Source organism: Meles meles, chromosome X (genome assembly GCF_922984935.1).
Source record: "Meles meles chromosome X, mMelMel3.1 paternal haplotype, whole genome shotgun sequence".
Classification (NCBI taxonomy): Eukaryota; Metazoa; Chordata; class Mammalia; order Carnivora; family Mustelidae; genus Meles; species Meles meles.
The window spans coordinates 130,619,893-130,691,587 of NC_060087.1; the positions used below are offsets into that span (position 1 = coordinate 130,619,893).

General features: G+C 42.7%; 3 protein-coding genes across 3 annotated transcripts; 1 reads left to right on the forward strand and 2 right to left on the reverse strand.

Annotated features, from left to right (window-relative positions):
• Positions 1–11,324: 11,324 nt before the first annotated feature.
• LOC123935468 (synaptonemal complex protein 3-like) lies at positions 11,325–18,620 on the forward strand. Its single transcript, XM_045996288.1, has 5 exons — positions 11,325–11,477; positions 12,526–12,625; positions 14,439–14,537; positions 18,289–18,393; positions 18,522–18,620. The coding sequence occupies exons 1-5, from the start codon at positions 11,347–11,349 to the stop codon at positions 18,573–18,575; spliced, it is 489 nt and encodes a 162-aa protein (XP_045852244.1). The 5' UTR covers positions 11,325–11,346; the 3' UTR covers positions 18,576–18,620.
• A 17,430-nt stretch (positions 18,621–36,050) lies between these two features.
• Positions 36,051–44,417, reverse strand: LOC123935508 (synaptonemal complex protein 3-like). The gene is made up of 8 exons (XM_045996402.1): positions 44,294–44,417; positions 43,473–43,542; positions 43,286–43,320; positions 41,535–41,652; positions 40,561–40,660; positions 38,708–38,806; positions 36,249–36,353; positions 36,051–36,104 (listed from the first exon to the last, which is right to left on the reverse strand). The coding sequence occupies exons 1-8, from the start codon at positions 44,415–44,417 to the stop codon at positions 36,051–36,053; spliced, it is 705 nt and encodes a 234-aa protein (XP_045852358.1).
• An 18,180-nt stretch (positions 44,418–62,597) lies between these two features.
• LOC123935452 (synaptonemal complex protein 3-like) lies at positions 62,598–69,892 on the reverse strand. Its single transcript, XM_045996270.1, has 5 exons — positions 69,740–69,892; positions 68,591–68,690; positions 66,679–66,777; positions 62,825–62,929; positions 62,598–62,696 (listed from the first exon to the last, which is right to left on the reverse strand). Exons 1-5 carry the CDS (start codon positions 69,868–69,870, stop codon positions 62,643–62,645), a joined length of 489 nt encoding a protein of 162 aa, XP_045852226.1. The 5' UTR covers positions 69,871–69,892; the 3' UTR covers positions 62,598–62,642.
• Between the last annotated feature and the right edge of the window lie 1,803 nt (positions 69,893–71,695).

The following is a 71,695-nucleotide window of genomic DNA, read 5'->3' on the forward strand; positions in this document are numbered from 1 at the left end:
AAAAGTTTTTATTTATCTGACAGAAAGAGAGAGAGCACGAGCACAAGCAGGGGGAGATGCAGCGAGAGAGAGAGAGAGAGAGAGAGAATGAGAGAGGGAGAAGCAGGCTCTCCACTGAGCAGGGAGCCCACCACGGGGCTCGATCCCAGGACCCCAAGATCAAGACCTGAGCCGAAGACAGATGCTTAACCATCTGAGCCACCCAGGCGCCCCTCACCAAACTGTTTTTAACGGTGGCTGTACCATTTTAAATTCCCACCAGCAGTGTATAAGTCTTCCAACTTCCCCACATTCTCAAGAGCAGTTTGTTATTTCCCCCCTGTTGTTACACATCCTAATGGGTGTTAATACCTATTGTTAGGTTTTGATTTGCAATTCCTAATGACTAATAATATTGAGCATACTATCATGATAGCCACTTGTATATCTTTCTTCGAGAAATATGTTTTCAGATCCCTTTCCCATTTTTATCGTTTGCTTTGTCATTTGGTTGGAGTTGTAAGGGTTCTTTATATAATCTGGTTACTAGACTCTCCCTAGACATATGATTTGCCAGTGTTTTCTCCCATCTTGTAGGATAACTTCTCTCTCTCTCTCTCTCTCTCTCTCTCTCTGTCTCAACATTGTCTTTAAAAAAAAAAACCTTCTGTTTTATTATTTATTTGACAGAGAGAGAGACAGAGAGAGAGGGAACACAAGCAGGGGGAGTGGGAGAGGGAGATGCAGGCTCCCCGCTGAGCCGGGAGCGCGATGCGGGGCTCCATCCCGGGATCCCAGGATCAAGACCTGAGCCGAAGGCAGATGCCTAACTGACTGAGACACCCAGGTGCCCCTCAATAGTGTCTTTTAATGCAAAAAATACTTTCATTTTGATGAAGGCCAACTTACCTATTTTTTTCTTTAGTTGCATTTGGTCTAATATGTAAGAGATCCAAGGTCATGAAGGTTTACTATAACCTTTTTATTCTGAGAGCTTTATAATTTTAGCTCTTAAATTTAGGCGTGCTGTGTATGCTGTGACTTTAGTGTCCAACTTCATTCATTTGTGTGTGGATATACCATTGTCCCAGAGGCACTTGTTGAAGAGACGATCCTTACCCCTCCGCTCCCCCCGCCGGAGCTTCGTCATCAGTCACCTCTCACCCAGCACACTGGTGAGCTTACAAGAGCCAGTGAAATGTTGAACAGCATAAGGAAGGGAATTAGAAACAAAACATATTCCACTGGCTAAGCATTAGCCCGCTAACTTGAAGGAGTCAGTATGAAAGTGGGATTGGACGGAATAAAATATTGAAGCTTTGCTTCTAAATCTTAGATGAAAGAAGTAAGACGAGTGACAAAAACCAGGAAGAAAAAACAAAACAAAACAAAACAAAAAAACAAAAACCAAAACCAAACAACCCAGGGCTAGTAGCAAATTAAGGCAGGTACAAAAAAGTGAAGTGTTAAAGGAAAATAATAGAGGGGAAGAGTGGGAGAGAGAGGAAGGGAGAAGGAAGGAAGCAGAGAGTATCCCCCAATTTCAAACTGCATAGTACGTCTCAGTAGCAGAATGAAGCGTGAATTCCATTTCCTCCGTGTATTTTTTTAAGTATTTTATTTATTTATTTGACAGAGAAAGAGAGAGAGAGAGATCACAAGTAGGCAGAGAGGCAGGCAGAGAGAGGGGGAAAGCAGGCTCCCCACTGAGCAGGGAGCCCGATGCGGGGCTCGATCCCAGGACCCTGGGACCATGACCTGAGCCGAAGGCAGAGGCTTAACCCACTGAGCCGCCCAGGTGCCCCTCCTCTGTAAGCTTTATATTTTGTGAAAATTATTCCACCATGAGTATTTATTGCTTTATTAGCTAGAGGAAAGACTTAACAGTAGAATTGTATTAAATTGTTTTTGGAAAGTGGGATGTTCTTTTTATTAGCTAACCTCTGGAGAGACACCTTGAAAATTCATGAAATGCTCCTGTAAGAAATCAAAACATGCATGGTGCAACGGTCTACAGATGGGAGTCATCCGATACCTGTGTTTTTGTGTAGTCGGACGACAACTGAGATGCATCCGTCTGAATTCCCCTTAAAAAAGTTTAGTACAGACAAGTTCGAGTTTGGTGTTGGAAAAAGTCAAAAGAGGTTACAACTCAATCTTGGTTGTTCATGGGGCAGATACTGCACTAATGTCCTCTGTTCCTATTTCTTTCCTGTTTTTCAGGTTTTTTCATAGTTTTCTAACATCCATGGACTACATTTGCAAAACAAAGACAGTGGCGTTAGGAAGCCACCAGATGGAGATGTTGAGCTGCCGTTGTTAAGGACAGTCAGGTCCTCCTTGACAAATACAGTGGTTCCAACATTAGTGGGGTTGAGAGCAACCTGGAGAATTTATTTAAAATGCAGATTCCCAGTTGCCCACCCACATAGTTGATTGGGCAGGCCTTGGACAGATCCAAGGAATCTGGACTTTAACCCTCTCTTTTCCGTGATTCTGTTTCAGGCGATCCCATGCACCACATTTTGAGAAACTCTGATGTAAATGGCCATTGAAACCATGGGCATACCCAGAAGCATTTAGGGAAAGGGTATAAATTGAGAAAAGAACCACGTAAAACCAAGTCCTGAGGAACGCCAGCACGTGAGGGCTCATTTGAAAAGAAGGAGCTAGCGGGATGCCTGGGTGGCTCAGTCGGTGAAGCGTCTGCCTTCGGCTCAGGTCATGATCTTGGTCATGATCTTGGGGTCCTGAGATGGAGTCTGGAGCCTGCTTCTCCCTCTCCCTCTGCCTGCCTCTCTGCCTCCTTGTGATCCCTCCTCCCGACAGATAAACAAATAATCAATCTATTAATTAAAATACATAAAAATAAAATAAATAAAACAAACAAATAAATAAAATCTCCAAAAAAAAAAAAAAAAGAAAAGAAAAGAAGGACCTAGCAATGGTAATAAGAAGTTGCCAGAATGAAAGGGGATAGCAGGAGAGTATGCAGTTATGGAGGCCAAAGGAGAACAGGGAGAGTGGAAGGAAAAAAAAGAAGAGAGGGGTCAACCAGAACTGTACGCAGTTTTTTTTTTTTTTTGCTTTTCTTCAAACATCTGTCGTCCTCTCTGACTTCTGTGGGAGAAATACCGCCTTAAAGGATAAGAATGCCCTTGAGACATTTGACATACCCTAAATAATTCGAATACGTGAACGATATGTTTCCCGTCCCGAATCCACGTTTGTTAATGAAATGTTCTATGTGTTCCTGATGATGAAAAAATTTGTTTTTTATGCTTTCAAACATATGGCAGGCACTAGTTTGCATTCAGTGTTTGATATTCAGGAAACTGTGTACCAGTGGCTAAAAGAAGTGGCCAGGGATGCCTGGGTGGCTCAGTGGGTTAAGCCTCTGCCTTCAGCTCAGGTCAGGATCTCAGGGTCCGGGGATCGAGTCCCGCATCGGGCTGTCTGCTGGGCAGGGAGCCTGCTTCGTCCTCCTCTCTCTGCCTGCCTCTCTGCCTACTTGTGATCTCTCTCTGTCAAATAAATAAAATCTTAAAAAAAAAGAAGTGGCCATAATAATGGCCACATAATAATTATTATAACATACTTGCAATTCAATAGAATTAATTATGAACATTAATGTCATTATACTGTTACTAATATTTGAGTGCTTGCTTTATATTAATTGAGTGCCCATGAGTGTTTTTATGCATTACTTCCCTTAATTTCACCCAAAACATGATGAGACAAATACTATTGTTGTGCCTTTAAGATAGTAAGAAAGTCAGCGAGGCTTAGAGAAGTCAAGAAATTAGCTCACTGCCTCACAGTCCATAAAGTGGGATGGCCTCGTTTAATTTCATGCTGGACTTTCAGTTCAGGCTTTGAGCATTTTTGTGAGTTTCCCTTTAAGAAAACCCAGTGTCGTCAAGTTTTACATTGATTTTAGAAAGGCGCGGGTTGCAGGGTCTTCCAGCTCACCACCTAAATCCTTGCACTCCTCTCCACCTAAAATCCCTGCACTCCTGTAAAACCTTGCAGTCCTGGGCTCCCAACTAGGCATCACTTCCCAGCTTTCCTTGCTGTTAGATGTGACTGTGTGACTGAGAGCCAGGCAACGGGATGTCAGCGGAAATGATGTGTGCCACTGCCAGACCTAACTCGCAGAAACCTTGTACCTGGTGCGCCTCTCTGCTCTTTTCCCCCCTGAGCAAACTGCAAAGCGGGCCACCTCCAGGGCAAACGTGGAAGCCACGTGTTGGACGTGGCAGACTTTCTGACAGCCTGGGTCCCTGTAGACGTACACGGATAATGCCCACCAGGAGGACATACTCACTTTCCCGGAAGTGTTACAGGAGAAATAGACGAAGTAGTTTTGAGTCATTAAACGTGTTTGGGCTCAACTGTTACAGTAACAGTCTACCACACCTGATAGGAGCTGGGTAAAAATAAATTTCGGTTATGCACTGCTCTATCATTATGAATTGCATTTTACTGCATTGTGAATAGTGGCTCAGACAAATACCTTTATTCCTGGTGACACACAGTAGGAATACGTCATTCGGGGCTGGTACCACAGCTCAAGGAGCCAGGATCTTTTTTTCTTCTTGTCCCTCTATGCTTAGCTGTGGCTTTTGTCTCCAAGGACACGGACGTTGTATCCGTATTGCTGGCAAGAGAAAGGGGAAAGATCAAAGCGGGGAACCAGCTGCGTCTTTCCAGTTCAAGGAGCTTTCCTAGGAATGCCACCGGTGTCATCTGGGACAAGTATCATGGCCAGCCCAGGAGCTGAACTGGGCCATGTGCTCACCTCTCTATGCGATGGGGTCCAGGTTCCGTTAGCAAGGATGAAAGGGTGAAGGATGGAATGCTTAGGTAGGTACAGGACACCCTCCACAGCACTTACCTTACATTATCCTTATTAATTACCCAAACCCCTTGTGGCAGCTTCCTACAAATTCAGATTCCCCACCTCGTGGCAGCCGTAAAGAATCAGAATGTCCCTGAAAATTTGGCACCGGAAAATAGTTGTTGAACTACTGATCTTTGCCCTGCCGAGGATAGCCCCTTTTTGCTTGTCATCTGGTCTGGTCTGCACGAACTCTTCAATGGGTTTGTCATTTCACAACGTTTAGGTGCCCTCCAAAATGTCAAAGATAGTACCTCCCCCGATTGACTTGTTTTGAAATTTACGTCAAAAGCAACAACTTTGTAGAGGACCTCGACGCCTACAGTGACACTCTTCAAACCATTTTCGGTATTACTGGAAGAGACAACACTGCTAGAGATCATGATTTACAGCTGAAGATATGGTTTATTCCCAGAGAGGCAAAGTGACACAGAACAGTGACGGGCGAGGGCCAGGGGGAGAGCAACGGGTCAAAATACCAAAGGTCTGGCCCTAGCTCTACTGCACAGCTCTGCAAACTTGGGTAAACATTTGTACTCTTTGATCCTCGTCCTCTTAAATTATAATCTGGCCTTACGCTAATTCATCTTCCAGAGGGTTATTGAGGTAATTAAATGAGTCATGGGTATGCATACTTTCAAAGGGCTTTACTGCCCTGTTTTTTTTAAATTTCTGGGCAGACAGTGACCAATATGAATTGTAAGTTCCAAATCTGGTTGGTAGAGTTGTGCAGGTTTCCCACATGGTCAAAGTGAGGCAAAATAGTACAGTCTCATTAGCACGCAGATGACTGGATGACAGTGCAGTGAGAGGAGAGAGGCAGCACAAGTCACAGTGGCAGGCAAAGGAAGGAGTGTCAAACAAGACCTGACAGAGAAGCTGGTTGAGCTTGTTCAAAGGCCCAGTGGCTGGAAACAGCAATGGTGTGCTTGAGGACACTGTAAGAAGCTCAGGATGGAGAGGATAAAAGGGGAGTCAAAGGAGGCAAGATGCTAAGTGTCCTCCTATGTAGAGTAGACCCTCTTGTGGAGGCTCTGAGGCATGGCTGAAGGAACCTAGGCATCACAGGGTAAGCTAATATCCAAGGATTCAGACTTAGACAGATCTGACTTAGAATCTCCATTCTACCGGAAGCTGTGGTTTTGGCACAGGATAAACGAAATGACTGGTGGAACAGGATAGAGAAGCAGACTCAGGGACATAGAGATGTCAGTTGACATCTGACAGACAGGGCACAGCTGACAGTGGGGAAAGCGGGCACCATTCAATCAATGAAGACGACACAATTATTTTTTCATGGGAGGGAAAAAGCAATTAGATCACTATCTGACAGGGAACACAAAAATCAACTTAGCATGACCAAAGACTAAAAAATGGAAAGTAACACCTTAAAACAATTTTTAAGAAAATATAGGAGAAAACTTTTATGACCTTAGGGTTCAGGCAATTTCATTCTAAAAGGCCCAGGAGGCTAGGGGGATAAAATGGATAAACTGGACAACAACAACATTTAAAACGTGTGTGCCTCAAAGGACATTATCAACACAGCGCCCAGGCAACCCGTGGAATGGATAAAAATAATTCCAAATAATCTACCTGATAAGAGATTAAAATCCTGAACACATAAAGAGGTCCTATGACTTGGCCACAATGGGAAAAAGAAAAAAGACAGATTAAAAAGTTGACAAAGGACTTGCCCGGACATTTCTGCAAAGAAAGTATACAAATGGCCAATAAGCACAGGAAAGGATGCTGAACATGAGTAACCGGTAGTGAGATGCAGATCAAAACCACGAGGAGACGGCACTTCACACTCATTGGGATGCCTGTTACCAAACAAACCAACAAAATGCAAAAAACAAAACAACCCCCTCGCCCTCCCAAAACCCAACAGAATAACAAGTGTTGGCCTAGAAGTGGAGAAACAGGAACTGTTGTGCTCTGCTGGTGGGATTGTAAACAGGTCATTACCGGCTCTCAACTCGCGGAGTCCTTTAAACGCCGCGAAACACCATTGCACGTATGCCAGACGTCAGAGTGTTCCCAGCATCACTGCTTTTCGGGGCTCTGAAGTGGAAAGTATGCACCTGTCCATGGACAAGGGAACGGATGAACGGACTGGGGAGCGGTGCCACAATGGCGTGCGCTACAGCGGGGAAGATGAAAGCAGTAGGGCTCCGCGGGATAGTATAGCTACTGTTAGGACACAGTGTCGGGCGAAGAAGGAAGTGGCGGGACACGGGGCAGAACGTGATACAGTTTATTGCACCACCCAGGCAGCACACCAGGAGGCCAGGACCGTCAAGGATACGTACACGGGTCTCTAAAACAAAACAGAAAAACCAACCAACCAGCCCACCCAGACGACGACGACGACGACGACGACAATGACAACAAAACCCAAACAAAGAAACAAACGACAACACGCTAGAAAGCGGGGCAGGGGTGGTTTACACAGGGCAAGCAGGAGGATGGCTATTCCTCTGCGAGAGGAAGCAGTGGGTGGGAAGGGCCCCAGGAGAAGACGGAGTGGGAACTGTCCAAGTGTCCCAGGTCAGGAAGGTGGAGGCTTGAGCACCGACCTGTTCCACACTCCCGTGTCCTTTTGTGATTTCCGCGGAAGATGACCTGTGTAACGTCCTCGAACCGCAGCCGGGGCCTCGGACCTCGACCCTCGACCCTCGACCCTCGTCCCTCGACCCTCGATCCTCGACCCTCGACCCTCGACCCTCGACCCTCGATCCTCGATCCGCGACCCTCGACCCCCGGTCCTCGATCCTCAGCACCAGTGAGTGCCTGGACAGCGGTTGGTCGAGGGGGCGTGTCTCGGCCACGGCCCCGCCTCCCGCATGCGCGCTGTGCCAGCCAATCAGCGACGCTCCCGCCTAGGCGTGGCTGGCTGCCTCCTCTCCCTCACGACGCCCTCAGAGGAGCTTCGCGGAGGACGTGGTGTGGAGGTTGCTGTGCGGCTGGAGGGATGGAGGGAGGGACAGAGAGAGACAGAGGACGGGGGTGGGGCATAGGGACCCTCAGGGAGGCCGCGGCGGGTAGGGAGGCGGACCCGGGGGCACTGTGTGGCCATGGGGGGGGGGGGTCTCCTCAGACGTGAGGGGACCAGGCTGTGGGGCAGCGGCGGCCGGGCTCACCTCTGACGTGATGTGCCCGCGGGGTCCTCTGGGGCTCCGACAGGACACGACGAGGCCCCTGAGGGCAGGGCCGGCAGGGCCGGCCGGGCGGGGAGCGGGTCCGTCGGTCCCCACTTCCTGGGAGGGTCGGTCACAGCTGGTGAGGAGGGGCCGTCTGCCTCTGTCCCTCCTGCCTGGCCGACCCGGCAGGACAGTTTGGTCCCCTGAGGTCGTCCGGGGGTCCAGAAGGAGCGTCGAGGAGCCGCCCCCGCCACCACTAGACCTGACCGTCCCCGGACAGGGGCGGAACGGTTTATTCCCCATCCATTCCAAGGGGACCCTTGTTTTTGTCCCGGGCCCGGCGGGGCCTCCAGACCAGCACGGGGTCCGGCGGGCCCCGAAGGGGGTGGGGACGGCTTCTGTCCCAAGGCAGGAGCAAGAATGTGGCGGAAGGTCCGGACACTCCGATGTCCCGGGTCGGGTCGCATGCCCTGGGTCGGGGCCGGGGCCGGGGCCGGGGCCGGGGCCGGGGCCGGGGCTGAGCACGGAGCCAGGAGCGCTGAAGGGTCGGGGGTGGGGGTGGGGCTGGGGGTGAGGGTGGGGAACGGGGAGGCGGGGGAGAGGGGTCCACCAGCCGCATCGTCTTCGCCCCCTCCTGGGCCAACCAGAGACATGAGGACACACACACTCTGATCTGCGCAGGGGACCCTTGCCTGGCGTCGCTCCCTGAACATGTCCCCATTTCTTTAACACGTGTTTGCGCTCACAGGGCGCAGGAGAGCTCGGAAGACACCTCGGGATGCCGCCGGCTGGGAGCAAGCGCCTGGGGAGGGCTGCGAAGGCCCCCGTGGAGGCTCAGGGCATGGCAGCCTATGACCTGGGGAGACAGGAGAGAAGACAGCTGAGCGGGCCAGAGGTTGCAGGTACTGTCTGTCCCACACCTTTGCAGAGATAGCGCGTGTAGATACGGCGCACGGGGCAGGTCACTGCTTCGGAGTCCTCAGCGTTGCAAACAGTAAATTCCTCGCGCGTGCGTGCGTGCGTGTGTGTGTGTGTAGTGTGTGTGTGCGGGGTGTGTGTGTGTGTGTGTGTGTGTGTGTGTGTGTGCACGCGCGTCCCCGCGCGCACGCGCATGTAAAAAGCAGTTGCAGGTACCGGAGGTTGCCCCCTTGATCCTCCTGTCCCAGACCGGGATTACAGAGGCGTAGATAGCCGCTCTTCTGCTCCCCCCGCAGTCCTTCTTTCCAAAATCTCTCACACCTGCTGGGTGAGGTACTCTGGCATCAACCTTGAAAGACTTGTAATGCTGTCTCCGTCGCGTGGTCCTGGTCCCTGATCTAGTTGCATCGGGCCTTGCACGGGCATGCTTCCTTTCCTATGCCTGCCTTAAAAACCTTGTGGTTGCACGGGGGAGGCCTGAAGAGCTCCACGGTTGAGGATATTGCTCCCCGAAAACTGACCCCCAAATGCCACACTTTGTCGTTTTTTTGTTCTGTTTTGTCTTTTTTTTTTTTTTTTTAATTTAAATTCAATTAGCCAACCTGTAGTACACCGTTGGTTTGTGATATAACGTTCATCAGCGATTCGTCTGTTGCCTAGAACAACCGGCGCTCATCGCATCACTCGCCACCACCATACTTCATTTTAAAACGTTTTCCACTTTTATTTCAACGCAGGAAACAATGCAGTAACTGATAACTACTGGGGAAGAAGTCCTCCAGCAGGATCATTTCTGGCAGACGTGGGGTAACGTGTTTAAAGCAATTTTCATTTGACTCATAAGGTACTTCAAGAATAATAAAAGTTGGCTCAGGTAACAAGTACTGTATTTGAAGCACCTGGCATGATATATTTCATCCAGAAAACAAGCACGCTGTTTTAGGTACGCTTAATTAAATACCTAATGTCATTTCTTTACAGGAATGAATTACAGAACATGTTGGAAAGATTTGAAGGTATGATTTAGGAGCTATTTCAGCACAAGTAAATTGTTTTGAGCCATATAACACATATTAACAGGAAATGTTAATCAATGGAGTACAACACTGATATTTCATGCCTTGTTCTCAGACACGGGATTTTCCCTAAGTATTTAGTGTGATTTGGCTTCATAGACTTCCTTAGTTGCCCTTTTTATCGTGGATGTGCAGAGAATGGGGCTGCCAGTGGTGAGGTAAGAGTGATGCTTTTATCTTATACATGGGTACATTTGATGGACTGTGGGGCTCTTAGAAAACATTGCACAAAATAACCTCTCTTCTACTTTCTGCCCAGAGCAGGTGACAGATCAGTTTTTAAATATCATTTTTTAATTTTCTCATTGTATTTTTTTTAAGATTTTATTTATTCATCTGACCGAGAGACCACAAGTAGGCAGAGAGGCAGGCAGAGAGAGAAGAAGGGAAGCAGGCTCCCTGCTGAGCAGAGAGCCTGCTGTGGGGCTCGATCCCAGGACTCCGGGATCAGGACCCGAGGTGAAGGCAGAGGTCTTAACCCACTGAGCCACCCCAGCGCCCCAGATTTATTTGTATCCCTTTTGGACACTTTTCTTTCCCTTTTGGATACTTTTAAAATAGAATGATAAAGTATGTTTTATATATTGAATTCTAACAAGAATCCATCTCAGCGAGGCCTTTCATTTGAAGGATATTTTATACATTTATTAAAGACTAGCCTCTACAACTGTCTTTTCAAGAGAAAATTAAAGACTGTCATTGAGGAACCACACCCCCCCCCCATTTTTTTTTTTTTTTATACGCATTTTGGAAGATAGTAACTTTTGTTTATTAGCTCTTTTTCCAGGATCAGTTTGGACACTTTTCTTTCCCTTTTGGATACTTTTAAAATAGAATGATAAAGTATGTTTTATATATTGAATTCTAACAAGAATCCATCTCAGCGAGGCCTTTCATTTGAAGGATATTTTATACATTTATTAAAGACTAGCCTCTACAACTGTCTTTTCAAGAGAAAATTAAAGACTGTCATTGAGGAACCACACCCCCCCCCCCATTTTTTTTTTTTTTACACATTTTGGAAGATAGTAACTTTTGTTTATTAGCTCTTTTTCCAGGATCAGTTAAATAAAGGGTGTGTGCAGGCAAAAAAATAAATAAATAAATTGGAATTCAGATACCAGCAACTGAAAGATTTCGCAGGAAAAAAACATCTTGAATAATTATGAATTCATCTTGAAGATGAATAATCTTGATTTCTGATGTGAGGCCTTTACAAAAACAAAAACGCTAATTGTCTTTCCAATGCGGCTGAACCCATATTGCCTGTGTTGTCTTCAATAAACTGCAAAGAATAGCTTTCAGTATTAAATGTTAATAAATACGTATGCTTAATATAGGTGACACTAAAAGGATTCTTTATGCAAAGAGAAAAAGATGCATGATGGATACCAGAGCTTCTGTCAAAAGCATTAACCAGAAAATTGAGCGTGTTTGGAAAACCCAGGAAGAGCAAAGGTAACGTTGTTGGGTTTTGGAACCAGAAGCTGTGTGTCATTTCTTAGTATTTGTGATGACAAATTAATCCAGTATAATACTGTTATCCTCTATCTGTTGGAGTCTCTGTTGAAAAATACGTCTGGCTTGATGTTTATCTAAGCAAATAGTTCTTTTAGTCCTATAAGTTCACACCGTAATTGAAAAGAGATGTATTATCTAGAGGTCAATAAAGGTAATCCCTATTTTTCTCCTTTCAAATTATAATGGGGCTTTCTTAGCGTAAGAAAAAATTGCATTCATTCTTGGAGTATGCGAGCTGAATAAGAGACAAATGTCTTGTGAGAGTTAGCTGTATTCAATTATGTAGAAAAGATTAATCTTATATTTGAATAATTTTAAAATGTATCCCAACAACCAGAGGGTTTTGAAGGGGCGGGGGCGGGGGGGTGGGAGGTTGGGGGAACCAGGTGGTGGGTAATAGGGAGGGCACGTATTGCATGGAGCACTGGGTGTTGTGCAAAAACAATGAATACTGTTACGCTGAAAAAAATAAATAAATTTAAAATGTATCCCTATTGGGCTCACTGTTCCTTTGTACAAAATCTTTATTGTGCCGCAGTGGGGGAAAAAGTGAAACGTTACTGTTTGGGAAACTTGTATTACGTAAGTGACTATGACACCCTCATTGAATCTATTTATCATTCCACAGCCTATATGTTACTCAGCAGGTGAATGAAAATGAAAAAGTAAAAGTAAAAACAAAACCCCTTGTAGATAAAATGCAGTTTGGGGGAAAATTTATAATGCGGTAAATCTTCCTTGGTTTTCAAGAGCTTTAAGGCGTACGGGATAGCATCCCTCTTAGACAGTTAGGAGGGAGTGAGGGTTAGCAATGGGAGTAAGCCATCCACTTTATTTTGCTGTTTTCCACCAGAAAATTTCAGCTTGTGATCACCCCCTTCTCCCTTTATAGTACAATTCATGTCCAGTCAATTTGGATTTGAGTGGGTTTACTTTTTTCTTAACGATACAAAGGATGACACTTATTCATAATTACGTTTTACAGGCAGAAGCTTTATCACGAATACTGTCAGCAGTTTCTAACTTTGCTTCAAGAGTGGGATAGAGATGCGCAGAAAACCAAGGAGGAAGAAGAAAAACTAGCTGTTGGTATCGGGCTTAGCTTTATAATTAATCTATGTCTCGAGTAGGAGTGGTGAGCCGAGCCACATCTTAGACCCGTAGATTTGAGCCAGAGTCCTGTTTCCATTGCTGGCTCTGTGGCTGGGCCCCGATCTCAGAGAAATCAGAGAAGTATAGGCGCACAGCCTCTCACGATAGCCCTTGGTCTTTACTTCCTCTCTTGGTTGGGGTTCCTGCAGTTCCAAGTGACAGACATTTGCCAAAGCAAAAGAGGGATGCCCTTGACTTGGTTTATCTGAAGATGTCAAAGGGAGTTTTGCGCCAGGTATCGCTGAATGAGTCTGGGTAAAGGTTGCTTGGGCGGTGCTGTCTGGGGCTGTCTCCGTCTCCTAATAGGCCCTCTCCATGGGGTCAAGCATGACGGCATCTTACGATCCTAGATTCACTACCAGGTTAGTAACCCCGGTGTACCGAGATAACCGTTCTCCATAGGTCTGGCAGAAAAGTCCCCCGGATTGCCATCAGTAATCTAGTTTCAATCGTTTGCTCGTTCCTGAACGGGTCACTGGGCTCAGCGCACGCTTCCCTCTTAATGGGCTGGCCTGTATCACATTTAGGAGTAAGGATGGTGGAGGAGATGTTGCTTTTTGAGGGCAGAGGAGAAGTCCTGGAATTGTTCCCTGAGAGTGGGCCAGTGACTGGACAAGGGAAATACCATCGCCAAGCAACACTCTGATCCAGGGTGGGTGGGGTGTCGTAGCAATCATGAATTTACATGAGCCTAGTACTCGTGGTTGTGGTTGCGTCTGAGCAGCCGGAGAGCTGGATTTTCCAGGGTTGGGCTGAGGTTAGCCGTGCACCTCGACAGAGTGAGAAGGGGGCAAGGTATATAAGCAAGGGTGTAGGTATGACCATCGACCACAGATTTATCTGGAAAGGGGGGAAATGAGGACAGAAGGTGGAGACAGGGGACGGTGGAAGGTGTTCATTCAATGGATGTCGGATCCTGCTAGGGCACTGAGCTGTAGTAGGAAAGGGAGAGTGAGCCACAAACACAGGGAGGTAGAGGTGGAATGTTGTGGAAAATGGGCGTAGTCCAGTGGTCAAGAGCCTGGACACTGGGACAGTGATGTTTGGGATCCAGTTCTGATTTTCTAACTGCTAGCTGTGAAACCAGGGACAAACTGCTTTTCTCTGAACCTCAGTTTCTTCATCTATGAAAGGGAGTATAATAAGAGTACTTACAGGTTTTTTTTGTTTGTTTTGTTCTATGTTTGTTTGTTTGTTTGTCTGTTTTTAGGAGTTAAGTAAGCTCCTCTATAATAAGCTTATTTGAAGTGGTTCAGAACAGTCTGTGTACATAGTTCCTCTGTAAGTCTTTGCCATTCATCACATCACGTAGGTGTTTCAGTTACCGGGCTGACAAAAATCCAAGGTATGACTCTGAAAGTGAGTGGCTAAGTAGGGATATCACAAGTTCACTGGTGGAGGAATAGGAAGATCATGGAAGGATTATTGGAGGGATCATGCGTGTGGATTTCAAAATCAACAAGAGTAAGATATATGATTTCAATATTGGTTTTTTTAAATTTCAGTATTGTTAAGAAAGGAAATTTCCTACTGAGTGACCAGCACATAAGACTATTGTGGTGTTTTCCTATGTTACCGGTAAACACAAATGATGTAAACTTGGTCATAATATTTGAGAAAAGAGAAGATACTAAAAAAAATATTTATTTAAAAACTACTCCAGTTGAATCTAGATTTTTTTTGTTGTCAGATTTTAAATTTCACCAAAATGGTCATCTCAGCTTTTTTTTTCTTTTATATTTGTAGAATATATTTCGACAGCAGCAAAAGGTTTTGCAACGCTCTAGAGTTGCTCAGAGCCAGAGAATGCAAGCAATGAAAGAGTTGTATGAGCAATTCTTAAAGGTCTGTTGAATTTCATAACACAATGTCTTCTCACAAAGTGTTATATATATATATATATACATATATATATATATATATATATACATGGAAGTAGAAAATAATTGTTTTTCTTTCTTAATACATGTCAAAAACATTTTGGTTATGCCTTTAAAATCAATTAAAATTAGTTAGGCATTTTCCATTTTGAATTCATTGTTCTGATTTAACATAAATGCTAAATGTACTTTTACTTTTCAGATTCATTAATGGTTTTGAGGGTGTTACTCAAGACAGGGAATGCTAGATTGGGAATTTTGCCAAGAGATTGGGAATTTTGCCAAGAAATATGCATATCGTGCATGAAACCGATCCCTTATTAACAGCTTAATCATGGTATTTTTTCCAGAGTCGGTCTTTCTTAGGAGAGTAGTGATGACTTTGTAGTTTGAAAGGGGGAAGACTTTACATCATTTCTCGATGTCACTTATTTTCCTTTGTGCTGCCAATGTTTCTTAAACAGCAAGGAGCCAATTTTATTTTCAGTTGCATTTTGTTAAGTATTTCATGGCATATTTGCTTCCAGAATTACCAAAGTGACTAAGAGTGGCTTTATATGCCAACTTGTAATTGCAAGAGACAGCACAGAGAATGAAAGAATGAAAATGAGAATGAAAAAAGCCAGAGTAAGGCTATCAGCTTGTGAATTGAGATTACTTTCAGTCGTATTTCCACACTAGCGAATCCTCCTCAGTGACACGAACCTCTTCTTCACACAGCTATACACTCGTTTGGGAGTGGATGGAATCCTGTACATTGCCCTTCTGTTTTTGGTCAGGGTGCCTTTGTCGTCATCGTTGTTTCTAATGTCCTAAGGATACCTAACGTGAGACGACCCACCTACCCTCTTTTATTCTTTTGCATGTGGACATAAAGTTTTCCCAGCTTCGTTCGTTGAAGACACTATCTTTTTCTCATTTTGTGTCCTTGGCCCCCACGTCAAAAACCAGTTGACTGTATATGTGAGAGTTTATTTCTGGGCTCACTGTTCTGTTCCATTGGTTCTGGGCTCACTGTTCTGTTCCATTGGTCTATACATCTGTCTTTATGCTAGTACCAAGCTGTTCTTATTACTGTAGCTTTATAATATATTTTTCACATCAGGAGGTGTGATGGCTCCAGCTTGTTGTTATTGTTGTTGTGGTTGTTCTTTCTTGGAATCGCTCTGGCTATTCACGGTCTTTTGTGGATCCACGTGAATTGTAGGATTGCTTTGTAGAAGCATTTCTGTAGAAAAATAGCATCGGGGTTTTGATGGGGATAACACAGAATCCGCACATTGCTTTGTGTGGTATGGGCATTTGAACAATATTAAGTCTTCCTGTCCGTGAGCATGGGATAATCATTCCACTTACGTATGTTGTCTTTAATTTCTTTCATCAGTGCTTTGTAGTTTTCAGCCGACGAGTCAGTCTATCGCCTCCTTGGTAAAGTGTTTTTCCTAAGTATCTTACTCTTTTTGACGCCATTGTAAATGGGATTGTTTTCTTAACTTCACTTCTGGGGAACTCACTGTTAGTGTGTAGAAATACAGCTGACATTTGCGTGTTGGTCTGATAACTTGCAGCTTTGCTGAATTCATTTATTAGTTCTAACAGGGATTTTTGCACATGCGGAACCCTTGGGGTTTCCTACATATAAGATCACCGCTACCTGCCAGCAAAGATAATTTCGCTTCTTCCTTTCCAGGTTGGATGCCTTCTGTTTCCTCTTACTGTCAAAATGCTCCAGCTAGGCCCTCTGGTACTATGCTGAGTAGGAGTAGTGAGGTTGGGCAACCTTGTCTTACTCCTGATCGTAGAGGAAAAGCTTTCGGTTTTTCACCACTGAGTACGTTAGCTGTGGGCTTGTCATAAAGCTGTGGGCTTTATTACGGTGAGATACATTTCTCCTGTACCTAGTTTGTTGAGAGTTTTTTTATCGTGAAAGAGCGTTGCATTTTGTCAAATACCTTTCCTGCAGCTTTTGGGATGGTCATGTAATTTGTTCTTAAAAGAATCTTGTTCAAATACGTGGCGAAAGGTCACTCTTCTAAACTAACTGGAATGTTTAAGAACTAGTGATATAATTTCAAAATAAGCATTCTTTAAAGAATCTTAGGATTAAACATAAGGGGCGGGGGTGGGAGGTTGGGGGAACCAGGTGGTGGGTAATAGGGAGGGCACGTGTTGCATGGAGCACTGGGTGTTGTGCAAAAACAATGAAGACTGTTACGCTGAAAAAATAAATAAATTAATAAACATATACTAAATAGTAATATTAAAATTGTTTCCAAGCGGAGAGTGTGTTGTTCTAATGCTCTGTGAAGACCATTTATTGGGTGGCATGGAGGTTTCATAAAGTAACAGAAATTATTTCTTCTCAGTGTTATTGCCCAGTGTAACCACTTAGGGTTGGAAATTGACCGTTCTCCTTGACTCCTGTGGTTCCTTATCCTCCCGCTCCAGTTACTGTTGGGCTGTGTGGTACTTAACCTCTGCAATGGTCCTTTCAATTCTTTCTTTGAATTCCCACTGCTGCAGCCCTAGCTGAGGACCTCATCGTCCCTTGCTTCAACTATTAAACTCTCATCTGATCTCTCCATCCTTCCTAGGTCTGAGGGCATTATCTTCCTACGAGGTAGTTCTCCCCTCTTGAAAGCCTGTCAGTCGATTCCCCTTGTAAAAACTCTTAGATACTCAAAGATGCACCATGACATGATGCCCTTTTTAGTTTTATTTGCTACATTCCGTCTTTATGCCCACCCTTCCCGGTAACTGCTTCGTCTAAACTATTACTTCTACGCTCCGTTTATGTCCTTCCCCTGGAAGTGTTTTTAACCTCTCTTTCTTCACCTATTGAAATCTTATTCTTTTGCCAACCAGGTCGGCATTAATCTCCTTTCTCTGCTGTGCAGCCGCAACAAGTTGTGCTTCTGTAACTATCATAAAATTTTTGTATCATTTCTGTTTATGTTTGCTCTTGGCCCTGGGATATGGGAGAGATTGTGTATTCATTTTTAAATTCCTCCACAGCACTCAACACGGTACTTTCTACATGGTACACACTATTTCAGCACTTGCTGAATGAATAGCAAAATATAAACAGTGGGTTGTGTTTTTCGTAAGTTGTAGAGGTCACATCACAGGTCACTGTATTCCCTCTAAGGAAATCATGTTACGTTGACTATTACTGATAATAAACGTGTCATTACCTGAGGTTAGAAAGCTCATTACGGGATTTCAAAATTACAGCGATTGTTGGTGGGGACTCCCGCTCCTTTTCTATTTTGGAGTCTTTTTTGAGCTTGACCTTAGCTGCTTGACATTAACCCATTGTTTTGAGCAAAGCGTACTGTAGTCGTGTCTCCTAAAATAAGAGTATTTTGGGGCATCTGGGTGGCTCAGTCAGTTAAGCGCCCAACCCTTGAGCTCAGCTCGGGTCTCCATCTCAGGGTTGTGAGTTCAAACCCCGTGTTGGAGCCCACTTAAAATAATAATAATTTAATAATGATGATGATGATGATAATTATTGTTATTCACTCGAATCTGATATTTAAAAATTTTTCTTAGTGAATGTTTTTGTCTACCTGTGTGATTTAGAATTTTATTTCAAATAAGATAATGGACATCACTGGAATATTAAAAAATGTAGTCCTTTTGAAATTTAGTTTTGCATGTTTTGAACATAAGAAGAAAAATGGTGGCTTGTAACTGGACTAGGCTTTTTGTTTTAGAGTAAAGAAGACTTAGAGAAGAATCAGGAAAATTTTCTTATTGGTGAACAGAGTGAACTTAGGAAGGAAATGGTCGTGTTGCAAAAACACCTTATGATGGCACATGTAAGTAGTGTAATATTTAAAGGTGAAAACTAAGGATTGATTTAAACGTTGAAGCAGTCTATTTGCTGTTGTATGTATAATCCTTATATAAATACTAAACGAGTATATTCTCTCCTTTCATTTAACAGCAGCAACAAGAGGTGGTAACTGTCCAAAAGTCTCTTCAGTCTCTGTTATTTTGATGACATCTGAAGAAAGGACTTGAACTAAGTAACATGATATTGTGGTTTAACAATTCCAGCTTAGATGATTACCTCTTGTTCTTTGTTGGCTTGTTTAAGTGCAAGCCCCTCTTTCTGTGGACCTAAACAGTTATGGGAGTAGCAACAATCCCAAAGTTATATGCAGGAAACGTTCAGAACTTTGGTAGCAATGGCGACTTTTTCTCCCTAACACTGTCAATTAAATTTCAGCAATAAAGATGATTTGCACTGAAGTATGCTTCAGCGAATCTGTGTCAGTCCCCAAAGATAGAAAGTACCATTCTAGAAGGTTACATTGCTCTTCCTGAGAGAAAAAATAATAATAACGAAAGAATACACCTTTCTGCGTATACTCGTAAAGTTACAGAACCAATTCCAATGAAGATGAGATTTGAAATACAGTCTACTCCACAAAATTACAAAATTTATTAAGGGCAACTTAAGTTTGTGCCCCAGAATAAGTGAAACCGCCAAAAGTCATTAAGACAACTGAATAAGATATGTAAATATCGACTCGTGAGACATGAAGTTGTGACTATGCCATTTCCACACACACAAAAAATTAAAATGTCATTTAATTGATTTCGGTCCACTATTAAGTGACACCTGCCCTTAGCGTGGATTAAAAAGTATCTTATCAACATATCCACGTGCTTAGTTACCTCTGGTTTAACTATTTCGTGCCTATCTTTGGAGGTTAATTACCTAGAAAGTTTGGTTTCGCAAGTCTAATATCCAGTGAGTATGTGGAAGATTGATTGTATGCTCATCTAAAAACATGAACAATTAATTCTCACACCTTGTCTTTTCTGGTGCACTTTTTACATGCATAACTATATGAAATTTTCAATTAGAAATTGAAATTTCCAATTTTCAATTGGAAATGAAATTCGATTTCATAAGCACGAAGTTGTTTGTGAATTGGTTTGGAATAAATCAGTTAAATGTATTCTAAATTACTGAAATTCCTTTCATGAATCATTCAGAACAACAACAACGAAAATACTCCCGTTTGGAGGAGAGGACTGTCTTTCTCCTGTTTTTCTGTGGGTTTAATGTTTTAATTATGGCCACTAGAGCCCACTCTTCTATTTGTTTTATGGTTTTCCTTGTTTTAAAAGTAAGCCCAAACATTCTCATATTCCCTCTCCCTCCCTCCCTCCCTCCCTCCCTCTCTCTCTCTCTTTTCCAAACCAAACTCTCTTTTTCTAACTTCTAACTTACTTCTCTTACGTAGGAAGAAGTGAGTCCTCCACCATGAGTGAATATTTGTCATCAAGGGACAGTTCACTCCTTAAATACTGCAGTTATTTTTGTGAAGGGTTTTCCCCTTAAGCCAAAACATTAAGTCTTAAGTACGACTTCAAACTTTTTTTCCCCTCAAACTTTTATTTGAATTCCAGTTAGTTAACATACAGTGTAAGATTAGTTTCAGGTATAGAATTTAGTGACTCAACGCCTCCATACAACCCCCGGTGCTCATCCCCGACAAGAGCCCTCCTTAATGCCCATCACCTATTCAACCCATTTCTCCCCACCCACCTCCCCTCTGGTAACCATCAGTTTGTTCTCTATATAGTTGAAAGTCTTGTTTCTTGGCTTTCCTCTCTTCCCCACCATGTTCATTTGCTTCTTAAATCCCACTTATGAGTGAAATCATACGGTATTTGTCTTTCTTTGACTGACTTATTTCACTTAGCACAATACTCTCTAGCTCCATCCATGCTGTTGCAAATGGAAAGATTTCATTATTTTTTATGGCTGAATAATATTCCTCTGTGTGTGTGTGTGTGTGTGTGTGTGTGTGTGTGTGTGTAAAACTCAACATCCAAAAAACAAATAATCCAATTAAAAATGGGCAGGGGACATGAATAGACATTTTTCTAAGGAAGACATACAGGTGTCCAATAGACACATGAAAAGATTCTCAGCATCACTCATCATCAGGGAAATACAAATCAAAACTACAATGACTGGCGACATCAGTCAGAGTGGCCAAAATTAACAACACAGGAAACAACAGGCATTGGCAAGGATGTGGAGAAAGGGGAGCCCTCCTACACTGTTGGTGGGAATGCAAGCTGGTAGAGCCACTCTGGAAAACAGTATGGAGGGTCCTCAAAAAGTTCAACATAGAACTACCCTGAATCCCAGCAACTGCACTACTAGGTATTCACCCAAAGGATACAAAAATAGTAACTCAAAGGGATACATGAGCCCCGATGTTTATAGCGGCATTATCAGCAATAGCCAAATTATGGAAAGGGCCCAAGGGCCCATCAACTGATGAATGGGTAAAGAAGTTGTGGTGTCTTTCAAACTTTTAAGAAGATCCTCACTTGAAACTAGAGGGTATTATGCTGAGCGAAATAAGTCAATCAGAGAAAGACAATTATCGTATGATCTCTCTGATATGAGGAATTTGAGAGGCAGGGCAGGGGGGCGCGGTTGGGGGGTAGGGAAGGAAAAAATGAAACAAGATGGGATCGGGAGGGAGACAAACCATAAGAGACTCTTAATCTCATGAAACAAACTGAGGGCTGCTGGGGGAGGCGGGTGTGGAGAGGGTGGTTGGGTTATTGACATTGGGGAGGGTATGTGCTATGGTGAGCGCTGTGAAGTGTGAAAGCCTGACGATTCACAGACCTGTACCCCTGGGGCAAGTGATACATTATATGTCAATAGAAAAATAATAATAAAAAAGAAGATCCTCACTTGAGAAATTTTGCCACTGGGCACAGAGGCAAAATAAGTACTCCACTGTGTTCTCTGTGTATTTAATTCAGATATGCATATTTTTTTCCTTTTAAGGAATATGGACTTACTGGCTTTTGTTCAACATGCTTTTCTCTTGCTTAAGACATTTACCATACACACTCCTTCCTCCATTACTTTTCTTATTGTTCCATTACGTAGCCTAGGGGCTGCAGAACCGTCGGATCAAATTAACAGTCAGGTCAGATGGGAGGATTGATATCTCACCGAATGGCTCTTACTCATAGTGTTACCTGACATCTGTTAATAAGAAATAAAAAGGGGCGCCTGGGTGGCTCAGTGGGTTAAAGCCTCTGCCTTCAGCTCAGGTCATGATCCCAGGGTCCTGGGATCAAGCCCCACATCAGGCTCTCTGCTCAGCAGCGAGCCTGCTTCCTCCTCTCTCTCCCTGCCTGCCTCTCTGACTAGTTGCGATCTCTGTCTATCAAATAAATAAATAAAATCTTTAAAAAAATAAGAAATTAAAAAAAAAACTTTAGCAGGAATTTGCCTACTTCTGTTCACTATCCACAGAAAGATGTGTTATCTACAAACTTATTAAACTGCTGGTCCGAACATAAAATAGTAAACAGAGTCTCCAAAATACCATTTGCTTTTAGTCCTGTGAGCTACCTATAAGGAAGCAGAAAAAATTATTCATTTATTGCTTCAGATTACTATAATTTGATTAAAATCACTGTATGTTTTACTATTTACTTTTAAGTGGTTTCCCTTTTATTTTCAGTACTGAATATTAGTTACAACTTGAATTTGAAGTCAAGACTAGCAACTTCATCTCACATTTGATAGGGGAACACTGATTATCAAACTTCTCAAATTCATGAGAGGGCAGCCTGTTAAAAAGTTTCAATAACTAAATTATCTGTTATCAAAGTTGGAATGATGGTAACAGTAAGGCTAATAAAGCAGTAACTCATATCACAATCTCACAGTTCCCGTGGAACACCGACAAAGCTTAACCGCTGATCGAGTAATGACACCACAGAAGAAACCCGCCCATTGTGTGAGTAGTTTCCAGCCTTGAGTTCCAGGACTAAGGGTTTTATTCACACCATGAGTCATCAGTTCAAATAACTTCTTACCGCCAATTGTGTGAGGCTTTAGCAAAGACACACTCAAATATTAGGGCGGAAAGATGAGGATGTTTTTCAAAAGCGCTAGTTGCTGACTTCTTGTAGCTCGTGATTGCCAGGAGGATCTTTGGTCCTGTGGGGAGTCCAGGTGACAGGACCCTGGCACCCTAAAGGATACAGCAGAAGGTCAGCCTCCAACTGTGACATTGCATCTCTCCCACTGCAGACAGTATGCCAGACCGTCGTAAGCTGGAGCGCGTGGCCTAGAGGAGTGACCAGATCAGAGCTGCGCTTCCCAGACCTCCACAGAGCCTTATGGTGTCACTCAGAGGTCACACAGGGCCACAGAGGTTTGGGCCAACCTTATACACATGCAGTGTATTACACCAGTGACCAGCTAACAGATAACAATGGGATTGATCCTACATATATTTTACTATGTCAAAGGTCATCGGCATGTGGGTTATCCAGTTAATACGTCTTTGTGCGGATATCTAAAGGATGCTTGTCCTGCCAATTCTGGAAGAACACACCATCACTGAATAGGAGTGTAACTCTGCCCTGGCGTCTGCTCACAAACACCGTGTTCTGCAGTCTGACTGCAAATACCTAAGCTGTAAAATTGTACAAGGCAGCCCATAACATTTTTATCCATGTTAATCAGGATTCCCCCAGCACTGCTAATCTAAAACAAATAATGAAATTAATTAAGCATGAAATCTCCTAAATCTAGAATCATCAACCTAAATCTGTGCTTGCTAAAATGGATTTGTTCTTGTCTATGTATAAAATAGTATTAAAAAAAAAAAAAAAACAGGATGGTCCAGGGAGTCGGATAAAGCAGTGATGGAGAAACCTGTAGGCACATAGTAAGTGTTGAATAAATGTTAAACGACGCCCTCGTTCTTCTTCTTAACACGGCGGGCATGTATTAGCCACTTAGCCAGTATTATGGACTGAGGCTGTTGTGGCAGAGTAGTTTGTTCTCTCTGTGAGATTTCTTCCTATGCAAAGCTTGATTTGATGAGAGTGGCCTCTTAAGAACCCACTTTTTTCAAGTACTGAGGTCAACAACCAAGCAGAAAATAAAACATTGTATGAGGGTCAAATATGGGAACCTTCACCTCATAGTAGTTTATTAAAAATGCAGACTATCTACTCTGTTCCACTGGTCTATGTGCCTGTTTTTATGTCAGTACCCCCCACTCCCCGCTTCCCGAAAAAAAAAGGGCAGACTATCAACTTTTCTTTCCTAATACGGAGTTACAAGTTTTACACGTGGACTATTATACTGGATTTATTTATTTTAACATCTAATGCATGAGATAAGTTTTATCCCATAAAAGATAGTTCAACTATTGCATTTAATTTTGTCTTGGGGAAATGAGGTCATCTGCTTGTCTATGGCAAAACATTCAACCCATAGGGGGAAAATGTGCACAGTATATAGGACAACCAAATTATAGAGCGAAGAAAAAAGGTACAGAGAGGGAATCAGCACAAACATAGCCCAGAGATTTTTTTTTCTTGAGAAAATCCAGCAACGCAATATTGTTTTTTTCTGAATATTTCACAGGTTCTTAAATGTAATGTTAAATGCGCATATTTACCATATGACCCCACATTGTTTCTTCTCAAAGTGGAAATATCACAAAGATGGTCAATGAAGCTACCTGAATTTCAGTTACATCTAGGCTAAGGAGGGAGAGTAAACAACAGGTGAGGGTTTATAAATAAAATTCCCGACTATGGAGGATAGCTACTCCTGTATTAAGCACCAAAGGTATAGAAATATCTGAAATATCTATTGGCTTTACATTTTTTTTTACTTTAGTTCCATGATTAACTTATTGTCTGACTGTAGTACTAAGTGAAGAATGCTAGAGAGCAACATAAGCTCACAGCTTTCAGTATGTAGAGGGCCGGGAGGCGGTGGGGGGAGGCGGGGAAGGAGGGAGGGAGGGCGAAGTCCTTGAGTGGCATGGATCAAACTGCTAATAGCAATTATCACGGAGGTGACAGGAGACACTCACTTTCTACTTCATGCACTTCTGTGAAGTTTAGATACTGTTTTAAAAGATTTTATTTACTAATTTGACACACAGAGAGAGATCCCAAGTGGGCAGAGAGGCAGGCAGAGAGAGGGGGCGGGGGAGCAGGTTCCTTGCTGAGCAGAGAGTCTCATGCGGGGCTTGATCCCAGGACCCTGAGTCCATCACCTCAGCTGAAGGCAGAGGCCTAACCCTCTGGGCCACCCAGGCATCCCAAGTTTAAATACTTCTTGTTACCAATCAGAGATTACTCTTGCAATCAGGAAAAAATTATAATAATCACAGCCATCTGACTTCAGGCAATGCTTTAAACACCTCAAGTCAATTTCACTGAAAACCTAGAGAAAATTCCAATAGATTTTCTTATTAAGTTACTAATCGGCGTTTGGGTGTCCACAGACAAATCTCCACTAACGTATAAACGTGCTTCAGTGTCTCTCAAAAAACCATTAACCAACCTACGTTGGTTCCTCTAATGTCTCTCCTCTGAAACCCTCACCCCACCTCCCCTTCCTTTCCTCCATATTAGACGAGCTAATTGAAAAGCAGTCTATATGCGGAGAAAGGGGAACGCTCTTACACTGTTGGTGGGAGTGCCAACTGGCGCAGCCACTCTGGAAAACAGTATGGAGGTTCCTCAAAAAGGTAAAACAGAGCTACCCAGTGCACCACTGAACCCAGTGGTTCAGTTGGTAAGCGTCTGCCTTCAGCTCAGGTCATGATCCCATGGTCCTGGGACCCAGTCCTGTGTCAGGCTCCCTGCTCTGCGGGAAGCCTGCCTCTCCCTCTCCCACTCCCCCTGCTTCTGTTCCCTCTCTCACTGTCTCTCTCTCTCTCTGTCCAATAAATAAAATCTTAAAAAGAAAAAAAAGAGGATTAGAGCTACCCTATGACCCGGCAATTGCACTACTAGGTATTTTTCCAAAGGACACAAACATAGTAATTCAAAGGGGTACATGCACCCCAATGTTTATAGCAGCAATGCCCACAATAGCCAAACTATGGGAAGAGCTATGGAAAGAGCCAAACTATGGAAGACCTCAGCTGACCATCAACCGATGAAGGGATAAAGAAGATGTGAGTCATATATAAAATGGAATATTACTCAGCCGTCAAAGAGAATGAAATCTTGCCACTTGCAACGACATGGACGGAAGCAGAGGGTATTATGCTAAGCGAAATGAGTCAGTCGGAGAAAGGCAAATACCATGTGATTTCACCCACTTGTGGAGTTTAAGAAACAAAGCAGATGAACACAGGTGAAGGGAAGGAAAAATAAAATAAGATGAAAATTGACAGGGAGGCTAACCGTAAGAGACGCTGAACTCTAGGAAGCAAACGGAGGGTTGCTGGAAGGAAGGTTGTGGGGGGGGATAATTCGGTGATGGGCACTAAGGAGGGCACTTGATGTAATGGGAACTGGGTGTTCTATGCAACGGATGAATCACTAAATTCTACCTCTGAAACTGCCAAAAAAAAAAAAAAGTCTACATTTGCAACTTACTCCTTACTCTCACATTTGCCTCTTACGGCACTGATATCTGGAGTTTGGCCACATTATTCTTACTAAACCTGTTTAAGATAAGCATTGACTTTCTTTCTTTCTTTCTTTCCTTTGTTTGTTTCTTTCTTTCTGAGGGGGCGAAGGGGGGAGAGCGGGGGAGGGGGAGGGGCAGAGGGAGAGGGAGAGAATCCCAAGCAGACTCTGCACTGAGCGGGGAGCCTGAGCAAGGTGGGTCTCCATCTCACGACCCTGAGGTCATGACCTGAGCCAAAATCAAAAGTCAGGCTCAACCAACTGAGCCGCCCAGACACCCCAAGCATTGGCCTTCAATTGCATTTCACTAATAACCTTGCAAAACCTCTCTGCAGTATTTGACAGGCTGGTCACTTCCCCTTTTTGAAATGCTTTGCTATGCTTTCATTTAGTCCATGTTCTTCCTTGGTGGAAACTCTTCTCCAGCTCCTTCTTAGACTGCTTCTTCCTCCCTACCTTTAATTTTTCAGGATTCCATCCCTTCTCCTTTTATATTCATTGAACAATTTTATGTGGACTGAAAACTACCATCTGTATGCTAAAAGCTGGTCCTGCACAACAAGTAGTTTGGAAGTAGTGGTCAACAAATGTCTGCATAAGGGGCCGAGCATCATGTTTGTTGCATGGTGGATTTAATACCGTGTGGGAATTCCCATGCTTTTGAAGGAAAGGAAAATTAACACTGAGTCTAAACAGTGGGACTCACGTAGGGATGCCTGGGTGGTTCCATCGGTCAAGCCTCCAGCTCTTGATTTCGGCCCAGGTCATGATCTCACGGTTGTGAGATCGAGCCCCGCGTCAGGCTCCACGCTCGGTGTGGAGCCTGATTAAGATTCTCTCTCTCCCTCTCCCTCTGCCCCACCCCACCCCCCATGAAACAAAAAAAAAGAAAAGAAGTAAGTAGTCACACATAACGAGCAATACATACCACATAGTAATGTTAACATTGGATTTGACCTTAGAATGATTGGTTGGGACGTTAAAAGGTGAGCTGTAAGCACTTCTTCTGAATTACACAAGACCCTTGCTACTTGGATTCGAACATACAACTAGGACATGACTTATCCCAAGACTAGCATTAATTAGTACAGGGGGCAGATTTCAACTGTACATTCATAAAAGTTTTCACTAACTACATCCAGAAAAATACCAGCTGATTAGCCTAAAACAACCTCTAGCTAGCGGTTGAAGAATAGGGTTACGTTAAAATAGTTACTAAGTTTCTCAGAGTCCTCAGTCTCTCATGGTTCCTCTCCCCCTCCAATTGCCCCCAACTCCTTTCTCCTCTCCGTCTCCCCATGTCCTCCGTGTTATTCCTTATGCTCCACAAGTAAGCGGAACCATATGATAACTGGCTCTTTCTGCTTGACTTATTTCAAACTCAGCATAATCTGCTCCAGTCCCGTCCATGCTGATACAAAAGTTGGGTATTCATCCTTTCTGAGGGAGGCATAACACTGCATAGCGTATATGGACCACATCTTCCTTATCCATTCACCCGTTGAAGGGCATCTCGGTCCTTTCCACAGTTTGGCGACCGTGGCCATCGCTGCTATGAACGCTGGGGGTACAGATGGCCCTTCTTTTCACTACATCTGTCTCTTTGGGGTAAATACCCAGTAGTGCAATTGCAGGGTCATAGGGAAGCTCTATTTTTAATTTCTTCAGGAATCTCCACACTGTTCTCCAGAGCGACTGCACCAACTTGCATTCCCACCCACAGTGTAAGAGGGTTCCCCTTTCTCCACATCCTCTCCAACACACGTTGTTTCCCGTCTTGTTGATTTTGGCCATTCTGACTGGTGTAAGGTGGTATCTCAATGTGGTTTTGGTTTGAATCTCACTGATGGCTAATGATGATGAGCATTTTTTTCAGGTGTCTGTTAGCCATTTGTATGTCTTCTTTGGAGAAGTGTCTGCTCGTGTCTTCTGCCCATTTTTTGACGTGATTATCTGTTTTGTGTGTGTTGAGTTTGAGGAGATCTTTACAGATCTTGGATACCAGCCCTTTGTCTGTACTGTCATTTGCGAATATCTTCTCCCATCCCGTGGGTTGCGTCTTTGTTTTATTGACTGTTTCCTTCTTTTTTTTCCAGTGGAATTTTTCCTTCTTTATTGTGGTAACATACACATAATGTAACATTTACCATCTGAACTATTTTCAAGTGGACCATTTAGTGGTACTGAATACAGTCACAATGTTGTACAACCATCACTATCCATCTGCAGAATGTTTTCCATCTTGCAATATTAAAACTCTATGCCCATCGTTATAGAATATTTTAACTTGGAAAATTACAGAATAACAAAACATAAGGCTATAGAAAATTTAAATAATTATTATTCATAATCCCAATATAACACACACAGAGAGAGAGAGAGAGAGAGAGGACTATGAAAACAGCTTATATTCACTGTTTCGGGACTACAAATATCTGTGGTCCTACTTTAGACCACAAGGAAATGATTCATTAATTCTGTGGTTATGGAAAATAAAAACCTAAAAACCTTATTTAATCTTAAAAAAAAAATCCTTTCAAACTCTAGATGTTAAGTCACACTGGTATTAAATGGGAAACCTTGAGACGTGATAGCCTTGTTCATACAGGTATTTTCCTTTGCTGTGCAGAAGCTTTTGATCTTGATGAAGTCCCAAAAGTTCATTTTCGCTTTTGTTTCCTTGGCCTTTGGAGACGTATCTTGAAAGAAGTTGCTGTGGCCGATGTCAAAGACATCGTTCTCCTATGCCTATGTTCTCCTCTAGGATTCTGATGGATTCCTGCCTCACGTTGAAGTCTTTTATCCATTTCGAGTTTATCTTTGGGTACGGTGTAAGAGAATGGTCGAGTTTCATTCTCCTACACATAGCTGTCCAATTTTCCCAGCACCATTTATTGAAGAGACTGTCTTTTTTCCACTGTGTATTTCTTCCTGCTTTGTCGAAGATTATTTGACCATAGAGTTGAGGGTCCATCTCTGGGCTCTCTGCTCTGTTCCCCCGGTCTATGTGTCTGTTTTTGTGCCAGTACCATGCTGTCTTGGTGATCACACTTTGTAGTAAAGCTTAAAATCAGGCAACGTGATGCCCCCAGTTTTGTTTTCCTTTTTTTCAACATTTCCTTAGCAATTCGGGGTCTCTTCTGGTTCCGTACAAATTTTAGGATTGTTTGTTCCAGCTCTTTGAAAAATGCCGGTGGAATTCTTTTTTTTTAAGATTTTATTTATTTGACAGAGAGAGAGAGAGAGAGAGAGATCACAAGTAGGCAGAGAGGCAGGCCGAGCGGGGGGGAGGGGCTGCGGCGGGGAAACAGGCTCCCCGCTGAGCAGAGAACCTGATGCGGGGCTCCATCCCAGGACCCTGAGATCATGACCTGAGCCGAAGGTAGAGGCTTAACCCACTGAGCCACCCAGGTGCCCCATGCCAGTGGAATTTTGGACTGGAACGGCATTGAAAGTATAGATTGCTCTAGGCAATCTATACACATTATATACACAATCTAGGCAGTAGAGACATTTTAACACTGTTTGTTCTTCCGATCCATGAGCATGGAGTGGTCTTCCAACTTTTTGTGTCTTCTTCAGTTTCTTTCATGAGTGTTCTGTAGTTCCTCGAGTACAGACCCTTTACCTCTTTGGTTAGGTTTATTCCCGGGTATCTTATGGTTCTTGGTGCTATAGTAAATGGAATCGATTCTCTAATTTCCCTTTCTGGGATTTCCTTGTTAGTGCATAAGAAAGCAACTGATTTCTGCACACTGATTTTGTATCCTGCCACATTACTGAATTGCTGTATGAGTTCTAGTCGTTTGCGGGCGGAGTCATTTGGGCTTTCCGTATAAAGTATCTTGTCATCTGCGAAGAGAGAGAGTTTGACTTCTTCTTCTTCTTCTTCATTGCCAATTGGAATGTTATCTTTAATTTCCTTTTGTTGTCTAATTGCTGTTGCTAGGACTTCTCGTACTATGTTGAACAAGAGTGGTGAGAGTGGGCATCCTTGTCGTGTTCCTGGTCGCAAAGGGAAGGCTGTCAGCTTTTCCCCATTGAGGATGATACTCGCTGTGGGTTTTTCATAGATAGCTTTTATGAAGTTGAGGAATGTAGCCTCTATCCCTGTACTTTGAATTGTTTTAATCAGGAACGGATGATGGATCTTGTCAAATGCTTTTTCTGCATCAATTGAGAGGCCCATGTGGTTCTTCTCTCTTCTCTGACTGATTCGTTCTATCACATTGATTGATTTGCGAATGTTGAAGCACCCCTGCGTCTCGTGGATAAACCCCAGCTGGTCATGGTGGATAATCTTTTAAAGGTACTGTTGGATCCTATTAGCTAGGATCGTGTTGAGAATCTTGGCATCCATTTTCATCAGGGACAGTGGTCTGAAATTCTCCTTTTTGGTGGGGTCTTTGCCTGGTTTGGGGATCAGGGTAATGCTGGCTTCGTAGAAAGAGTTTGGAAGTTTTCTTTCTGCTTCCACTTTTTGAAACAGCTTCAGGAGAATAGGTGTTATTTCTTCTTTGAATGTTTGGTAGAATTCCCCAGGGTATGCTACCTGAGGGTTTTGGAGGGGAGGGAGGTGGGGGGTGTGGGGTGAGCCTGGTGGTGGGTATGAGGGAGGGCACGTATTGCATGGAGCACTGGGTGTGGTGCATAAACAGTGAATTCTGGAACACTGAAGAGAAATTCAAGAAAATAGTTATTAAGTAATGTTTTGTGGCTTATGTGATCTAGTTCAAGGTAACAGATTCACATTTGTACTGATATCTACCTATTTTAAAACATAAAACATAGGGGCACCTGGGTGGCTCAGTGGGTTAAAGCCTCTGCCTTCGGCTCAGGTCATGATCCCAGGGTCCTGGGATCGAGCCCCGCATCGGGCTCTCTACTCAGCAGGGAGCCTGCTTCCCTTCCTGTCTCTCTCTGCCTGCCTCTCTGCCTACTCGTGATCTCTGTCTGTCAAATAAATGAGTAAAAATCTTAAAAAAAAAAAAGAATTTGGGAATTTCAGTTTAAAACAAAAGACACCAATGTAAGACCAAATTAATCAAAAGACACCAATGTAAGACCAAATTAATCTTAAATTTGAATGGAAACAGCAGGAACTCATGAGTAGGAGCATGGATTCATTTGGTATGAACTCTGATTGTCAGTATGGGCCCTCAAAGAAGTGTATTTCCTAGCTCTGTCCACTGCAAAGATCCGGAAGCAATGAACATTATCGGTTGCAACAATGAGAACCCCTAGTGCCCACCTTGCGATCTCTAGAAGAAACCAGAGGTCCTTGGAGAAATGGCTGGTTTCGGATCCAGGGCAGAATAAGGACGAGAAAAGTGTGGAACATCTTAGAGTATCCAAAAGTTAGGATATGTGTTGAAGTTATGTCAAAAAGACACCGGGAGGCATGTGAAGGGGCTCCCAATGTCCAAGTGTCAAGCAATGTGAGCCTCAGAAAGAATAATAACGGCAATGGTTTGGGTCACCAATACATTAATACCCATGAGTTCGCCGCGATACTGAAAGAGTCCCCAGACGATCCTTGTTCACTTTAAGAGACCAGAAGACAGCAACCCATCCCTCTGAAAGGGAAAGAATAAAGCAACAATTCTACCTTTCTTGTGTGAATTATATTTCAGGAAAACAAAGCAGTTCGTAGTTACCTTCCATAGGAGAATTCCAGCCAATAAATGGAGCAAGAACAATAAAGTAGGAAAATTACCATTTTACAGCACCCAATGAATTAATGGATCTACATAATAACCCTCAATGGCTGCCAAATATTTTACATAGAGGTTGATATACAGGGTGAGCATACACTACGGTTTTCCCTGGGGGCAAGTCCTGGTTTACATTGGTTGTCCTATACCACACCCTCCCTCGCTCTCAAACTTGTCTGCATTTAGATGATGCATTATATCACCACCCTAGTAACAGGGAACTTTGTACAGAATGAGGAAAACTAGTAGCACCTGAACCCACTGCTCAATCTTAATATTATCTGTATCTATATCTGTGTGTATATATATATCCATATATCCATATATATATATATATATATATATATATATATATATGGAGAGAGAGAGAGAGAGAGAGAGAGAGAGAGGCCCTCAGATATTAAGGATCTCCTGATGGGATGTGGAGATAGCTGGAAATGAGCCAACGGCAGAAAGTTCTTAAAGACTCAGACAGAGAGGAGGAGTGCCTGGGTGTCTCAGTTGGTTAAACGATCGACTCTTGGTTTGGGCTCTGGTCATGAGATCAAGCCCCATATTGGGCTCTGTACTCAGCAGGGAGTCCTCTTGAGATTCTCTCTCTCCCCCTGCCCCTACCCCTACTTGTGCTCTCTCTCTCTCCCTCCCTCCTTCTCTCTCTCTCTCTCTTTCTCTCTCTCTCAAATGAATAAATATGTCCTTGGGGTGACTGGGTGACACAGTTAGTTAAGCGACTGACTCTAGTTTTCGGCTCAGCTTGTGATCTCAGGGTCATGAGATCAAGCCCCGCATCAGGCTCTGCGCTCAGTGCAGAGTCTGCTTGAGAGTCTCTCTCCTTCTCCCCCTGCCCCTCCTGTCCGTTCTCTTGTTCTCTCTCTCTCTCTCATAAATAAGTAAATCTTAAAAAAAAAAAAGAGAGAGATTCAGGCAGAGAGGGAGCTACAAGGGCAAGAAGAAAGAGATTAGCTTCTCTGTTTAGTGCACTATTTCCTAGTGTCTCTTCTAAGAAAGAGATGTCTGTATATCAACTAGTGTTTGTTAGCACTTTTTAAATTCTTTAAAATATTTAAAATTTATGTATTTGACAGAGAGAGAGAGAGAGAGAGAGATCACAAGTAGGCAGAGAGGCAGGCAGAGAGAGGGGGAAGGCAAGCTCCCCACTGAGCAGGGAGCCCAATGCAGGGCTCCGTCCCAGGACCCTGAGACCATGACCCGAGCTGAAGGCAGAGACTTAACCCACTGAGCCACCCAGGTGCCCGTTTGTTAGCATTTACAAGGGGTTTTCACCTTGTATTACCAGTTGTCATAGTGCAGAGTCTCCTGGTCACCTCTTGTTGGTGACGGCTGTGAATGGGCAGAGTCCCTTTTGACACAGAGGAAGGTTTTCACAGAAAAGGACCCACGGACTTCTTATCACATTATATCATTAAAAAACCAACTGCTGCTTACTTGAGCAATGTGTGCCAATTTGTTCTATACTACTTATGTCCCTTATTTTTGTCATCCTACTGTCGGTTGTAAGCCTAGCATTGCAGGTAAGTCACACCTTTTAGAATGGCCACCTCCCCACAAGACAAGAGGACCATCGCTGGCAAGGATGTGAGAAAAGGGAACCATTGCGCAACTGTTGGTGGGATTGTAAGCTGGTGCAGCCTCCATGGAAAACAGCAGGGAAGAACCTCAGAAACTAAACAGTAGAACGACGGTACCATCCATCAATTCCACTTCCGGGTATATATCCAAAAGAAGCAAAAAGACAGGGTGAAACAGATATTTGTGTACCTGTGTTCAGATAGCATTAGCCACAGTAGATACAAGTGGAAGCAACCTAAGTGTCCATCAAGAGATGAATGGACAAGAACAAACAAACAAACAAACAAACAAATTTTTAGAAGTGACATATACCTGCAATGGATCATTATTCATCTCTTTAAAAAGGAAAGAAAAACTGAGACATGCTACGATATGGACGAATCTTGAAGACATTATGCTCAGTGAGATCTTCCAGTCACAGAAGGACAAATACTGTACGTATGAGGCATCCAAACTCATAGAGTATAGTGGTGGTTGCCAGGAGTCTGTCTGTTTATTTGACAGACAGAGATCGCAAGTAGGCAGAGAGGCAGGCAGAGAGGGAGAGGGGAAAGCAGGCTCCCTGCCAAGCAGAGAGCCTGATGTGGGGCTCGATCCCAGGACCCTGGGATCATGACCTGAGTTGAAGGCAGAGGCTTTAACCCACTGAGCCACCCAGGCACCCCTATTGAGGGTTTTTTTTATTTTTTAATCAAGCATGGATGCTGTGGGGCTCCTGGGTGGCTCCATCGGTTAAGCGTCCAGCTCTAGGGGCACCTGGGTGGCTCAGTTGGTTGACTGACTGCCTTCAGCTCAGGTCATGATCCTGGAGTCCCAGGATCGAGCCCCCCACCGCCCCCACCCGCCCCGCATCGGACTCCCTGCTCAGCAGGGGGTCTGCTTCTCCCTCTGCCCTTCTCCCTCTCTCATGCTCTCTCTCTCTTTCAAATAAACAAATGAAATCTTTTTAAAGAATAATGTTTAATATATATGTTAGAACGTGTGTGTGTGTGTGTGTGTGTGTGTGTGTGTGTAGATTGTAATATGTATGCAAATAATATATAATGGCAAATTATGTACAAATATATAAATAATTATAACGGCAAAATATTTTTTCCCCTTAGAATATCAGCCAAAGTTGCTTCGAGTACGTATTTACTCATTTGAGGTTGTCGGGGGATGAAATAAATGTCAACTGTTTGAACACTAAGTACATTATGTACCGATTATCGTCTCTGCGCTCTCACATAAAATTAGATGGCTTAGTATGAACACTGGAACTTTCATGGGGGACCTTTGGAGTACCTATTTTTGTCTCTATAGCTAATAGAAAACTTCCCAAATGAGGACCTTATTAGAGGTTTGGAACAGAACTTCAGACGCATATACCAACACCTGTTTGGCTTGAAAGGAAAGTGCTTTACAAACACACAAAATTGAGCAATTAAATTCTCCCTGTAATGTCAAATATTGGATAGTGGTGGGGGACTCATTTATTCCTGTATACACTGTTGCTGTTAGAAAATGAGATCTTATATGGGTTTATTTTAAAAAACTTGGAAAAACCTCAAAACAAACAGAAGGGTGGTGGTATATAGGGGTCAGAACTAACGTAAAACAGAACAAAACACCATGCAGAAAAAACAGGTGAAAATCCTTCCTCTCCTCCAAATGGGATTGTTTTGTTTTAAATGATACATGAAAACAATTTATTAATTCACAAAAAATACATTTAACTGACTTATCCCAAATATATTCTGAAACAATGTCATGTTTATTAAATGACATGCCCAAGTGAAGATGGTGTTATGTTATTAAATGTAAAAAAAGTGCCCATTACGGAAGCAAGTGTATAAGAATTAATTATTCAAGTTCCTAGTTCTCAAATGTAAAATCAACTTTCCGCATACTCAGTGAATATTAAACTTGAAAACAAAACCAAAGAACTGTAGGTGATTTATCTTTAAAGACAGATGTGAAATACTCAAACCATAAGCAATTAAGTGTATGTGCATATTAATGAAATACTTTCGATCAATCCTAACGGCAGGTGTCATTTAATAGTGAAGCAACACCAAGTAAATGACACTTTGATGTCTTTGTGGAAAGGACATACCTACAAACCCATGTCTCAGCACTGGTATTTATATATGTAGTTCTGTTCTCCCAGTGGTTTTAGGCAGTTCACTTTATTCAAAAACACAATCTCATGTTTACTTTCAATGATTTTTATAAGGCGGTAGAGTGCATTTTCTTCTGAAATCATATTTTTATTGGCATTGTCTCTGTAAACTAGTGAGTAAATACAAGCGGGTACACAGTTAAGATAGATTTTATATTGTTTATTTTTTTTTCCTTTCGAAAAGCAATGTAGCCTTCTTTCTGTACTTGTGCATTGAAACTTTGGGGACTGATACAGATCCACTGGGGCCAAGCCTAAAATTAAATCATCCTTATTGTTAAAAGTTAGTTGACAGTGTTAAGTACAAAAAGTCACCATTACTAATGAAGGACTGAAAGCTTAATGCATATAATTGTGGAACTGCTGCTGCCCACATAGCTGTTCAGGGTTTGGGGTTTGAACAGGAAAAGAGTCTTGCACATAACAAGAAAGCTATGATAAACAAGATGTACTGATTTCAACTCTAATTTTTAAACGACTACAACGTGGTTCGGCGTAGCTAATGTTACACTTGTACTGTAAAACTTAGGTTCCTGTTCTTTCTTCAAAGTCATCAGAACAACAAGGAATGAAGATGCTTTTGAACAATTGCCAGCTTTTGCCGTTGCTGTTTCAAGGAAGGGAATATTAAAGATTTGCATGTTATTTAGGTAATTGTTATATACGTTTTGGCAAACAAAATACCCCAAAGCTCACATCCCTCCGTAACACTTAAACCAAGTGTTCTTAATATTAAATATACACTACTTACAGCTTCCATCATAATTTTGTCTTGCAACTTGGTCATTTCTTCCCTAACTTCTCTTTGTTCATCAGCAAGAAGACGTTCATGCTCCTTCTCTAAGTCCTGCGTACTCTAAAACAAAAAGCCTTGTTCAGTTATAAATCACCACTTTTCATCTCATGCTCCAAACACGTAGAATTAAAAATTTCAAGGGGTGCCTGGGTGGCTCAGTCAGTTAAGCCCCTGCCTCTGGCTCAGGTCATGATCTCAGGGTCCTGGGATCGAGTCCCACATCTGGCTCCCTGCTCAGTGGGGAGTCTGCTTCTCCCTCTCCCTCTGCCCTTCCCCCTGCTCATGCACTTGCTTGTGCTCGCTCACTCGCTCTGTCTCTCTCTCTGTCCCCCCGACCACCCCCGCAAAAATAAGTAAATAAAATCTTTAAAAAATCAAATTTCGAAAGTAACAATTCTTAATATTCAAAGGATGCTCATTATTTATTCCAAATAAAATACTACACCTAATACATGGAGATCAAAATACCCACTTAAGAAATTTTTTAAATGTTGTGTTTGAGTCAAATATAATTATTACAGAGACACGGCGGTAGTACACTTTGCTCGAAAGAATGGGTTATAAACAGTTAAGGTCAAGGTGGAGGAAAGAAAAGAAAAGGACTGACAGTCTCATAGAATGAAATACCATAATTTCAAAACTCTCTAATAAGCTTTCTAAACACCACGGAACAGTGCACTTATAACGAGTAAAAATCACTGTAACATGATCCCATTGGCGGGAATAAAATGACCTGTAACACGACCTCTTTAGGTGATGAAAAAACAAACACGTTCTGAATCTTTAATCTTCATTTAGCAAATGGTGATCTAGGGCATACTACGTAAAAAGTACCGTTAAGGGCTGTGGAGGAATTTGAAAGTGAATGCACGATCTCTTCCTTCCCTATTCCAGTGAGAATAAAAAGACATGCAAATGAAAACGACACGATTAAGGAAACCCAACTTGCCATGACTGTGTACTGGAAAATAAAATTGATTCTGATTTCATTGGCAAAAGAATAAGATTTCAGTAGGTAAAGGGAAGAGGGAATTGAAAGTACTCTAGAAACAAGGAAGTAAGTCTAGTGAGTGGGTTAGTTGGTGAGTACTGGAGGGGTGGGAGGAAAAGGAGGAATATAAGTATAAAACTACAAAGGGGGTCTTGCTACAGGGCAGACGTTGAATTCCTGAGTGTTTAAAATGGGAAGCTAATGACAGGTTTTCAGGAGGGAAGGTATACATTTTGGAACATCATATTGCAGAACTGTGAAGGATGGGCTGAAGAAGAGAGAACTCAGATGAGAGTTTAATAGTATAAGCAGGAAAGGATGAGATCCTGAACTAGGGCAGTGGCAGCGGGAATTCAAAGAAAGATATTAAGGTACAGTTACAGAGGTAAAGGACACCTCCCACACCCCTCCTCCCCCACCCAACCCCGCCCCCGCCCACACACACACCAAGAAAAAAAAGGGGGAATGTGCAGGATTCCATTGCCTCCTAAATAAGTATATATCTGCACGAAGAAGAGGTCTGTGTCACTGAGAGCAATTTGCTAATGTGCAAATATCACAGCAGATCATTCTCAGTTTACATTTAGTCCTCTTCTCGCTCTTTCATTCTGTTATACATTTAGACCTTTCCTTAGGATTTTAAGCATGCACATAAAGTCATTATTAGTCCAATATCCCAAAAGCAAATATGCCATAAAGCACTCATGTAACACATTTGAATATGAGAGTGTGTTTATGCATCAATTACAACTGCCTACTCATATTTAACAGAAACCGTTAATACAAGTCAAAGACACGTAGGAGTGATTTATAGACTTCCCGAGTCTCCACTACATATTTATTGCTGATCTCCTCCAGACTGATTGTTGAGCAAAAAATTATGATTGAAGTGTTAATAAAGTACCAGTTTTCTTCATAGTACCTGTATTTCTAGGTAAGATTCCCACTTTACAGTTCCCTGTTTTAAATGACTCCCACAAAACTATTAATTAACCCTAAAAATAAAAACGCATTTGCCAGTTATGTTAAATCCAAAACAATGAATTTCAAATGGAAAATGTTTAACAATATACATGCATAACCTAAATGTTTCCTCCCCATAGATTTGGAAAGAAACAAAGTATCTTCCACTTTTATATACATATTGTGTGTTTTTAAAAAATATTTACTTACTTATTTCAGAGAGAGAGAGAGAGAGCGCATGTGCACATGCACGTGGGAGGAGGGGAAGAGGGAGAGAATCTTCAAGCAGAGTCCCCGCTAAGCAGGGAGCATGAGGCGGGGCTCAATCCCACAATCCACGAAATCAGAACCCACGACCTCAGCGAAAACCAGGAGTCGGTTGCTCAACCGACTGAGCCACCCAGGCGCCCCTTCACGTGATGTTTCATAAGAATATATTGTGTTGCCAAATACAACAGACCTCTGAGAATTGCTCATATAACTTTTTAATTTTTTGCAGTCTCTGGTTCTGAACCACTCTAGCTTGTTGAAGAAGCTTTCGTTGCTCTTGGAACATACCCTAAAATAGAAAAGGGTGATAAAATGTGAGTAACATTTAATACTTATAAAACATCACTACACATCAAGTTTGAAAGGAGTATTCTTTAAATCAATACTTGTTAACATTTCCTGTTTTAACAACTTTTTGTGACCAAGTTTAGGTTATTGTGTTCACCACTAATATACAAAGACAATACGATGATCCTACCTAGTAGCCATTAAGTAGGAGATTGTCTTTCTCACCCATATTGAAAACACGTTTTAATTTTTTACTTCAAAATCCACAAATGACCTTTCCAATAATGTGTTTACCACAGGTAGGTAAAAATCTATACAACAATCCTTCCTAACAGTAGTTACGGAAGAAATATTCTTTCTTTCTTTTTTTCTTTCTTTCTTTCTTTCTCTCTCTCTTTCTTTAAGATTTTATTTATTATCGGAGAGGCAGAGATCACAAGTAGGCAGAGAAGCAGGCAGAGAGAGAGGAAAGGAAGCTGGCTCCCTGCTGAGCAGAGAGCCCGATGCGGGGCTTGACTCCAGGACCCTGGGATCATGACCTGAGCTGAAGGCAGAGGCTTTAACCCACTGAGCCACCCAGGTGCCCCTGTTCTGGACCATTTTAAATAAACTTATTATATATGATCTCATTTAATCCTCAAAACAACTCTACGAGGCAAGTACTCTTTTTTTAAAAATTTTTATTGGGGTATGTTAGTCACCATACACTACATCATTAGTTTTTGATGTAGTGTTCCAAGATTCATTGTAGCACCCTTATTATGTCTCGTCTCCTTTCATGGGTGAGGAAGCTGAGTGAGGTGCAGAGATAAACAATTTGTCCCTGATTTCACAGCTAGTATGGGTTAACCAGGATTGGTCCCCCCACCCCTCCAAATGGTTCCAGAGTCCAGGCTCTTGACCACTGTACTATACTGTTTCTCCACTTTCCCCCCAACATTCAGCCTGGGTGGCTCAGTGGGTTAAGCCACTGCCTTCAGCTCAGGTCATGATCTCAGGGTCCTGGGATCGAGTCCCGCATCGGGCTCTCTGCTCAGCGGGGAGCCTGCTTCCCTCTCTCTCTCTCTCTGCCTGCCTCTCTATCTACTTGTGATCTCTCTCTGTCAAATAAATAAAATATTTAAAAAAAAACGTTTAAAAAAAAAAAAAAAAACTCTTTCAGGATTAACATCCCGTTGATCCTACGACTTTTCATTGTCCCCAGTCCCCACTCTCATATTCTCCCTTTTCCTCCTTCTCGGCTTAAAGTCCATGGCCAATCATTATACCCATGCGCTTGCACACGTACGTACCTTGCCTCCCTTTCCCTCTGTCAATCTGCCTGGCAAAATCGCAACCCTGGAAAACCCAACTCTCCAGCTGCCCTGCCACAACCATGCAGAGTGGTCTCACTTTAAATTCATGATCACTATGACACTAACCTAAATTAAACCCATAATGCTTCTTGGCAGTGATATTTCCCTAGTCCGTTTGCTGGCCCGCTCTCAGGAAACAATTCCAGGACTCTTCTCTGGCCCCTAAAGGGAACACCTCCTCCACCACTCTCACTCTTAACGGGTGACCTTCCTGTATCACTAAATAGACAGAAGCAATCCAAATAGAACATCCAGTCTCCCACCGCCACACCTTCTACCCACATTTACCCATCTGGGCTCGTGGACTCTACATTCTCTCCTGTGTTTTTGCATGACCTATTGCTACTTGAGACTTTGGTACAACAAATAAATCAATTTTAAAGCCAAGGCTGATACCAACAGCTAGTTTTTCTTCTTGTTCCTGGGCTTTCCGCATGTCTGCATCCCACTCCCAAAACAAAGTCAGAAACTGCCGCGAATACTTGAGACGAAGATTCTGCCTGTAAACCACAGCAACAAGCACTGTCATACTTCAAGAAGATATGAAAATCTAACCATATTCAAAACAAAACTGATTCGACACAATTTACACTATAAAAGGAGAAGGCAGTAATAGCACAATGGCGGCTGAAATAGTCTCATGGGAAACAGAAAGGGTACATGAACAATTTACTCTTATTCCAAAAGTATTGTTCCTAACTGGCCAACATATAAGCTCTCTCATATGCCTTACCTCTTAAAAACTAGTGAGGATTTACTGTGCTATCAGTTTCCCAGAAGAATTCATTTTATCTAAAAGCAGTTTACTTTTCATTTCTTCTTACTGAAGAACATGTATGTTCTGATACGATAAGTAGATTCAATAAGGATATCGTATGCATTTGTCATAGAAGACTTCCAAACAGGAATATTTCACTTAAATATTTCCCCTCTTTGGTACAACAATGATTTTTAAGAAAGAACAGTGAACACGAGTTAGCTAAAATAGGCAAATTATTTATAATATAAGATTAACCTTTTCTACATAACTGAATACAGTTAACTATCACAAGAATAATGGTTTAAGACACTTACCCGAAGCTCGGGTAGTGTAGGTCTAGAATAAATATGAATTAATGTTATAGGAAGAAAACTCAATTGTTATTTGAAAGGGAGGAAAGGGTCATCTTTACGGGCTTCTAGGAGATACCTCTCAATTCTGTTAAGGAGTGAGGTTAACAGAATTAATCCGCTTAGAAAAAAAATCAAGCAAAATCTATTTTTTACTGGAAAATTCAATATAATAGAATTTGTCTTAGGTTATTTGCACCAGTGAATACTAAGAAATGATACAAATGTCATCGTGACTTGAAAAAGCAACAACAACAACGTCACCTTTCTTCTTGCTGTATCTTCCAAACATGCTCAATTTTTTCGTTGGTGGTTTTGACAGAAGCTTTTGTGTTCATTTCGAACATTGTTCTCTTTGCAAGAAGAGCCTGTTTAATGTCAGCTGTATAGAGAATATTCATTGACATTGAGCGTTGAAAATTATTTTGTTTTCATATATACAAATCAATATGGGTAAATTTTGCCTCGGCAATATGCAAAGACATTCGAAATTCATAATACAGACATCATAAATGTCCAATCACTGTGTTGTATACCTGGAACTAATATAATATTGTATGTCAGTTACACTTCAAGAAATAAAATAAGTAAAATAAAAATTATAACGCAGGCATCATTTCAAAAAGCAAGATTTGCTCACCGTTTTCTGTAAAATCTTCTCTAGTACTAGTATCCCAATTCTAACTTTTCTAAATGCAGGTCACCTTTTAGTTTAGAGATAGTGGAAAGGGGATAATAATAAAAATATTTTCCATTATCAAAACGTGTATCGAGAATCCCAAAGACAGACTTTAATTTCCTTGTGAGAAAACAGCTAAAAGGCAAGTTTTTCTAAATTTATAATATACCCGCCAATTCAAGGGACATGTCTAGATGGATTGTCATTAGGATGCGTTATATAAAATGTGCAATTTTCTTAAAGATGATCCTCAGAAGGATGAAAATAATTATATCGCACATTTAAAAAAATTCTTTTTCAAGCAGTCTAGTGAGTGATGCTTTTAACCGTGTTCTACTAAAAGAGACAAGGGCTGTAGGTGTAAAAACCCTAATTTAAATAAATGAATCCAAAAACATTTTTAAAATATTCTCACGGAGCTTTTTACATAACACTTTTATGCAGTAAGGGCTGCATTTCACAGAATCTTAATACTTCAACTAAATCCTTTGCGAATCCTATGATTTGACTTTACGGATCTACAATCAGTAGTTATTTTTCAGTAGTCATGAAGGATCTGCTCTATAACAAAATATTTTACACACCCGGAATCCATCTATAGTAAGAAGTGTATTAGAGAGCTCCCAAAGCCAGCTCTTTGTGACCACCAAATAGAGCAAAGCTTTCAAGCCATACTTGCTTGTAGGGTTGATCTCCATGGAAGAGCCGCAAATTGACTCGGACTCTGCTAAGTGTACTGTCCTGTAGCGCAGATGGTGTAACCGGCATCTGACAGAACAACATAAAACTTGGGAGTTTGGGTGTGATTATATATTTCTCACTAGCTGGGAGAGTTCTTTAGTTTGCAGCTACATGGTTTGCTAATGAAAAATAACAATAAAGAATTTTTTGTTTGTTTGTTTTTTAGAGGATTCAATTTGTGCTGCTACTCCAAAGACAAGGACACCGGAAAGCCATGACAAGTAATTAAATTAAGAAAATTTAAAATCGACATGAAAAATTGGCATATCACCTAATCTCTGTACACAAAAGGAGGTATGCACTTTTCTTCATTTAATTTATATTAATTGATATGAAATGTAAATGTGTGTAAAATAATAGCATCATTCTTACCTCATCAATGTTAGTACCATTTTTACTTTTCCACATCAACAATGGAAAAGGTCAGTAAAGAAACTTGCAAAGTTGAATCACACTAAACACTTGTATAATATCCTACACACGAGAACAAGGCATTAAAATCAGCGTTGCAGACCCCTCGTTAACATTTTCATTTATAAAAGCCGTATGGTTTAAAACTATTCTTTTTTTCACTGCAAATATCATTTAAGCGTACCTCCTAGTCCTTGCAGCATCTTCCGCACTTCATTCCTGTGAAGATGTTACATCAAACATTATTAAGGACAAACAGAGATCATATTTGTTTCGGAGGAAATGTCTCATTCTGGGATTTTACAGAGAATAATCGTTAGGTAAGCCAGGTTGACTTGATCTGGCCAGTGGAAATACTATGAGCACATTACCCGACATCTTCCTCAAATGTTTCTGCAGAAGGCCTTTTTCGCCCCCGTTCGTGGGTTACTGGATTGTTTCCTGCGTTGAAATAAAAGCGGAAAACGTTTTAAAATGAAGTATGGTGGTGGCGAGTGATGCGATGAGCGCCGGTTGTTCTAGGCAACAGACGAATCGCTGATGAACGTTATATCACAAACCAACGGTGTACTACAGGTTGGCTAATTGAATTTAAATTAAAAAAAAAAAAAAAAAGACAAAACAGAACAAAAAAACGACAAAGTGTGGCATTTGGGGGTCAGTTTTCGGGGAGCAATATCCTCAACCGTGGAGCTCTTCAGGCCTCCCCCGTGCAACCACAAGGTTTTTAAGGCAGGCATAGGAAAGGAAGCATGCCCGTGCAAGGCCCGATGCAACTAGATCAGGGACCAGGACCACGCGACGGAGACAGCATTACAAGTCTTTCAAGGTTGATGCCAGAGTACCTCACCCAGCAGGTGTGAGAGATTTTGGAAAGAAGGACTGCGGGGGGAGCAGAAGAGCGGCTATCTACGCCTCTGTAATCCCGGTCTGGGACAGGAGGATCAAGGGGGCAACCTCCGGTACCTGCAACTGCTTTTTACATGCGCGTGCGCGCGGGGACGCGCGTGCACACACACACACACACACACACACACACACACCCCGCACACACACACTACACACACACACACGCACGCACGCACGCGCGAGGAATTTACTGTTTGCAACGCTGAGGACTCCGAAGCAGTGACCTGCCCCGTGCGCCGTATCTACACGCGCTATCTCTGCAAAGGTGTGGGACAGACAGTACCTGCAACCTCTGGCCCGCTCAGCTGTCTTCTCTCCTGTCTCCCCAGGTCATAGGCTGCCATGCCCTGAGCCTCCACGGGGGCCTTCGCAGCCCTCCCCAGGCGCTTGCTCCCAGCCGGCGGCATCCCGAGGTGTCTTCCGAGCTCTCCTGCGCCCTGTGAGCGCAAACACGTGTTAAAGAAATGGGGACATGTTCAGGGAGCGACGCCAGGCAAGGGTCCCCTGCGCAGATCAGAGTGTGTGTGTCCTCATGTCTCTGGTTGGCCCAGGAGGGGGCGAAGACGATGCGGCTGGTGGACCCCTCTCCCCCGCCTCCCCGTTCCCCACCCTCACCCCCAGCCCCACCCCCACCCCCGACCCTTCAGCGCTCCTGGCTCCGTGCTCAGCCCCGGCCCCGGCCCCGGCCCCGGCCCCGGCCCCGGCCCCGACCCAGGGCATGCGACCCGACCCGGGACATCGGAGTGTCCGGACCTTCCGCCACATTCTTGCTCCTGCCTTGGGACAGAAGCCGTCCCCACCCCCTTCGGGGCCCGCCGGACCCCGTGCTGGTCTGGAGGCCCCGCCGGGCCCGGGACAAAAACAAGGGTCCCCTTGGAATGGATGGGGAATAAACCGTTCCGCCCCTGTCCGGGGACGGTCAGGTCTAGTGGTGGCGGGGGCGGCTCCTCGACGCTCCTTCTGGACCCCCGGACGACCTCAGGGGACCAAACTGTCCTGCCGGGTCGGCCAGGCAGGAGGGACAGAGGCAGACGGCCCCTCCTCACCAGCTGTGACCGACCCTCCCAGGAAGTGGGGACCGACGGACCCGCTCCCCGCCCGGCCGGCCCTGCCGGCCCTGCCCTCAGGGGCCTCGTCGTGTCCTGTCGGAGCCCCAGAGGACCCCGCGGGCACATCACGTCAGAGGTGAGCCCGGCCGCCGCTGCCCCACAGCCTGGTCCCCTCACGTCTGAGGAGACCCCCCCCCCCCCCATGGCCACACAGTGCCCCCGGGTCCGCCTCCCTACCCGCCGCGGCCTCCCTGAGGGTCCCTATGCCCCACCCCCGTCCTCTGTCTCTCTCTGTCCCTCCCTCCATCCCTCCAGCCGCACAGCAACCTCCACACCACGTCCTCCGCGAAGCTCCTCTGAGGGCGTCGTGAGGGAGAGGAGGCAGCCAGCCACGCCTAGGCGGGAGCGTCGCTGATTGGCTGGCACAGCGCGCATGCGGGAGGCGGGGCCGTGGCCGAGACACGCCCCCTCGACCAACCGCTGTCCAGGCACTCACTGGTGCTGAGGATCGAGGACCGGGGGTCGAGGGTCGCGGATCGAGGATCGAGGGTCGAGGGTCGAGGGTCGAGGATCGAGGGTCGAGGGACGAGGGTCGAGGGTCGAGGGTCGAGGTCCGAGGCCCCGGCTGCGGTTCGAGGACGTTACACAGGTCATCTTCCGCGGAAATCACAAAAGGACACGGGAGTGTGGAACAGGTCGGTGCTCAAGCCTCCACCTTCCTGACCTGGGACACTTGGACAGTTCCCACTCCGTCTTCTCCTGGGGCCCTTCCCACCCACTGCTTCCTCTCGCAGAGGAATAGCCATCCTCCTGCTTGCCCTGTGTAAACCACCCCTGCCCCGCTTTCTAGCGTGTTGTCGTTCGTTTCTTTGTTTGGGTTTTGTTGTCATTGTCGTCGTCGTCGTCGTCGTCGTCTGGGTGGGCTGGTTGGTTGGTTTTTCTGTTTTGTTTTAGAGACCCGTGTACGTATCCTTGACGGTCCTGGCCTCCTGGTGTGCTGCCTGGGTGGTGCAATAAACTGTATCACGTTCTGCCCCGTGTCCCGCCACTTCCTTCTTCGCCCGACACTGTGTCCTAACAGTAGCTATACTATCCCGCGGAGCCCTACTGCTTTCATCTTCCCCGCTGTAGCGCACGCCATTGTGGCACCGCTCCCCAGTCCGTTCATCCGTTCCCTTGTCCATGGACAGGTGCATACTTTCCACTTCAGAGCCCCGAAAAGCAGTGATGCTGGGAACACTCTGACGTCTGGCATACGTGCAATGGTGTTTCGCGGCGTTTAAAGGACTCCGCGAGTTGAGAGCCGCTAACGACCCTTTGCTAGGTCATAGGCTAAGTGAGATTCGGTACAGCCAAATTATTTCCAACGTAAGACTCCCACCAGCAGGCTGGGTACTAACTGTTCCATATTCTCATCAATACTGAGTATAATTGGATTACATTTGGGCTGACGGTGGTGGTCTTCTTTTGCATTTCTCCAACCACTAAGTGGATTGCCCTCCTTATATGCTTAGAGGCCACTTCAATTTCCTTTTCCATGGCATCATCCATGTGGGTGTCGTGACCTTTCTTCAAATGGGTAGGGTGACTTTCTTTCTTGCAGTTTTGTGGAAGCATTTCATGTAGCCCAGATGTCAATCTTTTTTTAAAATTTAAATTCAATTAGCCAACATACAGTACATCATTCCTTTCGGTATAATGTGCAATGATTCATTAGTTGCGTATAACACCCAGTGCTCAACACGTCGCATGCCCTCCTTAATGCCCATCACCCAGTTACCCCATCCCCCCATCTACCCCCCCAACCCCGCCTTTCTGCAACCCTCGGTTTGTTTCCCAGACTCAAGAGTCTCTCACAACTTGTCTCCCTCACCGATTTCTTCCCATTCGGTTTCCCGTCCCTTCCCCTATTGTCCTCCACGCTATTCCTTATAGTCCACATATGAATGAAGCCATATGATAATTTTCTTTCTCTGACTGACTTATTTCACTTAGCATAATATGCTCCAGTTCCAACCGCGTCGATGTAAATGGTAGGTACTCATCCTTTCTGATGGCTGAGTAGTTATATTCCATTATACGTATATGAACCACATCCTCCTTATCCAGATATCAGTCTTTACAACAGGGTTTCCCCTCTGTCTTCTTATTGCTACAAAACACAAATAATGCAAATTTTACCTTTTAAGCCATTTTAGACATACAGCTCAGTGGCCTTAAGTATATTCCCATTGTTGTACAACCGTCACTGCCATCCATCTCTCAAACGTTTTCCTCTTTCTGAACTGGAACTATGTACCCATCAAACACCTATTCCCCATTCCCTCCTCCTCCTCCTAACTCCGGGCAACCACCACTATACTCTCTCTATGAGTTTGGATGCCTCATACGTACAGTATTTGTCCTTCTGTGACTGGAAGATCTCACTGAGCATAATGTCTTCAAGATTCGTCCATATCGTAGCATGTCTCAGTTTTTCTTTCCTTTTTAAAGAGATGAATAATGATCCATTGCAGGTATATGTCACTTCTAAAAATTTGTTTGTTTGTTTGTTTGTTTGTTCTTGTCCATTCATCTCTTGATGGACACTTAGGTTGCTTCCACTTGTATCTACTGTGGCTAATGCTATCTGAACACAGGTACACAAATATCTGTTTCACCCTGTCTTTTTGCTTCTTTTGGATATATACCCGGAAGTGGAATTGATGGATGGTACCGTCGTTCTACTGTTTAGTTTCTGAGGTTCTTCCCTGCTGTTTTCCATGGAGGCTGCACCAGCTTACAATCCCACCAACAGTTGCGCAATGGTTCCCTTTTCTCACATCCTTGCCAGCGATGGTCCTCTTGTCTTGTGGGGAGGTGGCCATTCTAAAAGGTGTGACTTACCTGCAATGCTAGGCTTACAACCGACAGTAGGATGACAAAAATAAGGGACATAAGTAGTATAGAACAAATTGGCACACATTGCTCAAGTAAGCAGCAGTTGGTTTTTTAATGATATAATGTGATAAGAAGTCCGTGGGTCCTTTTCTGTGAAAACCTTCCTCTGTGTCAAAAGGGACTCTGCCCATTCACAGCCGTCACCAACAAGAGGTGACCAGGAGACTCTGCACTATGACAACTGGTAATACAAGGTGAAAACCCCTTGTAAATGCTAACAAACGGGCACCTGGGTGGCTCAGTGGGTTAAGTCTCTGCCTTCAGCTCGGGTCATGGTCTCAGGGTCCTGGGACGGAGCCCTGCATTGGGCTCCCTGCTCAGTGGGGAGCTTGCCTTCCCCCTCTCTCTGCCTGCCTCTCTGCCTACTTGTGATCTCTCTCTCTCTCTCTCTCTCTGTCAAATACATAAATTTTAAATATTTTAAAGAATTTAAAAAGTGCTAACAAACACTAGTTGATATACAGACATCTCTTTCTTAGAAGAGACACTAGGAAATAGTGCACTAAACAGAGAAGCTAATCTCTTTCTTCTTGCCCTTGTAGCTCCCTCTCTGCCTGAATCTCTCTCTCTTTTTTTTTTAAGATTTACTTATTTATGAGAGAGAGAGAGAGAACAAGAGAACGGACAGGAGGGGCAGGGGGAGAAGGAGAGAGACTCTCAAGCAGACTCTGCACTGAGCGCAGAGCCTGATGCGGGGCTTGATCTCATGACCCTGAGATCACAAGCTGAGCCGAAAACTAGAGTCAGTCGCTTAACTAACTGTGTCACCCAGTCACCCCAAGGACATATTTATTCATTTGAGAGAGAGAGAAAGAGAGACAGAGAGAGAGAGAGAAGGAGGGAGGGAGAGAGAGAGAGCACAAGTAGGGGTAGGGGCAGGGGGAGAGAGAGAATCTCAAGAGGACTCCCTGCTGAGTACAGAGCCCAATATGGGGCTTGATCTCATGACCAGAGCCCAAACCAAGAGTCGATCGTTTAACCAACTGAGACACCCAGGCACTCCTCCTCTCTGTCTGAGTCTTTAAGAACTTTCTGCCGTTGGCTCATTTCCAGCTATCTCCACATCCCATCAGGAGATCCTTAATATCTGAGGGCCTCTCTCTCTCTCTCTCTCTCTCTCTCTCCATATATATATATATATATATATATATATATATATATGGATATATGGATATATATATACACACAGATATAGATACAGATAATATTAAGATTGAGCAGTGGGTTCAGGTGCTACTAGTTTTCCTCATTCTGTACAAAGTTCCCTGTTACTAGGGTGGTGATATAATGCATCATCTAAATGCAGACAAGTTTGAGAGCGAGGGAGGGTGTGGTATAGGACAACCAATGTAAACCAGGACTTGCCCCCAGGGAAAACCATAGTGTATGCTCACCCTGTATATCAACCTCTATGTAAAATATTTGGCAGCCATTGAGGGTTATTATGTAGATCCATTAATTCATTGGGTGCTGTAAAATGGTAATTTTCCTACTTTATTGTTCTTGCTCCATTTATTGGCTGGAATTCTCCTATGGAAGGTAACTACGAACTGCTTTGTTTTCCTGAAATATAATTCACACAAGAAAGGTAGAATTGTTGCTTTATTCTTTCCCTTTCAGAGGGATGGGTTGCTGTCTTCTGGTCTCTTAAAGTGAACAAGGATCGTCTGGGGACTCTTTCAGTATCGCGGCGAACTCATGGGTATTAATGTATTGGTGACCCAAACCATTGCCGTTATTATTCTTTCTGAGGCTCACATTGCTTGACACTTGGACATTGGGAGCCCCTTCACATGCCTCCCGGTGTCTTTTTGACATAACTTCAACACATATCCTAACTTTTGGATACTCTAAGATGTTCCACACTTTTCTCGTCCTTATTCTGCCCTGGATCCGAAACCAGCCATTTCTCCAAGGACCTCTGGTTTCTTCTAGAGATCGCAAGGTGGGCACTAGGGGTTCTCATTGTTGCAACCGATAATGTTCATTGCTTCCGGATCTTTGCAGTGGACAGAGCTAGGAAATACACTTCTTTGAGGGCCCATACTGACAATCAGAGTTCATACCAAATGAACCCATGCTCCTACTCATGAGTTCCTGCTGTTTCCATTCAAATTTAAGATTAATTTGGTCTTACATTGGTGTCTTTTGATTAATTTGGTCTTACATTGGTGTCTTTTGTTTTAAACTGAAATTCCCAAATTCTTTTTTTTTTTTAAGATTTTTACTCATTTATTTGACAGACAGAGATCACGAGTAGGCAGAGAGGCAGGCAGAGAGAGACAGGAAGGGAAGCAGGCTCCCTGCTGAGTAGAGAGCCCGATGCGGGGCTCGATCCCAGGACCCTGGGATCATGACCTGAGCCGAAGGCAGAGGCTTTAACCCACTGAGCCACCCAGGTGCCCCTATGTTTTATGTTTTAAAATAGGTAGATATCAGTACAAATGTGAATCTGTTACCTTGAACTAGATCACATAAGCCACAAAACATTACTTAATAACTATTTTCTTGAATTTCTCTTCAGTGTTCCAGAATTCACTGTTTATGCACCACACCCAGTGCTCCATGCAATACGTGCCCTCCCTCATACCCACCACCAGGCTCACCCCACACCCCCCACCTCCCTCCCCTCCAAAACCCTCAGGTAGCATACCCTGGGGAATTCTACCAAACATTCAAAGAAGAAATAACACCTATTCTCCTGAAGCTGTTTCAAAAAGTGGAAGCAGAAAGAAAACTTCCAAACTCTTTCTACGAAGCCAGCATTACCCTGATCCCCAAACCAGGCAAAGACCCCACCAAAAAGGAGAATTTCAGACCACTGTCCCTGATGAAAATGGATGCCAAGATTCTCAACACGATCCTAGCTAATAGGATCCAACAGTACCTTTAAAAGATTATCCACCATGACCAGCTGGGGTTTATCCACGAGACGCAGGGGTGCTTCAACATTCGCAAATCAATCAATGTGATAGAACGAATCAGTCAGAGAAGAGAGAAGAACCACATGGGCCTCTCAATTGATGCAGAAAAAGCATTTGACAAGATCCATCATCCGTTCCTGATTAAAACAATTCAAAGTACAGGGATAGAGGCTACATTCCTCAACTTCATAAAAGCTATCTATGAAAAACCCACAGCGAGTATCATCCTCAATGGGGAAAAGCTGACAGCCTTCCCTTTGCGACCAGGAACACGACAAGGATGCCCACTCTCACCACTCTTGTTCAACATAGTACGAGAAGTCCTAGCAACAGCAATTAGACAACAAAAGGAAATTAAAGATAACATTCCAATTGGCAATGAAGAAGAAGAAGAAGAAGTCAAACTCTCTCTCTTCGCAGATGACAAGATACTTTATACGGAAAGCCCAAATGACTCCGCCCGCAAACGACTAGAACTCATACAGCAATTCAGTAATGTGGCAGGATACAAAATCAGTGTGCAGAAATCAGTTGCTTTCTTATGCACTAACAAGGAAATCCCAGAAAGGGAAATTAGAGAATCGATTCCATTTACTATAGCACCAAGAACCATAAGATACCCGGGAATAAACCTAACCAAAGAGGTAAAGGGTCTGTACTCGAGGAACTACAGAACACTCATGAAAGAAACTGAAGAAGACACAAAAAGTTGGAAGACCACTCCATGCTCATGGATCGGAAGAACAAACAGTGTTAAAATGTCTCTACTGCCTAGATTGTGTATATAATGTGTATAGATTGCCTAGAGCAATCTATACTTTCAATGCCGTTCCAGTCCAAAATTCCACTGGCATGGGGCACCTGGGTGGCTCAGTGGGTTAAGCCTCTACCTTCGGCTCAGGTCATGATCTCAGGGTCCTGGGATGGAGCCCCGCATCAGGTTCTCTGCTCAGCGGGGAGCCTGTTTCCCCGCCGCAGCCCCTCCCCCCCGCTCGGCCTGCCTCTCTGCCTACTTGTGAACTCTCTCTCTCTCTCTCTCTGTCAAATAAATAAAATCTTAAAAAAAAAGAATTCCACCGGCATTTTTCAAAGAGCTGGAACAAACAATCCTAAAATTTGTACGGAACCAGAAGAGACCCCGAATTGCTAAGGAAATGTTGAAAAAAAGGAAAACAAAACTGGGGGCATCACGTTGCCTGATTTTAAGCTTTACTACAAAGTGTGATCACCAAGACAGCATGGTACTGGCACAAAAACAGACACATAGACCAGGGGAACAGAGCAGAGAGCCCAGAGATGGACCCTCAACTCTATGGTCAAATAATCTTCGACAAAGCAGGAAGAAATACACAGTGGAAAAAAGACAGTCTCTTCAATAAATGGTGCTGGGAAAATTGGACAGCTATGTGTAGGAGAATGAAACTCGACCATTCTCTTACACCGTACCCAAAGATAAACTCGAAATGGATAAAAGACTTCAACGTGAGGCAGGAATCCATCAGAATCCTAGAGGAGAACATAGGCATAGGAGAACGATGTCTTTGACATCGGCCACAGCAACTTCTTTCAAGATACGTCTCCAAAGGCCAAGGAAACAAAAGCGAAAATGAACTTTTGGGACTTCATCAAGATCAAAAGCTTCTGCACAGCAAAGGAAAATACCTGTATGAACAAGGCTATCACGTCTCAAGGTTTCCCATTTAATACCAGTGTGACTTAACATCTAGAGTTTGAAAGGATTTTTTTTTAAGATTAAATAAGGTTTTTAGGTTTTTATTTTCCATAACCACAGAATTAATGAATCATTTCCTTGTGGTCTAAAGTAGGACCACAGATATTTGTAGTCCCGAAACAGTGAATATAAGCTGTTTTCATAGTCCTCTCTCTCTCTCTCTCTGTGTTATATTGGGATTATGAATAATAATTATTTAAATTTTCTATAGCCTTATGTTTTGTTATTCTGTAATTTTCCAAGTTAAAATATTCTATAACGATGGGCATAGAGTTTTAATATTGCAAGATGGAAAACATTCTGCAGATGGATAGTGATGGTTGTACAACATTGTGACTGTATTCAGTACCACTAAATGGTCCACTTGAAAATAGTTCAGATGGTAAATGTTACATTATGTGTATGTTACCACAATAAAGAAGGAAAAATTCCACTGGAAAAAAAAGAAGGAAACAGTCAATAAAACAAAGACGCAACCCACGGGATGGGAGAAGATATTCGCAAATGACAGTACAGACAAAGGGCTGGTATCCAAGATCTGTAAAGATCTCCTCAAACTCAACACACACAAAACAGATAATCACGTCAAAAAATGGGCAGAAGACACGAGCAGACACTTCTCCAAAGAAGACATACAAATGGCTAACAGACACCTGAAAAAAATGCTCATCATCATTAGCCATCAGTGAGATTCAAACCAAAACCACATTGAGATACCACCTTACACCAGTCAGAATGGCCAAAATCAACAAGACGGGAAACAACGTGTGTTGGAGAGGATGTGGAGAAAGGGGAACCCTCTTACACTGTGGGTGGGAATGCAAGTTGGTGCAGTCGCTCTGGAGAACAGTGTGGAGATTCCTGAAGAAATTAAAAATAGAGCTTCCCTATGACCCTGCAATTGCACTACTGGGTATTTACCCCAAAGAGACAGATGTAGTGAAAAGAAGGGCCATCTGTACCCCCAGTGTTCATAGCAGCGATGGCCACGGTCGCCAAACTGTGGAAAGGACCGAGATGCCCTTCAACGGGTGAATGGATAAGGAAGATGTGGTCCATATACGCTATGCAGTGTTATGCCTCCCTCAGAAAGGATGAATACCCAACTTTTGTATCAGCATGGACGGGACTGGAGCAGATTATGCTGAGTTTGAAATAAGTCAAGCAGAAAGAGCCAGTTATCATATGGTTCCGCTTACTTGTGGAGCATAAGGAATAACACGGAGGACATGGGGAGACGGAGAGGAGAAAGGAGTTGGGGGCAATTGGAGGGGGAGAGGAACCATGAGAGACTGAGGACTCTGAGAAACTTAGTAACTATTTTAACGTAACCCTATTCTTCAACCGCTAGCTAGAGGTTGTTTTAGGCTAATCAGCTGGTATTTTTCTGGATGTAGTTAGTGAAAACTTTTATGAATGTACAGTTGAAATCTGCCCCCTGTACTAATTAATGCTAGTCTTGGGATAAGTCATGTCCTAGTTGTATGTTCGAATCCAAGTAGCAAGGGTCTTGTGTAATTCAGAAGAAGTGCTTACAGCTCACCTTTTAACGTCCCAACCAATCATTCTAAGGTCAAATCCAATGTTAACATTACTATGTGGTATGTATTGCTCGTTATGTGTGACTACTTACTTCTTTTCTTTTTTTTTTGTTTCATGGGGGGTGGGGTGGGGCAGAGGGAGAGGGAGAGAGAGAATCTTAATCAGGCTCCACACCGAGCGTGGAGCCTGACGCGGGGCTCGATCTCACAACCGTGAGATCATGACCTGGGCCGAAATCAAGAGCTGGAGGCTTGACCGATGGAACCACCCAGGCATCCCTACGTGAGTCCCACTGTTTAGACTCAGTGTTAATTTTCCTTTCCTTCAAAAGCATGGGAATTCCCACACGGTATTAAATCCACCATGCAACAAACATGATGCTCGGCCCCTTATGCAGACATTTGTTGACCACTACTTCCAAACTACTTGTTGTGCAGGACCAGCTTTTAGCATACAGATGGTAGTTTTCAGTCCACATAAAATTGTTCAATGAATATAAAAGGAGAAGGGATGGAATCCTGAAAAATTAAAGGTAGGGAGGAAGAAGCAGTCTAAGAAGGAGCTGGAGAAGAGTTTCCACCAAGGAAGAACATGGACTAAATGAAAGCATAGCAAAGCATTTCAAAAAGGGGAAGTGACCAGCCTGTCAAATACTGCAGAGAGGTTTTGCAAGGTTATTAGTGAAATGCAATTGAAGGCCAATGCTTGGGGTGTCTGGGCGGCTCAGTTGGTTGAGCCTGACTTTTGATTTTGGCTCAGGTCATGACCTCAGGGTCGTGAGATGGAGACCCACCTTGCTCAGGCTCCCCGCTCAGTGCAGAGTCTGCTTGGGATTCTCTCCCTCTCCCTCTGCCCCTCCCCCTCCCCCGCTCTCCCCCCTTCGCCCCCTCAGAAAGAAAGAAACAAACAAAGGAAAGAAAGAAAGAAAGAAAGTCAATGCTTATCTTAAACAGGTTTAGTAAGAATAATGTGGCCAAACTCCAGATATCAGTGCCGTAAGAGGCAAATGTGAGAGTAAGGAGTAAGTTGCAAATGTAGACTTTTTTTTTTTTTTGGCAGTTTCAGAGGTAGAATTTAGTGATTCATCCGTTGCATAGAACACCCAGTTCCCATTACATCAAGTGCCCTCCTTAGTGCCCATCACCGAATTATCCCCCCCCACAACCTTCCTTCCAGCAACCCTCCGTTTGCTTCCTAGAGTTCAGCGTCTCTTACGGTTAGCCTCCCTGTCAATTTTCATCTTATTTTATTTTTCCTTCCCTTCACCTGTGTTCATCTGCTTTGTTTCTTAAACTCCACAAGTGGGTGAAATCACATGGTATTTGCCTTTCTCCGACTGACTCATTTCGCTTAGCATAATACCCTCTGCTTCCGTCCATGTCGTTGCAAGTGGCAAGATTTCATTCTCTTTGACGGCTGAGTAATATTCCATTTTATATATGACTCACATCTTCTTTATCCCTTCATCGGTTGATGGTCAGCTGAGGTCTTCCATAGTTTGGCTCTTTCCATAGCTCTTCCCATAGTTTGGCTATTGTGGGCATTGCTGCTATAAACATTGGGGTGCATGTACCCCTTTGAATTACTATGTTTGTGTCCTTTGGAAAAATACCTAGTAGTGCAATTGCCGGGTCATAGGATAGCTCTAATCCTCTTTTTTTTCTTTTTAAGATTTTATTTATTGGACAGAGAGAGAGAGAGACAGTGAGAGAGGGAACAGAAGCAGGGGGAGTGGGAGAGGGAGAGGCAGGCTTCCCGCAGAGCAGGGAGCCTGACACAGGACTGGGTCCCAGGACCATGGGATCATGACCTGAGCTGAAGGCAGACGCTTACCAACTGAACCACTGGGTTCAGTGGTGCACTGGGTAGCTCTGTTTTACCTTTTTGAGGAACCTCCATACTGTTTTCCAGAGTGGCTGCGCCAGTTGGCACTCCCACCAACAGTGTAAGAGCGTTCCCCTTTCTCCGCATATAGACTGCTTTTCAATTAGCTCGTCTAATATGGAGGAAAGGAAGGGGAGGTGGGGTGAGGGTTTCAGAGGAGAGACATTAGAGGAACCAACGTAGGTTGGTTAATGGTTTTTTGAGAGACACTGAAGCACGTTTATACGTTAGTGGAGATTTGTCTGTGGACACCCAAACGCCGATTAGTAACTTAATAAGAAAATCTATTGGAATTTTCTCTAGGTTTTCAGTGAAATTGACTTGAGGTGTTTAAAGCATTGCCTGAAGTCAGATGGCTGTGATTATTATAATTTTTTCCTGATTGCAAGAGTAATCTCTGATTGGTAACAAGAAGTATTTAAACTTGGGATGCCTGGGTGGCCCAGAGGGTTAGGCCTCTGCCTTCAGCTGAGGTGATGGACTCAGGGTCCTGGGATCAAGCCCCGCATGAGACTCTCTGCTCAGCAAGGAACCTGCTCCCCCGCCCCCTCTCTCTGCCTGCCTCTCTGCCCACTTGGGATCTCTCTCTGTGTGTCAAATTAGTAAATAAAATCTTTTAAAACAGTATCTAAACTTCACAGAAGTGCATGAAGTAGAAAGTGAGTGTCTCCTGTCACCTCCGTGATAATTGCTATTAGCAGTTTGATCCATGCCACTCAAGGACTTCGCCCTCCCTCCCTCCTTCCCCGCCTCCCCCCACCGCCTCCCGGCCCTCTACATACTGAAAGCTGTGAGCTTATGTTGCTCTCTAGCATTCTTCACTTAGTACTACAGTCAGACAATAAGTTAATCATGGAACTAAAGTAAAAAAAAATGTAAAGCCAATAGATATTTCAGATATTTCTATACCTTTGGTGCTTAATACAGGAGTAGCTATCCTCCATAGTCGGGAATTTTATTTATAAACCCTCACCTGTTGTTTACTCTCCCTCCTTAGCCTAGATGTAACTGAAATTCAGGTAGCTTCATTGACCATCTTTGTGATATTTCCACTTTGAGAAGAAACAATGTGGGGTCATATGGTAAATATGCGCATTTAACATTACATTTAAGAACCTGTGAAATATTCAGAAAAAAACAATATTGCGTTGCTGGATTTTCTCAAGAAAAAAAAATCTCTGGGCTATGTTTGTGCTGATTCCCTCTCTGTACCTTTTTTCTTCGCTCTATAATTTGGTTGTCCTATATACTGTGCACATTTTCCCCCTATGGGTTGAATGTTTTGCCATAGACAAGCAGATGACCTCATTTCCCCAAGACAAAATTAAATGCAATAGTTGAACTATCTTTTATGGGATAAAACTTATCTCATGCATTAGATGTTAAAATAAATAAATCCAGTATAATAGTCCACGTGTAAAACTTGTAACTCCGTATTAGGAAAGAAAAGTTGATAGTCTGCCCTTTTTTTTTCGGGAAGCGGAGAGTGGGGGGTACTGACATAAAAACAGGCACATAGACCAGTGGAACAGAGTAGATAGTCTGCATTTTTAATAAACTACTATGAGGTGAAGGTTCCCATATTTGACCCTCATACAATGTTTTATTTTCTGCTTGGTTGTTGACCTCAGTACTTGAAAAAAGTGGGTTCTTAAGAGGCCACTCTCATCAAATCAAGCTTTGCATAGGAAGAAATCTCACAGAGAGAACAAACTACTCTGCCACAACAGCCTCAGTCCATAATACTGGCTAAGTGGCTAATACATGCCCGCCGTGTTAAGAAGAAGAACGAGGGCGTCGTTTAACATTTATTCAACACTTACTATGTGCCTACAGGTTTCTCCATCACTGCTTTATCCGACTCCCTGGACCATCCTGTTTTTTTTTTTTTTTTAATACTATTTTATACATAGACAAGAACAAATCCATTTTAGCAAGCACAGATTTAGGTTGATGATTCTAGATTTAGGAGATTTCATGCTTAATTAATTTCATTATTTGTTTTAGATTAGCAGTGCTGGGGGAATCCTGATTAACATGGATAAAAATGTTATGGGCTGCCTTGTACAATTTTACAGCTTAGGTATTTGCAGTCAGACTGCAGAACACGGTGTTTGTGAGCAGACGCCAGGGCAGAGTTACACTCCTATTCAGTGATGGTGTGTTCTTCCAGAATTGGCAGGACAAGCATCCTTTAGATATCCGCACAAAGACGTATTAACTGGATAACCCACATGCCGATGACCTTTGACATAGTAAAATATATGTAGGATCAATCCCATTGTTATCTGTTAGCTGGTCACTGGTGTAATACACTGCATGTGTATAAGGTTGGCCCAAACCTCTGTGGCCCTGTGTGACCTCTGAGTGACACCATAAGGCTCTGTGGAGGTCTGGGAAGCGCAGCTCTGATCTGGTCACTCCTCTAGGCCACGCGCTCCAGCTTACGACGGTCTGGCATACTGTCTGCAGTGGGAGAGATGCAATGTCACAGTTGGAGGCTGACCTTCTGCTGTATCCTTTAGGGTGCCAGGGTCCTGTCACCTGGACTCCCCACAGGACCAAAGATCCTCCTGGCAATCACGAGCTACAAGAAGTCAGCAACTAGCGCTTTTGAAAAACATCCTCATCTTTCCGCCCTAATATTTGAGTGTGTCTTTGCTAAAGCCTCACACAATTGGCGGTAAGAAGTTATTTGAACTGATGACTCATGGTGTGAATAAAACCCTTAGTCCTGGAACTCAAGGCTGGAAACTACTCACACAATGGGCGGGTTTCTTCTGTGGTGTCATTACTCGATCAGCGGTTAAGCTTTGTCGGTGTTCCACGGGAACTGTGAGATTGTGATATGAGTTACTGCTTTATTAGCCTTACTGTTACCATCATTCCAACTTTGATAACAGATAATTTAGTTATTGAAACTTTTTAACAGGCTGCCCTCTCATGAATTTGAGAAGTTTGATAATCAGTGTTCCCCTATCAAATGTGAGATGAAGTTGCTAGTCTTGACTTCAAATTCAAGTTGTAACTAATATTCAGTACTGAAAATAAAAGGGAAACCACTTAAAAGTAAATAGTAAAACATACAGTGATTTTAATCAAATTATAGTAATCTGAAGCAATAAATGAATAATTTTTTCTGCTTCCTTATAGGTAGCTCACAGGACTAAAAGCAAATGGTATTTTGGAGACTCTGTTTACTATTTTATGTTCGGACCAGCAGTTTAATAAGTTTGTAGATAACACATCTTTCTGTGGATAGTGAACAGAAGTAGGCAAATTCCTGCTAAAGTTTTTTTTTTAATTTCTTACTTTTTTAAAGATTTTATTTATTTATTTGATAGACAGAGATCGCAACTAGTCAGAGAGGCAGGCAGGGAGAGAGAGGAGGAAGCAGGCTCGCTGCTGAGCAGAGAGCCTGATGTGGGGCTTGATCCCAGGACCCTGGGATCATGACCTGAGCTGAAGGCAGAGGCTTTAACCCACTGAGCCACCCAGGCGCCCCTTTTTATTTCTTATTAACAGATGTCAGGTAACACTATGAGTAAGAGCCATTCGGTGAGATATCAATCCTCCCATCTGACCTGACTGTTAATTTGATCCGACGGTTCTGCAGCCCCTAGGCTACGTAATGGAACAATAAGAAAAGTAATGGAGGAAGGAGTGTGTATGGTAAATGTCTTAAGCAAGAGAAAAGCATGTTGAACAAAAGCCAGTAAGTCCATATTCCTTAAAAGGAAAAAAATATGCATATCTGAATTAAATACACAGAGAACACAGTGGAGTACTTATTTTGCCTCTGTGCCCAGTGGCAAAATTTCTCAAGTGAGGATCTTCTTTTTTATTATTATTTTTCTATTGACATATAATGTATCACTTGCCCCAGGGGTACAGGTCTGTGAATCGTCAGGCTTTCACACTTCACAGCGCTCACCATAGCACATACCCTCCCCAATGTCAATAACCCAACCACCCTCTCCACACCCGCCTCCCCCAGCAGCCCTCAGTTTGTTTCATGAGATTAAGAGTCTCTTATGGTTTGTCTCCCTCCCGATCCCATCTTGTTTCATTTTTTCCTTCCCTACCCCCCAACCGCGCCCCCCTGCCCTGCCTCTCAAATTCCTCATATCAGAGAGATCATACGATAATTGTCTTTCTCTGATTGACTTATTTCGCTCAGCATAATACCCTCTAGTTTCAAGTGAGGATCTTCTTAAAAGTTTGAAAGACACCACAACTTCTTTACCCATTCATCAGTTGATGGGCCCTTGGGCCCTTTCCATAATTTGGCTATTGCTGATAATGCCGCTATAAACATCGGGGCTCATGTATCCCTTTGAGTTACTATTTTTGTATCCTTTGGGTGAATACCTAGTAGTGCAGTTGCTGGGATTCAGGGTAGTTCTATGTTGAACTTTTTGAGGACCCTCCATACTGTTTTCCAGAGTGGCTCTACCAGCTTGCATTCCCACCAACAGTGTAGGAGGGCTCCCCTTTCTCCACATCCTTGCCAATGCCTGTTGTTTCCTGTGTTGTTAATTTTGGCCACTCTGACTGATGTCGCCAGTCATTGTAGTTTTGATTTGTATTTCCCTGATGATGAGTGATGCTGAGAATCTTTTCATGTGTCTATTGGACACCTGTATGTCTTCCTTAGAAAAATGTCTATTCATGTCCCCTGCCCATTTTTAATTGGATTATTTGTTTTTTGGATGTTGAGTTTTACACACACACACACACACACACACACACACACACACACAGAGGAATATTATTCAGCCATAAAAAATAATGAAATCTTTCCATTTGCAACAGCATGGATGGAGCTAGAGAGTATTGTGCTAAGTGAAATAAGTCAGTCAAAGAAAGACAAATACCGTATGATTTCACTCATAAGTGGGATTTAAGAAGCAAATGAACATGGTGGGGAAGAGAGGAAAGCCAAGAAACAAGACTTTCAACTATATAGAGAACAAACTGATGGTTACCAGAGGGGAGGTGGGTGGGGAGAAATGGGTTGAATAGGTGATGGGCATTAAGGAGGGCTCTTGTCGGGGATGAGCACCGGGGGTTGTATGGAGGCGTTGAGTCACTAAATTCTATACCTGAAACTAATCTTACACTGTATGTTAACTAACTGGAATTCAAATAAAAGTTTGAGGGGAAAAAAAGTTTGAAGTCGTACTTAAGACTTAATGTTTTGGCTTAAGGGGAAAACCCTTCACAAAAATAACTGCAGTATTTAAGGAGTGAACTGTCCCTTGATGACAAATATTCACTCATGGTGGAGGACTCACTTCTTCCTACGTAAGAGAAGTAAGTTAGAAGTTAGAAAAAGAGAGTTTGGTTTGGAAAAGAGAGAGAGAGAGGGAGGGAGGGAGGGAGGGAGGGAGAGGGAATATGAGAATGTTTGGGCTTACTTTTAAAACAAGGAAAACCATAAAACAAATAGAAGAGTGGGCTCTAGTGGCCATAATTAAAACATTAAACCCACAGAAAAACAGGAGAAAGACAGTCCTCTCCTCCAAACGGGAGTATTTTCGTTGTTGTTGTTCTGAATGATTCATGAAAGGAATTTCAGTAATTTAGAATACATTTAACTGATTTATTCCAAACCAATTCACAAACAACTTCGTGCTTATGAAATCGAATTTCATTTCCAATTGAAAATTGGAAATTTCAATTTCTAATTGAAAATTTCATATAGTTATGCATGTAAAAAGTGCACCAGAAAAGACAAGGTGTGAGAATTAATTGTTCATGTTTTTAGATGAGCATACAATCAATCTTCCACATACTCACTGGATATTAGACTTGCGAAACCAAACTTTCTAGGTAATTAACCTCCAAAGATAGGCACGAAATAGTTAAACCAGAGGTAACTAAGCACGTGGATATGTTGATAAGATACTTTTTAATCCACGCTAAGGGCAGGTGTCACTTAATAGTGGACCGAAATCAATTAAATGACATTTTAATTTTTTGTGTGTGTGGAAATGGCATAGTCACAACTTCATGTCTCACGAGTCGATATTTACATATCTTATTCAGTTGTCTTAATGACTTTTGGCGGTTTCACTTATTCTGGGGCACAAACTTAAGTTGCCCTTAATAAATTTTGTAATTTTGTGGAGTAGACTGTATTTCAAATCTCATCTTCATTGGAATTGGTTCTGTAACTTTACGAGTATACGCAGAAAGGTGTATTCTTTCGTTATTATTATTTTTTCTCTCAGGAAGAGCAATGTAACCTTCTAGAATGGTACTTTCTATCTTTGGGGACTGACACAGATTCGCTGAAGCATACTTCAGTGCAAATCATCTTTATTGCTGAAATTTAATTGACAGTGTTAGGGAGAAAAAGTCGCCATTGCTACCAAAGTTCTGAACGTTTCCTGCATATAACTTTGGGATTGTTGCTACTCCCATAACTGTTTAGGTCCACAGAAAGAGGGGCTTGCACTTAAACAAGCCAACAAAGAACAAGAGGTAATCATCTAAGCTGGAATTGTTAAACCACAATATCATGTTACTTAGTTCAAGTCCTTTCTTCAGATGTCATCAAAATAACAGAGACTGAAGAGACTTTTGGACAGTTACCACCTCTTGTTGCTGCTGTTAAATGAAAGGAGAGAATATACTCGTTTAGTATTTATATAAGGATTATACATACAACAGCAAATAGACTGCTTCAACGTTTAAATCAATCCTTAGTTTTCACCTTTAAATATTACACTACTTACATGTGCCATCATAAGGTGTTTTTGCAACACGACCATTTCCTTCCTAAGTTCACTCTGTTCACCAATAAGAAAATTTTCCTGATTCTTCTCTAAGTCTTCTTTACTCTAAAACAAAAAGCCTAGTCCAGTTACAAGCCACCATTTTTCTTCTTATGTTCAAAACATGCAAAACTAAATTTCAAAAGGACTACATTTTTTAATATTCCAGTGATGTCCATTATCTTATTTGAAATAAAATTCTAAATCACACAGGTAGACAAAAACATTCACTAAGAAAAATTTTTAAATATCAGATTCGAGTGAATAACAATAATTATCATCATCATCATCATTATTAAATTATTATTATTTTAAGTGGGCTCCAACACGGGGTTTGAACTCACAACCCTGAGATGGAGACCCGAGCTGAGCTCAAGGGTTGGGCGCTTAACTGACTGAGCCACCCAGATGCCCCAAAATACTCTTATTTTAGGAGACACGACTACAGTACGCTTTGCTCAAAACAATGGGTTAATGTCAAGCAGCTAAGGTCAAGCTCAAAAAAGACTCCAAAATAGAAAAGGAGCGGGAGTCCCCACCAACAATCGCTGTAATTTTGAAATCCCGTAATGAGCTTTCTAACCTCAGGTAATGACACGTTTATTATCAGTAATAGTCAACGTAACATGATTTCCTTAGAGGGAATACAGTGACCTGTGATGTGACCTCTACAACTTACGAAAAACACAACCCACTGTTTATATTTTGCTATTCATTCAGCAAGTGCTGAAATAGTGTGTACCATGTAGAAAGTACCGTGTTGAGTGCTGTGGAGGAATTTAAAAATGAATACACAATCTCTCCCATATCCCAGGGCCAAGAGCAAACATAAACAGAAATGATACAAAAATTTTATGATAGTTACAGAAGCACAACTTGTTGCGGCTGCACAGCAGAGAAAGGAGATTAATGCCGACCTGGTTGGCAAAAGAATAAGATTTCAATAGGTGAAGAAAGAGAGGTTAAAAACACTTCCAGGGGAAGGACATAAACGGAGCGTAGAAGTAATAGTTTAGACGAAGCAGTTACCGGGAAGGGTGGGCATAAAGACGGAATGTAGCAAATAAAACTAAAAAGGGCATCATGTCATGGTGCATCTTTGAGTATCTAAGAGTTTTTACAAGGGGAATCGACTGACAGGCTTTCAAGAGGGGAGAACTACCTCGTAGGAAGATAATGCCCTCAGACCTAGGAAGGATGGAGAGATCAGATGAGAGTTTAATAGTTGAAGCAAGGGACGATGAGGTCCTCAGCTAGGGCTGCAGCAGTGGGAATTCAAAGAAAGAATTGAAAGGACCATTGCAGAGGTTAAGTACCACACAGCCCAACAGTAACTGGAGCGGGAGGATAAGGAACCACAGGAGTCAAGGAGAACGGTCAATTTCCAACCCTAAGTGGTTACACTGGGCAATAACACTGAGAAGAAATAATTTCTGTTACTTTATGAAACCTCCATGCCACCCAATAAATGGTCTTCACAGAGCATTAGAACAACACACTCTCCGCTTGGAAACAATTTTAATATTACTATTTAGTATATGTTTATTAATTTATTTATTTTTTCAGCGTAACAGTCTTCATTGTTTTTGCACAACACCCAGTGCTCCATGCAACACGTGCCCTCCCTATTACCCACCACCTGGTTCCCCCAACCTCCCACCCCCGCCCCTTATGTTTAATCCTAAGATTCTTTAAAGAATGCTTATTTTGAAATTATATCACTAGTTCTTAAACATTCCAGTTAGTTTAGAAGAGTGACCTTTCGCCACGTATTTGAACAAGATTCTTTTAAGAACAAATTACATGACCATCCCAAAAGCTGCAGGAAAGGTATTTGACAAAATGCAACGCTCTTTCACGATAAAAAAACTCTCAACAAACTAGGTACAGGAGAAATGTATCTCACCGTAATAAAGCCCACAGCTTTATGACAAGCCCACAGCTAACGTACTCAGTGGTGAAAAACCGAAAGCTTTTCCTCTACGATCAGGAGTAAGACAAGGTTGCCCAACCTCACTACTCCTACTCAGCATAGTACCAGAGGGCCTAGCTGGAGCATTTTGACAGTAAGAGGAAACAGAAGGCATCCAACCTGGAAAGGAAGAAGCGAAATTATCTTTGCTGGCAGGTAGCGGTGATCTTATATGTAGGAAACCCCAAGGGTTCCGCATGTGCAAAAATCCCTGTTAGAACTAATAAATGAATTCAGCAAAGCTGCAAGTTATCAGACCAACACGCAAATGTCAGCTGTATTTCTACACACTAACAGTGAGTTCCCCAGAAGTGAAGTTAAGAAAACAATCCCATTTACAATGGCGTCAAAAAGAGTAAGATACTTAGGAAAAACACTTTACCAAGGAGGCGATAGACTGACTCGTCGGCTGAAAACTACAAAGCACTGATGAAAGAAATTAAAGACAACATACGTAAGTGGAATGATTATCCCATGCTCACGGACAGGAAGACTTAATATTGTTCAAATGCCCATACCACACAAAGCAATGTGCGGATTCTGTGTTATCCCCATCAAAACCCCGATGCTATTTTTCTACAGAAATGCTTCTACAAAGCAATCCTACAATTCACGTGGATCCACAAAAGACCGTGAATAGCCAGAGCGATTCCAAGAAAGAACAACCACAACAACAATAACAACAAGCTGGAGCCATCACACCTCCTGATGTGAAAAATATATTATAAAGCTACAGTAATAAGAACAGCTTGGTACTAGCATAAAGACAGATGTATAGACCAATGGAACAGAACAGTGAGCCCAGAACCAATGGAACAGAACAGTGAGCCCAGAAATAAACTCTCACATATACAGTCAACTGGTTTTTGACGTGGGGGCCAAGGACACAAAATGAGAAAAAGATAGTGTCTTCAACGAACGAAGCTGGGAAAACTTTATGTCCACATGCAAAAGAATAAAAGAGGGTAGGTGGGTCGTCTCACGTTAGGTATCCTTAGGACATTAGAAACAACGATGACGACAAAGGCACCCTGACCAAAAACAGAAGGGCAATGTACAGGATTCCATCCACTCCCAAACGAGTGTATAGCTGTGTGAAGAAGAGGTTCGTGTCACTGAGGAGGATTCGCTAGTGTGGAAATACGACTGAAAGTAATCTCAATTCACAAGCTGATAGCCTTACTCTGGCTTTTTTCATTCTCATTTTCATTCTTTCATTCTCTGTGCTGTCTCTTGCAATTACAAGTTGGCATATAAAGCCACTCTTAGTCACTTTGGTAATTCTGGAAGCAAATATGCCATGAAATACTTAACAAAATGCAACTGAAAATAAAATTGGCTCCTTGCTGTTTAAGAAACATTGGCAGCACAAAGGAAAATAAGTGACATCGAGAAATGATGTAAAGTCTTCCCCCTTTCAAACTACAAAGTCATCACTACTCTCCTAAGAAAGACCGACTCTGGAAAAAATACCATGATTAAGCTGTTAATAAGGGATCGGTTTCATGCACGATATGCATATTTCTTGGCAAAATTCCCAATCTCTTGGCAAAATTCCCAATCTAGCATTCCCTGTCTTGAGTAACACCCTCAAAACCATTAATGAATCTGAAAAGTAAAAGTACATTTAGCATTTATGTTAAATCAGAACAATGAATTCAAAATGGAAAATGCCTAACTAATTTTAATTGATTTTAAAGGCATAACCAAAATGTTTTTGACATGTATTAAGAAAGAAAAACAATTATTTTCTACTTCCATGTATATATATATATATATATATGTATATATATATATATATAACACTTTATGAGAAGACATTGTGTTATGAAATTCAACAGACCTTTAAGAATTGCTCATACAACTCTTTCATTGCTTGCATTCTCTGGCTCTGAGCAACTCTAGAGCGTTGCAAAACCTTTTGCTGCTGTCGAAATATATTCTACAAATATAAAAGAAAAAAAAAGCTGAGATGACCATTTTGGTGAAATTTAAAATCTGACAACAAAAAAAATCTAGATTCAACTGGAGTAGTTTTTAAATAAATATTTTTTTTAGTATCTTCTCTTTTCTCAAATATTATGACCAAGTTTACATCATTTGTGTTTACCGGTAACATAGGAAAACACCACAATAGTCTTATGTGCTGGTCACTCAGTAGGAAATTTCCTTTCTTAACAATACTGAAATTTAAAAAAACCAATATTGAAATCATATATCTTACTCTTGTTGATTTTGAAATCCACACGCATGATCCCTCCAATAATCCTTCCATGATCTTCCTATTCCTCCACCAGTGAACTTGTGATATCCCTACTTAGCCACTCACTTTCAGAGTCATACCTTGGATTTTTGTCAGCCCGGTAACTGAAACACCTACGTGATGTGATGAATGGCAAAGACTTACAGAGGAACTATGTACACAGACTGTTCTGAACCACTTCAAATAAGCTTATTATAGAGGAGCTTACTTAACTCCTAAAAACAGACAAACAAACAAACAAACATAGAACAAAACAAACAAAAAAAACCTGTAAGTACTCTTATTATACTCCCTTTCATAGATGAAGAAACTGAGGTTCAGAGAAAAGCAGTTTGTCCCTGGTTTCACAGCTAGCAGTTAGAAAATCAGAACTGGATCCCAAACATCACTGTCCCAGTGTCCAGGCTCTTGACCACTGGACTACGCCCATTTTCCACAACATTCCACCTCTACCTCCCTGTGTTTGTGGCTCACTCTCCCTTTCCTACTACAGCTCAGTGCCCTAGCAGGATCCGACATCCATTGAATGAACACCTTCCACCGTCCCCTGTCTCCACCTTCTGTCCTCATTTCCCCCCTTTCCAGATAAATCTGTGGTCGATGGTCATACCTACACCCTTGCTTATATACCTTGCCCCCTTCTCACTCTGTCGAGGTGCACGGCTAACCTCAGCCCAACCCTGGAAAATCCAGCTCTCCGGCTGCTCAGACGCAACCACAACCACGAGTACTAGGCTCATGTAAATTCATGATTGCTACGACACCCCACCCACCCTGGATCAGAGTGTTGCTTGGCGATGGTATTTCCCTTGTCCAGTCACTGGCCCACTCTCAGGGAACAATTCCAGGACTTCTCCTCTGCCCTCAAAAAGCAACATCTCCTCCACCATCCTTACTCCTAAATGTGATACAGGCCAGCCCATTAAGAGGGAAGCGTGCGCTGAGCCCAGTGACCCGTTCAGGAACGAGCAAACGATTGAAACTAGATTACTGATGGCAATCCGGGGGACTTTTCTGCCAGACCTATGGAGAACGGTTATCTCGGTACACCGGGGTTACTAACCTGGTAGTGAATCTAGGATCGTAAGATGCCGTCATGCTTGACCCCATGGAGAGGGCCTATTAGGAGACGGAGACAGCCCCAGACAGCACCGCCCAAGCAACCTTTACCCAGACTCATTCAGCGATACCTGGCGCAAAACTCCCTTTGACATCTTCAGATAAACCAAGTCAAGGGCATCCCTCTTTTGCTTTGGCAAATGTCTGTCACTTGGAACTGCAGGAACCCCAACCAAGAGAGGAAGTAAAGACCAAGGGCTATCGTGAGAGGCTGTGCGCCTATACTTCTCTGATTTCTCTGAGATCGGGGCCCAGCCACAGAGCCAGCAATGGAAACAGGACTCTGGCTCAAATCTACGGGTCTAAGATGTGGCTCGGCTCACCACTCCTACTCGAGACATAGATTAATTATAAAGCTAAGCCCGATACCAACAGCTAGTTTTTCTTCTTCCTCCTTGGTTTTCTGCGCATCTCTATCCCACTCTTGAAGCAAAGTTAGAAACTGCTGACAGTATTCGTGATAAAGCTTCTGCCTGTAAAACGTAATTATGAATAAGTGTCATCCTTTGTATCGTTAAGAAAAAAGTAAACCCACTCAAATCCAAATTGACTGGACATGAATTGTACTATAAAGGGAGAAGGGGGTGATCACAAGCTGAAATTTTCTGGTGGAAAACAGCAAAATAAAGTGGATGGCTTACTCCCATTGCTAACCCTCACTCCCTCCTAACTGTCTAAGAGGGATGCTATCCCGTACGCCTTAAAGCTCTTGAAAACCAAGGAAGATTTACCGCATTATAAATTTTCCCCCAAACTGCATTTTATCTACAAGGGGTTTTGTTTTTACTTTTACTTTTTCATTTTCATTCACCTGCTGAGTAACATATAGGCTGTGGAATGATAAATAGATTCAATGAGGGTGTCATAGTCACTTACGTAATACAAGTTTCCCAAACAGTAACGTTTCACTTTTTCCCCCACTGCGGCACAATAAAGATTTTGTACAAAGGAACAGTGAGCCCAATAGGGATACATTTTAAATTTATTTATTTTTTTCAGCGTAACAGTATTCATTGTTTTTGCACAACACCCAGTGCTCCATGCAATACGTGCCCTCCCTATTACCCACCACCTGGTTCCCCCAACCTCCCACCCCCCCCGCCCCCGCCCCTTCAAAACCCTCTGGTTGTTGGGATACATTTTAAAATTATTCAAATATAAGATTAATCTTTTCTACATAATTGAATACAGCTAACTCTCACAAGACATTTGTCTCTTATTCAGCTCGCATACTCCAAGAATGAATGCAATTTTTTCTTACGCTAAGAAAGCCCCATTATAATTTGAAAGGAGAAAAATAGGGATTACCTTTATTGACCTCTAGATAATACATCTCTTTTCAATTACGGTGTGAACTTATAGGACTAAAAGAACTATTTGCTTAGATAAACATCAAGCCAGACGTATTTTTCAACAGAGACTCCAACAGATAGAGGATAACAGTATTATACTGGATTAATTTGTCATCACAAATACTAAGAAATGACACACAGCTTCTGGTTCCAAAACCCAACAACGTTACCTTTGCTCTTCCTGGGTTTTCCAAACACGCTCAATTTTCTGGTTAATGCTTTTGACAGAAGCTCTGGTATCCATCATGCATCTTTTTCTCTTTGCATAAAGAATCCTTTTAGTGTCACCTATATTAAGCATACGTATTTATTAACATTTAATACTGAAAGCTATTCTTTGCAGTTTATTGAAGACAACACAGGCAATATGGGTTCAGCCGCATTGGAAAGACAATTAGCGTTTTTGTTTTTGTAAAGGCCTCACATCAGAAATCAAGATTATTCATCTTCAAGATGAATTCATAATTATTCAAGATGTTTTTTTCCTGCGAAATCTTTCAGTTGCTGGTATCTGAATTCCAATTTATTTATTTATTTTTTTGCCTGCACACACCCTTTATTTAACTGATCCTGGAAAAAGAGCTAATAAACAAAAGTTACTATCTTCCAAAATGTGTAAAAAAAAAAAAAATGGGGGGGGGGGGTGTGGTTCCTCAATGACAGTCTTTAATTTTCTCTTGAAAAGACAGTTGTAGAGGCTAGTCTTTAATAAATGTATAAAATATCCTTCAAATGAAAGGCCTCGCTGAGATGGATTCTTGTTAGAATTCAATATATAAAACATACTTTATCATTCTATTTTAAAAGTATCCAAAAGGGAAAGAAAAGTGTCCAAACTGATCCTGGAAAAAGAGCTAATAAACAAAAGTTACTATCTTCCAAAATGCGTATAAAAAAAAAAAAAAATGGGGGGGGGGGTGTGGTTCCTCAATGACAGTCTTTAATTTTCTCTTGAAAAGACAGTTGTAGAGGCTAGTCTTTAATAAATGTATAAAATATCCTTCAAATGAAAGGCCTCGCTGAGATGGATTCTTGTTAGAATTCAATATATAAAACATACTTTATCATTCTATTTTAAAAGTATCCAAAAGGGAAAGAAAAGTGTCCAAAAGGGATACAAATAAATCTGGGGCGCTGGGGTGGCTCAGTGGGTTAAGACCTCTGCCTTCACCTCGGGTCCTGATCCCGGAGTCCTGGGATCGAGCCCCACAGCAGGCTCTCTGCTCAGCAGGGAGCCTGCTTCCCTTCTTCTCTCTCTGCCTGCCTCTCTGCCTACTTGTGGTCTCTCGGTCAGATGAATAAATAAAATCTTAAAAAAAATACAATGAGAAAATTAAAAAATGATATTTAAAAACTGATCTGTCACCTGCTCTGGGCAGAAAGTAGAAGAGAGGTTATTTTGTGCAATGTTTTCTAAGAGCCCCACAGTCCATCAAATGTACCCATGTATAAGATAAAAGCATCACTCTTACCTCACCACTGGCAGCCCCATTCTCTGCACATCCACGATAAAAAGGGCAACTAAGGAAGTCTATGAAGCCAAATCACACTAAATACTTAGGGAAAATCCCGTGTCTGAGAACAAGGCATGAAATATCAGTGTTGTACTCCATTGATTAACATTTCCTGTTAATATGTGTTATATGGCTCAAAACAATTTACTTGTGCTGAAATAGCTCCTAAATCATACCTTCAAATCTTTCCAACATGTTCTGTAATTCATTCCTGTAAAGAAATGACATTAGGTATTTAATTAAGCGTACCTAAAACAGCGTGCTTGTTTTCTGGATGAAATATATCATGCCAGGTGCTTCAAATACAGTACTTGTTACCTGAGCCAACTTTTATTATTCTTGAAGTACCTTATGAGTCAAATGAAAATTGCTTTAAACACGTTACCCCACGTCTGCCAGAAATGATCCTGCTGGAGGACTTCTTCCCCAGTAGTTATCAGTTACTGCATTGTTTCCTGCGTTGAAATAAAAGTGGAAAACGTTTTAAAATGAAGTATGGTGGTGGCGAGTGATGCGATGAGCGCCGGTTGTTCTAGGCAACAGACGAATCGCTGATGAACGTTATATCACAAACCAACGGTGTACTACAGGTTGGCTAATTGAATTTAAATT

Bases quoted from the DNA above. Each gene is read 5' to 3' on its own strand.
- LOC123935468 (XM_045996288.1), top strand. From the start codon at position 11,347: ATGCTTAATATAGGTGACACTAAAAGGATTCTTTATGCAAAGAGAAAA. The intron at 12,626-14,438 runs GTTGGTATCGGG...TTATATTTGTAG, and splicing joins AGGAAGAAGAAAAACTAGCT to AATATATTTCGACAGCAGCA. The intron at 14,538-18,288 runs GTCTGTTGAATT...TTTTTGTTTTAG, and splicing joins TGTATGAGCAATTCTTAAAG to AGTAAAGAAGACTTAGAGAA.
- LOC123935508 (XM_045996402.1), bottom strand. From the start codon at position 44,417: ATGCCGCCGGCTGGGAGCAAGCGCCTGGGGAGGGCTGCGAAGGCCCCC. The intron at 43,543-44,293 runs GTACTGTCTGTC...ATTTCAACGCAG, and splicing joins GAGCGGGCCAGAGGTTGCAG to GAAACAATCCAGTAACCCAC. The intron at 36,105-36,248 runs GTAAGTAGTGTA...TCCTTGAAACAG, and splicing joins ACAAAATTATGATGGAAGCT to CAACGGCAAAAGCTGGCAAT.
- LOC123935452 (XM_045996270.1), bottom strand. From the start codon at position 69,870: ATGCTTAATATAGGTGACACTAAAAGGATTCTTTATGCAAAGAGAAAA. The intron at 68,691-69,739 runs GTAACGTTGTTG...TACGTTTTACAG, and splicing joins AAAACCCAGGAAGAGCAAAG to GCAGAAGCTTTATCACGAAT. The intron at 66,778-68,590 runs GTTGGTATCGGG...TTATATTTGTAG, and splicing joins AGGAAGAAGAAAAACTAGCT to AATATATTTCGACAGCAGCA.